Genomic DNA, 72,089 nt, shown 5'->3' with positions numbered 1-72,089 from the left:
AAAAAACTAGAAGCTACCCATTTATGTAGAATAAGAATTAACAAAATAGATTCACATCAGCAAGTTTTCTAATGCAATAGGAAGAAAATGATACAGCAGTTAAAAATCTTAAGTGCTCAAGCCCTGTGTTGGGTTTTGAGGCCTTCAGAACTCATATGGCTCTCGAAGGTATGTCAAACAGTATGTCAAACCAAGGAAGGATTCCCCTCAGTTCTTTTACATGGCAACAGTCCTTTTATTCCAACTCCATTCCCATATTTTCTGTTTTTTTCCTTTGGAAAGGCTCTCCAAGTCCACTCCTCCACCAATGCACTTTCTTCACAAGTAAGGAAACCAAGGAGTCCTTGCAACAAAGTTTCAAATTCTATCTATTTTGAAATTGCTCCATCATCCTTGAGATGGGGGGCACATGTTTACTGACTGAACTTAACTAGGCCTATTTAGAACATAAGTGCATTTGGTTATATATGTAAAGGCAAAAATTGGCTAGGATTAGATGACTATATGATAAGACTTATCTTATCATTATATTTGAAATTGTTGTTTAGATAAGTCATTGAGGTAAAAATCGAGTCCATGAGGATCTGCATTATCCAAAACAGAAGCTGAACAGATTTCAATCACTACAGAAGAGTGTTATCGCAAAATGTTAGCAATTCGTCAGGAGATGTTCTTACGATAGATTCTATCCATCAGCAGAATCCTACTTCAACTAGAACTCTTTCCAGATTGTTTATTTAGGAGATCCTATTGATTAGAATCTGTAGAGATTCAGATCTACATAATTTCTAGAGCACTTTTTAGTGCATATTTTGGTGAGAAAATTTCTTAGTGAATTTTCATATTTGTGATCTTGCATTGTGTGTGATCGTGCTTCAAGTGTGAAAAATCATCGAATGGATTTCAGTCACTGGAGTTCCAGGAGGGAAGTCAATAGTTTAAAGATCGCCAGAAGTGCTGGCTGCTATTGCGGTAAAAGACAAATGAGTCATTTGTCTTGACAAGTAAGAGAGTCAAGTTACAAAAGTTTTGTAATTGAGAATTACTTGTAATTGATTTTTAAACAATAAAATTGACTTTCCTAGATTTGGCTACCCCGTAGGGTTTTACCTTTAAAGAGTTCTTTAAAGGATTTCCCTTCGTAACCAATCGTTGTGTCTTGCAAGTTTGATTATTTATTTTGAGTATTTGATTCGTTATATAATCTTGATAATTGAGATCTAACCACTTTGTTCAAAGAAATTGGTAGACAATTTCGTAGTTTTACAGGGGTACTTGGGGAATTTCAATATATTTGAAAGCCCTAAACGGCCCATCTAAAATTCTTGACCTTTTTAGTCGTCAAGAAAAATAAAAATCAATTTGCAAAACATTTTGGTATCATGGTATCTGTTGGAAATGATCATGCCTCCAAAGAGATCTTTTGAATCATATTCCAACCCTTTGAGTCACCAACCCTGAGTGATGGAAATCCCTGGAAAGGCATGATGCAATCCCCTAAATTAGCAAGTTTCAGAACGTGAACTGTTATTGAGGGGTGGAATTCCATGGCCCTCAGCGAGAAGCTAATAGATGCTAGTTCACATGTCAAGCTTGCACATACAGTACTTACCAATTTCCTAAACGTATTATCTTTGCTGATGGAAATATATACTTTAACGCCACAGGAACATTGCCAGAAAAGGCTGGAAGAACTGAAAAACAAAGTTTGCATGCATTAAGATTATTATCCACACAAGGGGAAAATGAAAGTATCCATGCAAAAACTATCTTCCCAATTCAGTACTGATTTTTATCAAGATGAATGGAAACCGAAGGTTGATGCTTCATTATTTCAAATCTACCAAAAAGATGCCTAATCTAGCAACTTGAAGGTCAGGATAGAATACATGTCACTTGATTACCTAATAAACTAACCTAATCACACACACTTTGAATCCGCTTAATATTCTCATAGAATTGGCCATTTAAACCATAGCGAGAAATTGAAAATAAGGAAAGCAATTGAAACTAGATATTAAGGGATCATTGGTACCTGGGGTCATTCCAAGTTCATACATTCTGAATAGAATTTTCTTCTGCAGAATCAGCTGTTGGTCTAACCAACTTTGTGGGAGTGGTCCACCCCAGCTGTAATGAAGATGTTATGAGTTAAAATGCAGAGAAACAAAAAAAACAAAATAAATAGGTACAACAGAGACTAGTTTTCATGGATTATGCCACGGGTGCCTATGACTAAAAAAGCTTATCCTAAAAGTAACTTCGGACCAATTGGTCAAAGTAATATAACTACTGAGAAGCATGAATGCATTTATCATTTTTTTTTTATATCCGTGGGTGTCCGGGCCAGCTTGCGCACACCTCAACTAATCTCATGAGACTCTGAAGTTACTGGCCAGGTAAACCTCCAGTGGCCCTAAGGGAACTCGAACTGGTGACCATTGGAGAGAAAACTCAAGGCCTAACCAACTGAGCTACCCCTCAGGGTTAATGCATTTATCATTTCAATTCTTTAATATTATAACTTTCTTACCACAAAATTGAATAGCCTTAAACAACAATTTTACTACAGCTAGCATTATCACCAAAAAAAAAAAAAAAATTAAAAGTATGTAAAGTTGCTAAACAGAAACCAGAATGCTGGTTATAAGTAAAAACAAATAAATACATAAATTTTCACAGGAAATTAATGTATGCCTACAACAGATAACAAATAAAAACAACATGAAGATCTACAAACTTACACATGCAAATTTCCCATTCGTGACCATGCAAGAAATGCAGGGCCTCCAAAGAAATCATCCAAATCTGTTTTGCTTACATTTTTTTTTTATAAATAAACAATTTTATTGATCAAAGAAAGGCAAAGTCTGAATTACAACTCTACTGCCCTGCTTAGGTAGGCACACTAGAGGCAAGAAATTCTTGAAGGGCCATGCCATTAAAATCTACAGCTATGGCCCATCTACAAAGTTCTAAAAAATAAGAGTTTAAGCTCCTCCAGCGATCTTTCCTGGTCTTCGAAGGTCCGATCATTTCTCTCCCGCCACAAACACCACATAATGCAAATAGGGATCATCTTCCACAAAGCTTTAATCTGTTGTCTGCCTCTTATGCTTGGCCAACTAGCCAACGCTGCTTCCACGGTTTTAGGCATCACCCAAGCCATCACCACACGGGCAAAGACCTCATTCCATAGAACCCTTGCTACGTCACAATGCAATAGAAGATGATCTACCGACTCACCCCCACCTTTACACATGCAACACCAATCTGCAATGATGGTCCTTCTTTTCCTTAAATTATCAGTGGTGAGGATCTTTCCCAGGGAAGCGGTCCATACAAAGAACGAGGCTTTGGGCGGTGCCTTGTTTTTCCAAATCTTTCTCCAAGGATATTGATTATTGGCCTCTGGATTGAGGGCCTTATAGAAGGAACGGACTGAAAAAATGCATTTTCTTGCTGGAGTCCACCACATGACATCCTCTTGCTAGCTATCCATTCTTATGGAGTATATGGCGCTGTAAAAATCTGCAATGCTACTTATCTCCCAGTCCTGAGCCGCCCTACTGAAGTTAATGTTCCAAATAATCTGTCCCCCCGATATTTCCATAACATCCGCCACTGAGGCTTCCTTTGCACTGGCCAACTGAAATAGTGAAGGGTACACATCCTTTAGAGCCCTGTTTCCACACCACATGTTGCTCTAGAATTTTATCCTGGACCCTGCCCCCACCTGAAGCTTAGCAAAACGGTTAAAAACCCCATAGCCTCTTCTAATATGTTTCCATAACCCAACTCCATAGGCTCCTCTGACTTCTTTAGTGCACCAATCCCCCCATAATCCACCATATTTCTTCACAATAACCAACTTCCATAGAGAGTCTTGTTCCCTAGCAAATCTCCATAACCATTTGCCTAGTAATGCCCGATTGAATACCCTTAAATTCCGAACCCCCAAACCTCCCCCCGAAATAGTGAGGCACACCTGATCCCACTTGACCAAGTGGAATTTGAACTCGTCCCCCAGACCTCCCCACAAGAAATCTTGTTGGAGCTTCTCAATACGGGCTGCCACACTTGCTGGAAGTGGAAATAGAGATAAAAAATAGGTAGGTAGGTTAGATAATGTACTCTTGATCAAAGTGATCTGTCCACCTTTTGACAAGTACATTCTCTTCCACTCCGCCAAACGTCGCTCTATTTTCTCAATCACAGTATCCCACAGCGAGGAAGCCCTCGAGGCACTCCCCAACGGGAGTCCCAAGTAAGTCATAGGAAAAGAAGATGTTTTACAGCCCATAATTCTTGCCAACTGGCGAATATTAGAAACTGTCCCAATTGGCACCAATTCAGATTTTTCCAAGTTTACCTTCAAACCGGATACCGCCTCAAAACAAAAAAGTAAGGCCTTTAGGACTTGCACCTGGCTTTGTTCCGCTTTGCACATGATCAAGGTGTCATCTGCAAACAGTAAGTGAGAAATATTAAGAATACCCCTATTCGGGGTTCCGATCGGAAAACCTTCTATAAGGCCATTCACAACCAGTGCCGAGAGCATCCTGCTGAGAGCCTCCATGACTAGGACGAACAAGAAGGGTGACAACGGGTCCCCTTGTCTCAATCCACGTGAGCTCTAGAAGAAGCCCACTGAGGCACCATTTATCAGCACAGAAAATTTTGCCGAGGATATGCACCAACGAATCCAAGCTCTCCACCTCTCCCCAAAACCACACCTCCTAAGTAAATGAAGGAGGAAATCCCAATTGACATGGTCATATGCCTTTTCCATGTCAAGTTTACACATGATTCCTGTTTTCCCAGCTTTCAGTTGACTATCAAGGCATTCATTAGCAATTAAGACTGCATCTAGGATTTTTCTTCCCTTAACAAAAGCATTTTGCGGTTGTGTCACAATCTTCCCCAATACCTCGCTCATTCTATTCGCAAGTACCTTGGATATTATCTTGTACACCCCATTCACTAGACTAATAAGGCGAAAGTCCTTAATCTCTGTCGCCCCCACCTGCTTAGGAATCAAAGTAAGGAACGTAGTATTAAGACTTTTTTCAAACTTTCCAGCCCTGAAAAATTCCTGAAAGACCTTCATAAGATCATCCTTAATCACCTCCCAACAGTCTTGAAAAAAGCCCATTGAGAAGCCATTTGGTCCTGGTGCCTTGTCCTTAGCCATTTTCCTTCATGAACCTCTCTCTCATCGAAATCCCTTTCCAAGCGTGACACGTCGCTCACATCAATGGTATAAAAATCCAACCCATTCAGTGGAGGCCGCCAACCTACCTGTTCCTCTAATAAGTTTTCATAGAATTCCAAAACATGATTGTGGATAACCTGCTCGTCTCTACACTCCACACCATCCACTTTCAGCGCCTCAATATTATTATTTCTCCTGTGCGAGTTAGCAATTCTATGAAAGAAACTTGTGCTCCGATCCCCTTCCCTCAACCACAATGCCCTGGATTTTTGACGCCAAGACATCTCTTCTAGTAGGATCAACCTCTCAACTTCAGCTACCAATTCAACCTTCCTCTCTTTCTGTTCCTGAGTGAGTTGTTGTAGTTCTTGTAGTCTCTCGATCTCCTGGATTTTTAGCAACTTTATTTTTTTGTTTTCCCCTACATTGCCAAAAGACTCTAAGTTCCAAGCTTTGAGATCTCTCTTGAGAGCTTTCAATTTTGCCACAAAAATAAAGCTGGGGGTACCTTGGAACTGGTAAGAAGACCACCACTGTTTAATCCTATCCACAAACCCTTCCGACTTCAGCCACATATTCTCAAATTTAAACGGCCGGCGACCCTTGTGAATTCCTCCACAATCAAGCAAAATAGGCCAATGATCCGACCCAATGCGGGGCATGCGCTTCTGCCAGACCTCCGGAAAATGGCTTTCCCACTCTGGTGAAATTAGGAACCGGTCTAGTCGAGACCATGTCTGATCATTAGACCAAGTAGCGGAGCCCCCTGCTAACGGCAAATCCACCAAGTTCAAGTCAAAGATGCACTCCGAGAAAGCCTCCATTGCCGGCCGTATTCTTCTAATTCCCGAGGTTTCGCTAGGGAATCTCACTACGTTAAAATCTCTGCCTATACACCAAGGGAGTTCCCACCAACTATGAATCCCGGCAAGCTCGTCCCATAACAAACTTCTGTCCGTGTCTAAGTTGGGACCATAAACACCTGCAAAAGCCCACAAAAAGTTATCTGCTACGCTCTTAAAAGAGCATGCCACTGTGTAATTGCCTATGAAATCCTCAACCCTTTCAACCACACGTCTATCCCACATCACCACAATCCCTCCCGACGCCCCATTAGATGCCAAGAAAGCCCAATCTACATGTACCCCACTCCATAAACTACATACAATTCCCCTATCAATAAATTTCAACTTAGTTTCTAGCAAACACACGATGTCCGCCTTCCATTCCCGAATCATGTTTCTAATCCGCATACGCTTGTCAATCACGTTATGCCCACGGACGTTCCACAACACTATTTTTGGCTTCATTGAGAAGAGGCCTGCCCCTTCCCTTTCACTCTTCCCGGACTAGCACTACCCTCCGTGTTCAACGACCACATCAATCTCTTGAGTTCCCGATGCTTCTTCGCTTCTCCCTTATTTTTTTGTTTGTGCCCTGCTTCGATTGCTGTAAATAAGGCAAAGAATTGCTCCTCATATCTATCGCTATCGATCCCCACCAATTTCTGAATTTCTTTTACCTTATGGAAAACCCAATCAGAAACATTGGGTTGAGATGGAAAACAGAAGCTCAACGGAGTGGGCTCCTCCATTCTGGTCAGTTGATTTTCGTGGTCCTCCCCTTCCAAAGAGATATCTTCCATACCCACTCTACTACCCTCTTCAGATTCAGCCAGATCCAACTCAACCGAGAGCCTCAGATCACCCGAACCTTCCACCTCCCCTTCCTCCACCTCAGTGTTACTAAATGGTTGAACTGAGAAATCCAATCCACCTTCCTCCTCTTGTTCTGTCGAAATCAGCATCTTCTGACCTCCACACTGCGGGAAAAGGCCATCCAACGATACCGGGGTGAAGAAACTCAGATTCGACTCTGGGTACTGTACACCCATGGCCGCCGGCACGTCGCCGGAATAACCCACTCTCTCCGTCGGCGTCGTCTGTGGGTTTGCCGGTACCCAGTCTGTCGCCGGAGAGCAAGGCACGATCTCGGGAGTTACCGAGACATCGTTGCTGTGTATCGGGTCAAGAGGATGGGTCGCCGGGTGTGTGGACTGGCCGGGTATGATTTTTACGAGTGGGCTGGACTGGGACGGCCCAGGCCCAGGCCCAGTTCCCACGAGTCCCCATGAAGAGCCTAACGTGGCCTGCTTGGGCCGAGCCTGGCCCATGGCCTTATTCGAGTATTGAGGCTGGTATCCCTCTTGCAGCTCAACTTGCGGCCCAACAAACACCTGAGGCCCAACTCCCAATCTCCCTTCCCTTATATCTTCCTCCTCACCCCCCCTTTTATCCTTTCTGAGCCCGACGAAAATCTTCAGTTCCTCCATTTCCTGCTGCATTTTCCTTATTTGGCCCTGCAACTCCAACAGACGCCTGCTGCTCACCCACATTTCTTGCCCGACCATTGGCCTGCCATTTCCTGGACCCCAGACAGGTTGAGGGGCTCGAAGCACCACCCTGTCAGCATCGTTTACGCCTGGCCTGATCACACCATGGTTTGGTTTCACCGCCGTGAGAGCCTCCACGTACGAACGGTTGGAAGGATTTCCTTCCCTTGCCCGTCTGTTCATCTGAGTCCCTGAAACTCTTCTAGCCGGTTCCCTTATCTGGGTCATCTCCACAGCAAGCTCCTTGAGGTATCTCCATCCCCAGCCACCTACACCTTCAGGGAAACAGAGTACACACTTTCTTCCTACCTGCCCGTACTCTGCTATCGACAAGTATCTCCCTCGGTTATTAGCACAACGTTGGGCTACAAAGCTCCTATATCCCTCCCTTACTACCGAATAAACCTCCTTTCTCTACCCTCTCAAACATTCCTCCAGAGTTCTCACAAACCACAGCGCTGTGTTGCGACACACCACCATCTCATATTTGTCCTTCCAGCCCTGTTCAGTGATGCGTATATTAATTCCCTCTTTCGTAAGCATGATTCTTTTAGCCTCTACTATTACTTCTCTAGACAAAGCCATTCGTATCACCGTAGTAGCTACGATAATCTGTTAACGATCACCGGAGTTCTACATGTGTACGGAGAGAAAATAGCTTTGTGTACGGAGAGAAAATAATTTGTTTTGCTTACATTAAATTGAATAAATACTAGATGGTTAGAAAAGCAGACATCCAGGGGTGCTAAATTAGTTCTAACACAATTCTCGAACTCATGAGTTTGAATCTTTCAAACTCATTGGGAGGCATAAAGCCAACCAAAGGAAATCACCTGGAAAACCTTCTGCCAAATAGCTTCTTGTCCTGTAAATGCCAGCGGCAAATTGATACCTTGGAGCGCCATCCAATCAATTTCCTTTTCCCATCTTTTCCAGTCCCACCAAGCAAAAGAATCTTCCAATAACGGATGAAAGAAAGCAAAAATAAAATAAAATAATAATCAGAACACTTGAAATTAGAGGCCGTAAATGGTTTCAGTCACAAGTATTCTAGAAAAGTAAACACTGTTTGATTAGAGAATCTTACAGCTAGATGTAGCGGCATTCTGATAGTAGTTCCAAGGAATAGGTCTCTGGACCAAGATACCAGTACCGTTAACTCTGGGAAGCAAGCCAGCCCTAGGTACTGAAAATAGTTGTGCGCCACCAGTTTTATCCCAAGATATATGTGAACCACACTGATGCTTCAAATACCAGTGCAGACCAGCCAAAATCTCCACTCCGGAGAACCCAGAAATTCTATTTTTAAGTGTTGAAAGTCACATATTAACATGTATCAACCACATAGTCTTCATAACGCATGTGATGATACTTTACAGGATGATATACCATCGATTTACATGCATTTTATACTTGTGTATTCGATAAATATTTCAAAACAAGTCAAGATGATAGCGTGCCATCCAAGTAAAACAGCACAAAAGTTAAGATCACAGGAAGAAGTCAACATAAAAGAACAGATAAACTATTCAGCAGAGACAATCCATTTGTAGTCAATGAAGAAATCTCACAGAATTTCTGGATCCCCGAGTCTAATGAACGAAGGATTGTTCTTGATTATGAAGCAAGACTCCCCACCGTATTTCTCCTGTTCAAATTCAAATAAATGAATGAGTGAGAGACACCTCTTAATCGTAATTTTTTTTTTTTTTTTAAATTGTTATTATGCGGAGTATACTAGAAACTAGAAGCAGAACAGACTATATACTGACCAAGACGATTAAATATAAACACAAGTCTGCATTTTATCTTCAACGCCAACAATAAAATTTACAATCTAATTATATATGCATGTACATCTCTGCAGACTCTGCGTATTAATCTATGAGTATGTATACTTGCACATGCACATATACTTTTAGTTTTGAAGCCTTCGAATAAATTTCTGAGCAATCCAACGGAGCAATAAAGTTGAATTTGACTAACTGAAGGTCAATAAGTAGTTTCAGCTTTTTCAGTTACAAGATGATCAAAGCTCAAAAAGTAGCTTTCTCAAATTTTCTTCTCTCTAGGTTTCTAGGCAGCCAAGCGGAGCACAAAGGAAAAAAAAAGGTTTGACGAAAACGAAAGAGCTTGGAGACGATTTGGAAGTCGAAGCTAGAAAAGTGTGAAGGAAGCAGCCGGCGGAGAACGGCGCGAGCTGCGGCGACTTGGAGCGAGGGAGGAGCTCGCTCCCGGTCCTGGAGTTCGAGAAGCCGCGAAATGTAGCCGAGTCCGATGGTCGATGAGTGAACCAAGGAAAAGTTGGTGCAGAGGAGGAAGACAAGGGAGAGAGAAACGGCGGAAATCCAGGAATCCATGGCTGGTGATGGAGGCGAAGAGACAGAGAGGGGGAGAGAAAGTGTCTTATAGAGAAAATGTGCATGGTGACGAACGCAGAGAGAACGTGAGAGAATCTTGGGCGAGACAGAGAGAGTTGGTTCAGGCCGGTCTTGGCAGAGAGCCGAATGGAAAATTATCAGTTATTCATGATTGATTGACTTTGGCTATTTTGATTCTACCAAAATATCGAATCATTACAAATTTACAAATTATGGGAAATGTCGTTTATCCTAAATTGTATATATTAATTATTTAAATATAAATTTATTTAAAATATTTAGCTCTTACAACACTTTCTCGATCCTCTCGTTTTCAAGTTGTTTTTAAGAATTTTTTTGTTTTAAACTGGACTCGGACCCAGATGGGAATGGGCCTGCAATGCGATTGGGTCCGCTGGAACCATGGACTTGGATTGGCCTTTATGGACTTATCCCGTATTAGATAGTTCGGGCCGAGTTGGGTTTGGCTAAAGCTTCTAGGCTATTCGACCAAGAGAAAATAAAAAACAGTGTTTAGGCTATTTTTGGCAGGATTTATTGCATAAGTTGAAAGTGCAGAGTTGTCAATAAAGGGCTTTCTAATCTAAAAGTTGTTGTACACCAAAGCATCAATGTTGAAGTGTGTTTTGTAGCCACCACTTGCGAAGGCGCCCTTGTATCTTTGCTAGGGTGGAATGAAAGGTGGGAGCTACTAGTTGTATCGTCTTCGATGTCTAAGTTAGAATTTTTAAGTGGAGCAACGGAAGCAAGAAGTAGTAGAGAGTTGGAAAGATAATATGTGTCGAATATGTTACCTTCTTCTTGTCGTCAACCTTTCTTTATTTATACTAGGCTCCTTGTAAGAGTCTCTTGCTATTGTAATAATCACCCTCGTCTCGGGCGGCATGGCATTGCATTTAATGTGGTTGCTTCTGTCAACTACAAGGGCTCAACTTCAGGGTTGCCACTCCAAGTTGTATTTAATACGAACAATTTTGCAAAAATGATTCCAGCTTGTCTATCCCTTATTAATGTGTTATGATTGAGGAGACCGTCGATTGTGTTCCCTCTTCTTAGGCCTACTTGGGCTTTCCTCTCTACCATTTTCCAGTCTGCCCGATCTTGGGCTTAGGCATGGGGAGCCTAAGCTCGGCTCAGCTTGGGTACAAAATCTCCTTTCTAATTAGATTAAAGCTTTAATTATACGTTAGTTAGAGCAATGTACATCAATTCACGTGTGGCTTTGAGAGGTACAGAAACAATAAAAAAAAAATGCCATAAAAAAGGTGAAATGCAAGAATGATGCATGCCGGCTGAAGAAGATAAAAGCAGAAGACAACAAAAGAAAGGTTAGAAACAGAGCCCATGTGAAGGAGTAATAATGGAAGACCCAAATTGATCAAACTAGCTAGAATCCAAGTCTCGATCTGCAACATTATTGTCATGTGAAGAAGGTCGGTCTCATATGGCTATATACCCCAAAATTAGGAAACCGGACCCATCAGTAGGAAACGTGCAGCATGGGAGAAAATGATATTGATCGAAGCGAGTAGCTGAAATGTTTAAGGAATGAATTGTTGGTGATGTACGAGAGTGGCGAGGTGGAGGGATAGTCACATTCAGAGGAATGACCCGATTATCTTGAAGAGACATAAAGGGTGGGTGGGGGGTCGGTACAATTTTCTTTTTCTTTTAAGATGTATTAATGCAAATTACAGATTATAAGTACGTAGTCTGAGTTATGAGCGAGTAGGGTACTATATATGATACGTCGTCTAGAGACGGCAATGTAACACCAAGACCTTGGAACAGTGAAAGGTTGAAAGCCATAAAAGATTGGTGAATGACATGACATTACCAGTTATGGGGCCAACCTCAGACAAAAGTACGATAGGCCGGTCTAGCAAGATGCACGTAAGAGACATATTTCTGGTTGTGAGTTTTTAGTGCTTTCGAGACCCCATTTATTTCTTCACGACCCAATGCTCTAACAGATACCCATGTCGCTTTATGGGGGATAAATATCATGATGGCCCACTTGCACATCTCTTTCATCAATGCTATAGATTTCGATTATTCCTAATTCAGAAGAGTTAAAATGGTTCCAGTACTGCACTAACTGCTATTCATACAGAAAAAATTTAGTTACAAACGTAATTATTATTAAAAATAATATTATTTTAAATTTTAAATATAAATAAATTAATATTAATATATAAATTAATATGTGATTTTATTTATACATAAGAGAACTCATTTATTTACTAAGTTTAAAGAAAATTCCAAGAGAAAGAGAGTTGGAAGCAACCAAAAATCTCTTTAGAAAAGTACCACTTATGCACACAGTTTATATACTTATAATTAAGGATTTTGTGACTGAAAACTCTGCTTGCAGTATGCTTGCTTTCATTCTGGATATATACCAGCAGAATTGGACGAAGCCAAAAGCCTGCAATAAAAAGAAGCAACCATCAAATTAAAGATGGAACTGGATATTTTAAATAGTTCCTCTTCGGAACGGTGATGCCGTTCTCAACGCTTAAATGGCAACCAATAATAGCCTGACACGTCAGAGGTCTTCATCCTAATTCCATGAAGCACACCACAGGAGATAGCACAATAAAATTTGTAAAAACAGAGGAAAAATCATTCTTGGTTCTCTCAACATCGCAACCTTCACTCACGTCGTCCGTCGCACTTCAGGTCGTTGCAGCCTCCAGTTCAGGTTGTCGCAACCTGCACCTCAGCCCGTCGTAGCATTCACTTCTGCCCCAAAAATCACGTCGCACACTTCAGCCTCAGCCTGTCGCACATGGTCGGTTTAGCATCCAATAAATTCTTGTTTCCAGATTGTGAACATCTTGTTTTCAGATCTATTAAGTTTTGGGTTTTATTTCGTCTCACATTCACTCGATCTGTAAAGCCATTTTAAGTTTTTATTGTAATCTTGAATCTGATGTCATATGCTTGACAGATTTATTGGATGTAAACTCCATTTCCAGATTCAGTGTGGATGATTCTAAATAAAATCCCAGATAATATTTGGGCCGGTGTGTTTGCTCATCCTTATGTTGTGAATATTGTTCATGCCATTGGAGTCATACACTCTGTTATAGGTGACAGATTTGATAGGTAGAAAACATCTCATTTTAGTTGTTCAGCACTGCTAAATCCACTTAAGGTATATATCACTGTTAAAAAAAAAAATGAGTCGGCCATCTAAAACATTAAAAAAGAATTTTTGAAATTTTCATCTTCTTGAAAATTTATTTTGGCATGTGGTTGGGGGAGGTTGGAATCTAACATGGCATTAATTATAATAGAAAGAGGAACTGATGCATATATGTACGTCAAATTCAGTAATTGTTATGCTTCTATGTTTTTTTTTACAACAGAAATTTTTATTACAAAAATTGCCATGCTTCTATATTTATAACAAAAATTTTTATTACAAGAATTGCTATGCTTCTATATTTATAACAGAAAATTTTTTACAAGAATTATTATCCTTTTTTATATTTTTTTGTAGGATTTTCTGTCAAGTTCAGATAGTGATGAAGTTGAGATAATGATGAGTAGAAATTGTCCAGATGTTGAAGATGTTAGTAGTGGTGCTGAAATTGGAGTAGAACAAAATGATATGAATGTGGGTGTGGGAGACTGTGTGAATGAGGGAGATGAAGTGAATGTGGAAGAGCGAGATCGAGCGGTGGAAGATGGAGTTAATGTGGAAGTGGAAGATGGAGATGAAGTCAATAAGATTTTCAGTTCGAGTAGTAGTCTTATTGAACCATTCGTTGGGAAGGAATTTGATGAGGTTGAAGATGCTCAAGCATTTTACAAGGCGTACGCAAGACGAACGGGTTTTGCAATGAGGACCAACCATACTCGATTAAGGATGACAGAAAACTAATTCTAGTAGAGTATGTTTGCTCAAGGGAAGGATTTTGGCATGAAAGTCGGAAGCAAATAGAACGGAAAATCCCTGAACATGCAGAAACAAAGATTGGGTGTAAAGTAACGATGTATATAAAAAAAGATTGTCAAAAGTGGACAGTATGCAAGTTCATCCACGAATACAACCATAAGCTACTTACACCGAGAAGCACTAGTTTGCTTCGTGGACATAGAGGTGTAACACGTGTCCAAAAAAAACTCATTCTCACTTTGAATGAGTCTGGTGTAACAACAAGGAAGATAATGCCAATGTTGAGCAAAGAATCAGGTGGTGATTTTAATGTTGGATGCATTGGTAAGGACGTCAAGAATTATTTGGAAAATAAAAGAAGGAAATTGTTTGAAGAGAGAGATGTACAAAGGTTGCATGCGTACTTTCTTGATAGGTAATGTAAAGAACCTGGGTTTGTGCATTCCATGCAAGTTGATGAGAATGAGTGTATGAGAAGTTGTTTTTGGGCAGATGCAAGATCAAGGGCTACATATCAATATTTTGGAAATGTTGTCACGTTTGATGCGACTTACTTGACAAATATCTATAAGATGGTGTTTGTGCCATTTTCAGGGGTGAATCATCATCACCAAACTATAATATTCGGTTGTGCGTTGTTAGTTAATGAAATAGCTTAATCCTATATTTGGCAATTAAGAACTTGGCAAGAGGCAATGCTTGGGCGTGCCCCTTCAACCATAATTACTGATAATGATAAGGCGATGGCGAAAGCCATTAGTGAGGTCCTCCCAAATACAACCCATAGGTTGTGCCTGTGGCATATTTTACAAAAATTTCCAGAACATTTGGCACATGTGTATAACAAGTTTCCGAACTTTCAAAAAGAGTTCCGTCATTGTATCCATGAGACAATAACAGTTGATAAGTTTGAGCAGGAGTGGAGTTCAATACTAGCGAAGTATGGTGTAACAGCCCGCTAGAAATTCAATTGTGAAATTTCTATTAATTTTAGGAACCTCGTGAAAACTCCATAAGTTTTCACGAATCCATTAATCGTATAGGTTTTTGTCTAACTACATAGTTAGTGTTATTATTTACTATGGTATCAGAAGTGTGTTTTTGATTATTGGAGATAGTTAGAAGTATCAAAATGTATTATGATTTGTGCCATTAGACTCGGAGGGTTATTTAAAGTCTTATGGCGCAATAACATTTTTTCATATTTTCGGACAAAACGTCTGTTCAAAACTGTAGATATTATTGGATAAAAAAAAATATCTTGAGGTAATTTTCGTGAATATTATTGGGTAAAAATATTTTGAGTTGATTTTTATAGATATTATTAGATAAAAATATCTTAAGTTGATTTTTTGTAGATATTATTGGATAGAATATTATGAGATAATCTTTTATAGATATTTTAGGTAGGAGAAAACTACACTCAACTCTCAAATCCAGCCTTATCATCTTCCTTATCTCGTCCATAAGTAGCTCCAGCCATCACCTATAAACTTATCTTCATTTACACGTTCCTTTAAAAGAACATCAAATACTTTCTCTCGAACGGCTTTTAGGAGTTCTTTTGTACGCCCATTTCGAAGCTTTTGTAAGTGTTTTATCATAAAGTCTCCTTCATATAAGTTGTTCCTTTTTTAGTCTAGTTTACATGGATATATTATTTTCTCCATTTGAAGATCATTTGGTCAGTAAAATATTATATAAACTATAGAAAGGTCATTCTGGGAGATAAACTGGAGAATATGTTATAGTTTGGAGTTTTTGACCAAGCTAATGGATAGATATTGGTCCGAAATTTTTATGGAGTATTGTTAACATGTATATGTGACTATTGGTTGAGGATTTTTGCATGATTAAAGGTTTTGATGAAATATTTTCTCAGATTTAGAAACTTAGAAACTGGAAGAAGAAAAACAGTTTCTGTTTTGAGAAAGTTTAACTCTTTGGTGGTCTAAACCAATTCTAATGACTTTAATAATTTTATTGGAGGATCCTAAGCATCTTATATACATGTTATATTATTATTTTGAAGATATTTGATATTAATTTCAAAGATATGAAATTTTATGCAAAGAGATATTCAGATAAGCTAAAGTGTGGATATTCTTGGCTAAATTTATGTTTTGGTTAATTTCTAACTATGTGATCTTGAATTAGAAGCTTATATATGTTTTAGGACATCTTTTTAAACCATGTGATGGTTTGGTTTGAAGATCATATATTTATACGTCATAGATCAAGAGATTTATCAAAACTAGTTGAGGAAAAAGTTTCTGTTTTTGGACTAAGTGTAAAACCAAAAACTCCAAATGTTATTTTGTGATTTTGGTGACTTTAGTTTGATGATTTAAAGCATGGTTGATGTTAGGATGATATTATGAATATGTTAGAAGTAAGATTTGATTTTTGAAATTCTTGGAGATGTTTTGATTTAAGGTCAAAACTTGTGATTCAAGTACTTGGATCTTTTTACAAAAAAGTTTGGTGTTAATTATTAGCTTTTTCAAAATGGATGTTTTAAGTATAGTTTTAAACTTAGAATTGGAAGATGTTTGTTGTAAAATTTTGGTTTAAGCATGAGTTTTGAAGTTGGAAGGAATTGCAACAAAAATCAAGGGAAATGTCCTATGGATGTTTCGGCCATAGTGTGTTCTTCATAGTTGTGTTTTGTTTTAAATTTTTCTGAGTTGATATTTAAGTTTAGGACAAAATTTACATGAGAAATGTAAATTTTGGAAATTTTTAGAATTAGTATGCAAAATCCTTAAGTTATGGGTAAAACGGTCATTCTACCACATGTAGAGAGTAAAATGAAAATTTTACTCTTTAAATTAGTATTTTCCATATTTCAAATTATTAGTGATTTAGTTCTAACTTTTAGAATCACTAATTACAGTTCCTCGTGATCGCACTTGAAGTTTTATAAGAAAAGCGGAGATCGAGGTAAGTTAGCTTTTAACTTACTAGCAGTCTACTGTGTATGTGTGTTAAGTAAAGGAACTACAGTGTATGTATGTGTGTTATCATATATGTCATGCCATTTCAAGTTATTACGTAATTGTCTATTATACAGAATTTATTCTGTCATTAATTTTTTATCTGTTATATAATATATTTTGTCATGTATTACTGTACCTTACAAGTACGTCATGCTAAGTATGTCATCTATTACATGTATGTCAAGTCATGTAATATTCACTGTTGCAAGTATGTCATGTTAAATATGTTGTCTATTATATGTTATGTCATATTACGAAATGTTTCTATCTCAAGTTGGTCATATATTTCAAGTTATGTTCAAGTCATGTTATGTTACGTCAGGGCTTCAGTCATTTCGTATTCCAGTCACGTTTCATCTTGATTACTTATGTATGGGGTCACAGCAATTGTGGCGCATACACTACGTGAGACACAGCAATTATGATACGTAGAATATATGGAGCCACAACAACTGTGGAGTATGTATTTAAGCAGTTAAAGAATAAGTTTCCGTAGAATACATGGGGCCACAACAACTGTGGAGTATGTATTTACACGTAGAATACATGGGGCCACAACAACTGTGGAGTATGTATTTTCACGTAGAATACATAGGGCCACAATAACTGTGGAGTATGTATTTTTCATGTTAATTCAAGTTTCAAAGCAAGTTCATGCTAAGTCAAGTTTCAGATCAAGTTCATGTCAAGTCAAGTTCAGTTCATGTTTCAATTTAAGTTATGTCAATTATACTATGTTGTACGCCAAGTTATGCTTTAATTACTTATGAATTTGATTATGCATTTATGCTTTTACTGTCATCCATGCATTATTAGCTTGTGTGGAAGTTTTTTGTTAACTTACTGAGATTTGTAATCAAATCTCATTTTGGTAGTCCCAACTACCATTCCTCCCGAATGGTAGATCTTGTTACAGGACCTGAAGGAGAATCAGGAGCTGATCAACTAGACACAGTTGACTAAGCGACGGTGCGACATAAATGTTAATATAGTAATTAACGTAAATTACTACTTGTACGATTGAGTTGCATCTCTAGTACTTTTTGGATCATAACCATTTTGGACTAGTGTTGTGATCTTAGTTGTTCAATGGATTTTTATGTATGAAGTATGTTTTAAGCATTTGGGATATTTTCAATTTGGTGCATAGTATTGCTAAAAAAAAAATTTATCCGCTGCGAATATTGCATATTGTTAGATGCATGTTAGGAATATTGCATCTTATATATCATGAACGGGGGCAGGTAACCTTGTGTTGCATGTCTTGACGCTTCAAATGTCCGTCCGATCCCAAACGGAATTTGGGGGCGTCACATATGGTCTAGTGGATAATAATTGGCTGCAAAATCTTTACAACCAAAGGGATAAGTGGGTTCCAGCTTACTTGCGAATCACGTTTTGTGCCGGTATGTCAACAACTCAAAAGAGCAAGAGCATGAATAAATTTTTTTAAAGATTATGTTCGTTCGAGCACAATGGTGAGGGATTTTGTGCATCAATACGAGAAAACCTTAGATGCACATTATTTCAAGGAGAAAGAGAAGGACGTGCGAACAAAATCGACACGGGCGATTATGAAAACGTTATGGAAAATTGAAAAAGATACGGTCTCAATCTATACAAGGAAGTCTTTCATGATCTTCCAGGATGAGCTATTCAATAGCTAACGGTACATTCCAACCAAAGTTGGAAAAGATGGTGAAAGTAAGATATACGGAGTCACACGGAATGACAAAGATCAACCTATTTATTAGGTGACCTTAGATAGTGGAGAAGTGAATGCAATATGTATATGTCATATGTTTGAGTTTGTGGGGATTCTTTGTCGGCATATCCTATGTGTCCTTGGGAAGAAATCGAAATTAGATTTGTTGCCACATCATTATATTTTAGAGAGATGGACCATCAATGCTAAGAGCCGGACTATTCTTGACATACCAAATTCTGATGGGCATGTAATGAAACAAGATGATCCAATGTTGAGAAAAAGTAAATTGATGATGCAATTCTATGATATTGCCAAACTTGGCTCACAATCAATCCAAAAATGTCAACATCTCTCTCTTACCTTAGACAAGGTCCACAAGGAGTTACTGTTGATGTAACAACTTGAAAGAGAAAAAAATTTTGAAGATGAAAACATATCAATGAATGATTCATAAATGTTCAAATCACAAGTTATATCAATTTTTTCACAAGTTTTACAAAATCCTCTACGGGTGGCAACTAAAGGCCGACCAAAATCATTGAGAGCAAAAAACTCAAAAGAGACTCAAATCACGAAGAAAATGCGTTGTAGCATTTGCAAGATTGAGGGTCATGCTAAAAACAACTGTCCTTCAGTGAGGTTGTAAGAGAGTTTAAAAATTTGTGTTGTAAATTTTTCATTATTATTTCAATAATTTTTTTATGATTTATTATCTTTTATGTAGGGATATTGAAAATACAACTGGTAACATATCACAAAACTTGGACCCGTCAGTTCAAATATGAGGTTGGTGTGAAGTTGGTGTTTTAAATTATTTCAAGGATTAAGGAACTTGGGATGGTTTTTTTATTATGCTGAGTGATTCTAAATATTTGTTGATATTTATTTATTAAATTAATTTTTTTTAACTTTTACAGTTAATAGTGTTGAGGAAGCACTTGGTTGCCTTAGAGGAAGAAGTTGGAGGATTGCGGTTCAAAGGCACTTGGAATTGATTTTCATAATGTTATGTTCATGTTCAAGGGTCGTATGTTCAGTTTCAGCTTTTTGTGCCTGTGGCATATTTAAAGTTGTTATGTATGTGTTTTTTGAATCTGGGAAGGTTAAGACAATATTAAGTTCAAAGGTTGTAATAATTGTTAGTTAACAGTCTTTCATGTTTTCATGTTTGGTGCGAACCAAATTCTAAAATGGAAATGATTGTTGGATTGTAATGGAAATGATTAGTGGATTGTAATGGAAATGATTGTTGGATTGACTTGGAAATGATTTCACAAGTTGTAGCATGTATTTTCAGCATGTATGTTCATCATCAATTTTTAGCATGTAAATTAACAGATTCTGCAAGTTGGTGTATTTTCAGCATGGTGCGGTTCTAAGGTTTCATGTTCAGATTCAGCATCTTGGAATACATATGGAAATGTAAGTGGATTTCCAGATTCAGACATGATTTCCAGATTCAGACATGATTTCCTGATTCACATTCAGTTTCAGATTTTCAAATTCAAACACTTAGCATGGTGTGGTTCAATGGATATATTTCCAGATTCAGATCCTGGAATACATGCTAAAATATAAGTGGATTTCTAGATTCAGACATGATTCAAACATTCAGACATGTAATGGAAATGATTTCTAGATTCAGACATTCAAATATAAGAAACGTTTTCAGATTCACAAATTCAGATTACACATTCATGTATTTTCAGAAGTACATCATTACATTTCCAAAATACAAGCCAACATTACAAGCTAAGTATCATTACAGGGTTTTCAACTGTTATATATAGAGCTTCGATTCGTCTTCCTCTTTATTTTGATAATTAAGTTTCTGTTTTCATTACTAACTTTCATTTCCATTCTGGCAAGAAAATGACTTTCCGGTTCACAACATGTAGGAGGGAGGGGTAAGTGGGGAAGAAGAAGAAGGGTAAAAAAGAACTGTCATTAAACTAGTCCCATACCACATCAATGTTGGTGCGCATGGGTGCACCATTTTGCCTGCAACAAGAATTTTCCAAAAACCATTCATCACTTTTTAAAATAAAGGCTCAGTCAAAAAATAAATAAATGATTCCCTGAAAAGCTATACGAAATTATTTGTTTCACATATCTAAACTTTATGGGCTATCTACTAAGGATAAACTAGGATTCAGAGAAAAATATATGAATATTTTGCGTTTGTAGCAAACTAGTACTCTTAAGCCCATTGTGTTGCCAACACCACTAATTAAGATTTAGAGCAAACTAGGATACATCAACTAACTAATATATGGAATCGCCAATTTGTTAGTGAATAGATATCATTATTACTCATGGTTTAAGAGCCAGCAAGAAATTAGTGCTCTGGCAATGAGAACATTCAAGTGGAAACACTTTATAAGATAAACTACCACTTGGGGATAACAATAAACCTTCGATCAAGAGCTTTAGTTATCAATCTAAGGAAAAACATGTAAAGAAAAGCAACAAATACAACAAAGTAACGTAAAAAAATACAAGAAAGTAACGTAAAGCTGGAAGTTGAAAAACATTAGGAAAAAATGTTCAATCCTTTAACATGAGAAAGACCAATATTCATAAATAAAATCTGCTTTGCATATATGAGAATGAGAAACAAAAATCCATAAAGTATTAATAGATTCACTATGCTTTCGAAGGAAAACAAATTCCATGCATTCTCCTACAGAAAGTACCCAGAAAAAAAGTATTTGGGACAAATTCCATATGCTTTCGAAGGAAAACAAATTCTATACACTTCTCTCCTACGGTTATCAAACCAGAACACATATAGTGATTGGCACAACCATGGACACACACAATGGCCATTTCGCTCAATAATTCCATCAAACAGTTGGTGGGCAGAACCAAAAAACTTAGTTACATTCAAGAAACGATTAAGAGAAAACAACTTCCATACATAAAATTATAAACAACAGAAACCCCATCTCAATGTCTCTCTTCTACCCAGAAAACCCAATTTAAACATAGATTTTATGTAATGGGTAACCAAAGAGATTGAGGTTGTGCGAAAACTTACCATGATGTAGGGTTTTGGAGATGAGCTAAACATGCACGCACGTACGTATGTCTTCGAATCACAGATTTGCTAGTAGTCGTTTCCTCCAATATGGAATTGAATTTCAAAACGGGTTTAGAGAGAGAGACAGCTACGAAACTGAGAGAGTGAGAGAGGAAGAGAGGGCTCGAGGCTCATACGAGAGAGGGGCGGCTCCTGCGTGCAGGAGAAGAGAGGGAAAGGGGGCAATAGAAGTGAGATCGGGATCGAGGTAGAGGGAGGGCTCAAGCGGGAATGACCAAAATTTTTGATTTTGTGTGTGTAGATGAAATAGAGTGGGGAGCGGATTTGAAACTGTGATGTGGCAACTAGACCAGATTTGCCACATCACAGAGTGTGGTGTGAAAATCATGGACCGGCCGACGATTAGAATTTCTCTAGAAGAAAAAATAAAGAAATCAAAATAATTAAGAGATGTTTGACTAGGTCCAATCAAGTCAAACCTTTCTGACCAGTCCAAACTCTTAACACTTTAACCGTGCATGCAATGAATATAATATATATACACACACATATATGAAATTCATGATGGGTCATCATATATATAAATTAAGAATTATGAATTATCAGCTAGCATTAATGCTACTAACCATCCATAATTTTTTATGAACTTTTACTACACATAAACTCATACATAAAATATTTTTTATTTTAATTTTTTAGTTTATTTATATTAAACTGATTGAATTTTTTTATTCATTATCTATATATTAAATATTTGATAAAAGAAAAAAAATATGATATGATGTATGAACTTATGTTTAAAATTTTTTAATTTTTATTAATAATTACTTGAGAGACAAATTAAGGAGAGTGAGGCAGAAGATAAAATATCACGGGGTCGATGGATCGGTCATATATACCAACATGAGAGATGTATATGGGTCCTACTGCTAGGAGTACCTATCCCCACCGACGACGTTAGCTTTTCTAATTTGGAAGGACAGAAACTTTCCATGCACCCAATATGGTTATCATATATTGCACAAAGAAAAAACAACTTAATTATAAATACACCATATTTTCTTATATATGAAAAATGTTTTAAATTTATATATACATAAGTAAATTAGTAACGTAGTTTATTTTGCCAATAAAAAGTTTTTTTTATAAAATTAAGTAAATTAATATAATTATATTAAATTTTAAAATATTATATAAAATCACGTTAATTTATAAATTTATTTTCATAAATATAAGAACTCTTGTGCATTAATATTATATATATATATATATTTCAAAATTTATCAATGAATATTCCAAAACTTACGAAGGAAAAATGACAAATTAAAAAAAAAAATTAAAATATGATATTTTTGCTATATAATCAATTTTGGATTTGGATATTTTAAGAATGTTATGATAATAGATTTATCCTCAAAGTAGTAACTATGAATCAAATTAAATATTCTATAATAATAAAAACCCTTATAATTACATACAATAAAATTTTATTACCTACCAACAAAATTGCATACTAGTCTCTTTAAATTGGTTACATAGCTCTCACCTTCTTTTTCTTGAAAATGGGCCTAGAAAGGAAGGTAGATCCCCCATTGAGGTCAGGGTACGTACAGGTCAACCTCAAATAATTATATATCTATAAAATCTAAAACGACAAGGGTTTGGTAGGCAGAAGAGGCCGGATAAAGCGGTGGTGGTGGACATTATTCAGATTAGTACTGACCAAACATACATTCATCACGTAGTACTGTTTAAAGTTTCCAATCTTATGGGTCCTACTTGTCACTTGATTGTTGTGCCTTCCAGAAAGAAGATATGGACCCGAAAAAGACTCTCCCTCTCAAATTGAAAGAGATAAAAGACACCAATCTACAAGTCTGTACCTACAAAGTTAAAACCTACCACATAGTACGTACCTAGGAGGGTATAACCTTTTTGAGAGCTGTTTGGTCAAAAGAAATCTATTAAATTTATTAATTATTCATCTGTTTTCAAACATCCTTAACAAAACTTAGAAAAACTATATATATTACCAAAACAAAATCCTTGAAATTCTTATATTCAAGCATGCAATTAGAGGGTATATAAACTTATTGGAGAGGCCAAATTCTCCCACAGTCTGCAAGACCCATCTGCATAACTTGAGAGCTCTATACTCAAAATAAGAGCCTGTGCTATGTGTCTTGAAATAACATTCGGGCTTTCCTTCCTAAGTCTGCCCCGCACTCACAGGGAGGGAATCTGTAGGTATCGAACCGATAAAAAAGATTAGAAAACTTTCCCACCCTTCAAGCAAGATTAGATAAAAAGGAAGTATGAATTGTTAGCCTGAAACATAATTTAAACAAGAGATAAGTTTGTTACGAGACACGGAAAGGGTCATCCACGCTCTATATATACCCGCCAGTATGTGCTAATGAGGTACGTTAACACCACTCTCGTTTTTTATTAGAAAGATTGAGTAACACATCTGACTCATACACCAGAGACGTTTCTATACCCTTCAACCCTCTTGTTGCTCTTATTGCAGGTGCGTCTAAATTATTTACGGGTGCGAAATTTGTCATGTCAATGATATATATCTATATATCCGAGTCTGCAAAAATATTATATCAATTCGTATAATTAATTAATATAAAAGCAAGTGCATTTTATTTATTTATTTATTTTTTTTGAAACAGATGCATCTGCAAAAAACATATATAGATCATTATTCAAGTATGATAATCCATTTCTTTATATATGTTTTTATTGGCCGGGTTGGTTAGTAAGGTGACTCAAAAAGGATATCATAAATATATATCATGTTGATGAAGTAAAAAACATTAGCGCATACATGCATATATATATATATATGTATGTATGTATGTATGGGACATATTCAAAGTTAAGCAGCATGAAATTGTCGTCCACTTCAGGGAATGCGTACAGTACTAGCTAGCTAGCTATATATAGCTCATGGTCAGATGGGATATAATGATCTCTTCACGTTTCAATAACCCTTTCATGGCATATATTGAATAACGCACTAGTTTTGAAAGTCACTTATTATTTTATATATTAATATTGATTTTTTTATATTTAATATTTAAATTAATATTATTTTTAATAAAATTTAATTTTTAATTAATCATATTAAATTAGTACGCATATTAATACATAATTATACTTACAATTAAATTTTTTCATAATACACACTCTATATATATATATATATCATGCTGCTTTTCATCATATGTATATTATATATATATATACACGATCCAGGCCTAGCTAGGCCAGCGTCCTTTTCTTTCTTGTACTTATTTTTCTTATCCATTATTCATTGCAGTCGAACTCAAAAGCATCTATATTGTATATAAGACCCTGAAATCTTCTTTTTTTTTCTTTTGTTTTTTGAATTAATTTCCTTGCATATAGTTTCCTCCTTTTTCTTTTGTTGTCCGGAAGCATCAGATGCCACTGTCTCCACGTTTGAGAGAGTGTGGGACAATATATACATGCAATATTATAATTAAGATGAATGCCCTCTGCTTACTAACGAAGAAATTAATATATTATATATTATATATTATATATTATATATTATGAACAAAGGATGATGATGCCCTTCTCATCAGTCACCACTTCGCTGGGCCAATTCTTACTCTCCACGCACTGATTAGATAGTTGAGATAAGAATTTAACCATCCATAAACAGTAATTTGCATTAGCTGAAATGAAATTAAGTTAATTAACGATCGATCTGAGAGAGTAAGTGTACGTAAAAAGTACAAACAGAAAGTGTTCCAAACCTTATCTCCCAAAATTCCATTGTCTTCTATATATTTGGCTCACCTCCCTTCCTTCTTTCCTGTCTCTGACATGGGAGTTATGGCATGCCCACAATCTAATTGCAACTCGAGGAATGAGTATCCATCCGAGTCTAACCACCATGAATCCGGGTTAAAGCTGTCCCTTCTTTCCCAACGAAGCCTTCATGAACAATTAACGATTGATCAATCAGTTCCTTCCCTCTCCTACTCACAATCCCAACAGCAACAACAATATCTTATTTCCAACACCCACCACCACTGTCTAGCCACTCTCAAAGGCCATAACTCATACATATCCTCTCTCACCCTTGCCGGAGAATTCCTCTATACCGGCTCTTCCGACAGAAAAATCCGTTCCTGGAAACAAAACCCTTTACTCTCGGATGAATCTGATCATGAAAGTCCGATATTTAACAATCTGGTAGCTGCTGGGAAGGGTGCAGTGAAGTCCCTGGTGGTTCATGCCGACAAACTATTTAGTGCTCATCAAGATCATAAAATTCGGGTTTGGAGAATCGACAGCCATGAACCTGATCATCACCAGAAGTACACGCATTTAGCCACACTTCCAACACTTGGTGACCGTGCGTTTAAGATCCTGATGCCCAAGAACCAGGTTCAGATACGAAGGCACAAAAAATGCACCTGGGTTCATCACGTTGATGCTGTGTCTGCACTTGCTTTATCAGAGGATGAATCCCTTCTCTACTCCGTTTCATGGGATCGGACGCTAAAAATTTGGCGAACAAAGGACTTCAAATGCTTAGAATCCCTGACAAACGCACACGATGATGCCATAAACGCTCTGGCATTATCTAACGATGGACATGTTTATACTGGCTCGGCGGACAAGAAAATCAAGGTGTGGCAGAAAAACCCAGGAGATCAGAAGATCAAGCACTGTCTAGTTGCAACACTGGAGAAACACAACTCGGGGATAAATGCATTGGCTCTGAGCAGTGATGGGTCTGTGTTGTACTCTGGTGCATGCGACAGATCCATAGTGGTATGGGAAAAGAGCAGTAATGGCGGCAGCATGGAGGTGTTGGGCGCGCTTAGAGGCCACACAAACTCCATATTATGCTTGGCTGTTGTGTCTGATTTGGTTTGCAGTGGCTCAGCAGACAGAACTGTTAGGATTTGGAGAGGTTTCGACAGAAACTACAGTTGTCTGGCAGTTTTGGAAGGGCACAGAGGTCCAGTCAAGTGCTTGACTGCAGCAACGGATCATCATCGTTGCGACACAGCTAAAAAAGCTTACATCGTTTACAGCGGTGGTTTGGACTGCGACATTAAGGTTTGGCAGGTTTTAGTTCCTATTGATCATGATGATTCCTTAGAAGAAGAATCCTCCTTCTAACGGTATTCCGTAGACAATCCAAAGTTCCAAAGTGAGGGTGTCTACTTCCTTCCCTTTTTTCTTTTTCCCCATCATTTTTTTTTCTCTCTCCCGTCTCAGTCTGCTTTCTTCATTGGAATATTGTATTATTAAACTACTGTACAGGAAAGGTTTGAAGGTAATTAATGACGGTCACGGCCAATGAGGCATTCCGTCTTCGCAGAGAATTAGTCTTTCTTTGGGTGCTTATAATCAACTAATACTGATTGAAAGACCCAATAAACTATGATGATCATCAGATATTTGATACTGTTGTCTTTTTCTAATCGGTTGCTACAAGTTTTTTACCCAATTGTTTACCATCTCCGACATTTATAATTTCCGTGACATGATTACCTTTGCTTATTACGTTCATATTCCTCCATACAATATTTGGTGTTTAATCAATTTACATTTGGATTCTATTGATCATTGGCCTGTCTATCTTCCCAAACCTCAAGAATTCTTGAACTTCTCCATTCTGAAAAAGAAGAAACATCCGCACAGTATTCCATATATATATATATATATATACCTTTTATCATTTTTCTAGCCTTGCATATTGGTGCATGATACGAATTCTAGCAGAACTGTTGATGGTGCCTAATGCCGGCAGTCATATAATGTCAACATAAGTTGGACAAATAGCTAGCTTTCCTTGTGGAGGAGTGAAGTTTGAGCTTTCCAAACATGGAAGCAAGATTAGTTCAGGAATTTCTCTTCTTTTTGTTCTTTCTTTCAAACTTTGTTGGTTCTTGACGATAACCCTTAGAGCTTCCTTGTCGACCATATCTTGCAGACCTGAGATATACCGACCGGCCTGAGTTTCATTTTCCTCCGAGTGCGGAAAATATCTTGACTGTACGTAATGGCATCCTTTCAGTACTACTGTTTCACCAAAGGAAATATCATCTTTTTGGTCCTCGTAAAGGCTGTTGTGACTGAAATCGAAGCTAGCTTAGGTAAAAAGTCTGAAATATAATATATCACTGTTACTGTTTCGAATTCTTTTTCCTTTTAGGCCCCGTTTGTTCCCAAACCCAACTCAGTATCCTCACTTTAAACTCCATCAACCGTCCAGACACCCCAACTTGACTCAGCTCACTTCATGAATTATATCTGGATGATTTTTTGTTCAAGTTATGGGAGGCAAAGGTTGGAACTTGGGTTAGATTTTTACGCACTCCACGTTGGCAACTCCACAGATATGAAAAATGATGTACAATTTATAAGTGAATGTTAGGTGAGGAAGTGTCAAGTCACTGCATCCTTCAATTGATTCCATTGATGTTCCCGGCCTTTACGCTGCTCCTAATTTTTTAATTTCATGGTTTACACGTTCCTACGTACAGAACTTTCATTTTAATTAAATCGATTATCCTTGGACATACCTTTTACACCCTCAAATTATTTTTTGTTAAAGATATAATTAAAGGCAGCATCATGAAAGCTCCTTTCTTTGAGAGAGAGAGAGAGAGAGAGAGAGAGAGAGAGCACATACCTTTCATACCTTATACCTGATCTGTGTATGGTATTGATAAGCCATTGAAACTTTTTCTTTTCTAGAAGAAGTAATTGATTGGTGGGACTCAAATAAGACAAAGGTCAATAAAGTCTGGATTAGTGAACGGTGAAGGTCACACTCAATAAATATCACCTTTCTAATATTGTCCATATTATCAACTAAAGTCGGATTTTTTAAAATATATATCTACAATCAATATAATAAAGGATGACTTAAAATAAGCCATAAAAACAAAATAATTGATCAACTATACACCTTTCCGTTCATAGATAGTGAGTAATGTTAGATATAGTTATGAATTATGTAAATATTATATATTTTATTTAAAAAAAAGTAGAATAAGTTTATAATTAAAAAATTAATTTTTTCATGTGACCGGTCCTATATTTACTTTAATTTTTTTAAAAAAAGTGCAACATTTACAACCTTATCTAGCATTACCCTTATATTAAAAAAATAAAAAACCAAAGTTTACCTCTAACACACGAAAGCTACTTAAAGTTCAACGTGATTCTCGTGGTGATCAGGTACTTAATTCCAGAGTACTTGAGATATAGATATGTTTGGTTAAGAGAAAATTTTGAGAATTTTTGAAACCTTTTTAAAGTTTTTTTTAAGATATATTGTTTTCTAGATCTTCCGAAATTAGTTTGGAAAATTTGAATAAGACCTCATTTATTTTTAAAAATGAGATGAAATGAATTGAAATTAAAGTTAAAAGTTAAATAAAATATTATTAAAATATATTATTTTTATATTAAAATTTAAAAAAATTAAATTGTTTATTTTATTACATAGAGATTTAAAAAAGTTAAAATGATAAGATGAGATGAAAAATTTTGTAAAAGTGAACAGCCAAATTTTTTTGAAATATATTTTGTATCAGAATTTGTGAAAATAGACAAGGAGACATGCAGTGTTGATTAAAAGTTGTTTACATATAATCTTCTTCTAATAGATTTTGTTTAGTCTTTATAAAAGTTGTTTTTGGTTTTTATATTTTATATTTTTCACTAAATTCTAGACATGATTAAATAAAAAGTTCTTTTTGAGATTGAAATAAAAAGTTGAAAACCAAAAGCATTAAAAAAAAAAAAAAAAAAGAGTTCACCATAGAAATGAAGTAGTGTATTAATTTTAATCGGTATTTATGATGAAGTATAGTTTATAAAATGGCCTAAACACCGCTCAAAATCTGGATAGTTATATTTTGATCCGTACATAAGAAATTTATATGGTTGTTTGGTAATTGCCTTGCTATAACCTTGCAAGAAAGTTTGGATAATAAGTTAAGATGTGATAAAAATTAAATATAAATAAAATATTATTTTTTAATATTAATTTTATTTTAAAATTTAAAAAAATTAAATTATTTATTATATTTTATATGAAAGTTTAAAAAAATTATAACGATTAGATGATATAATATGATACGAGAGTTTAAAAGCTCTCTCAATTTAAACAACCCTTAAATATGTTTCGATTTTAGCGGGTGAATCCTCATGTCTACAGAGAAAAAGTAGATAATGATTTATAATTGTATGAACTACGTTTAAAAAAAATTAAAAATCAGATTTTGAACTTATGTTAAATGAATTTTTTTTTTTTTTTTTTAACAATGATGTAATTCTTTAATTTAACTCTTTAACCGCACTTATTGACATCATACACGTTTACAAGCAACTGTCGCTATTTAATATGAAACCACTTAAAATATATCACATCACGTATGATCGAAGATGGTAAATAAATTGTGAAAGATCAACATTTCTTTTTTTAACTCCATATCCAGTTATTCGTAACAAAAAGAAATGGGCATGCCATTCAACTGAAGTGACTTGTCCAAGGATTTGTAGGCAAGGAAGATAGAGAACCCAAAAGGAAAAAGGAAGAAAAAGAAAAGAAAGAGTAAATAAATCAGACGAGATTAAAAAAAGAAAAGAAAAAAAAAAGAAACGAAAGACTCTGATAATAATTGAAGTTTATGGGCCCATGAGAGAGGATTAAAATGATGCATTATAGAGGACAAACCCAGATCAGTAAGATTTACTTGCATTAAATATTCTCTACAATCATACTTTCGGCAGGAGTTCAATATGTGGCAGCCTAATTTAGATCTGCCTGATAATCTTCACCTTTGGTTATACTCTAGAATTATGATAATATAGAATTAATGGTTGGCCCATTTAACTAATTGCATATATGTAGGGGAAGTTAGGTAACAGTCATTGTTCCCAAGCTGTTTTAACCTAAGTTCTTTTTCTTTACATATATTTTTTTGTTATTTTCAAAGATCTACTTCTCTCAAGAGTTGACCATCGAAAAATAACATAATTATTTTGACCTAGATCCACAAACTAGGATAATATTGTGTCCATGTGTCTGATCTTGAGTGATTGCAGAATTATTTTAATCACTACTTTTAACCTAATTATTTTGAACAAGTGATTGTGTTTTTCTCGTTGAATTCAATATTGGTAAATGGTCCAAATAAAAGAATTAAGGTGTTCCAGTTATAAGCAAGGACTTTCAAATGTAAGATCATTGTAATGGAAGATGTCGCAGGGGACCATGTTGGGTAAAGGCGGACACAAAACTAATATGTGCCTTTAAGCATGATGTGTGTGTGTGTGTGTGTGTGTGTGTGTGTGTGTGTGAGAGAGAGAGAGAGAGAGAGAGAGAGAGAGAGTGTAACATGCAAACCTAGAATTTAGGTTAATTCAGTTAGAAATTATTTAGTTATGTTCTGATTATATTTATTCTTTTTATTAATTACTTATTTATTAAATTATCTCTATAGTAAGATTTTAAGTAATTAGATTGCTACGACAAGTTTTCTAGAAAGATTAGTAACGTCTAGTGCCTCGTATAGGTCACGAGCTACGACGTGAGATTTCGGAAGCACCGCTAAGAGGTAAATAGTATGATCATATAAATGTACGCGTAATGTAAATATTATAATTGGGTATGATAATATGATATGATTTTGATGGTTATCTACGTTGCGCTAAGAGCCAAGTCAAGGTTAGATCGCTTTCACGAATTTCTATGAATTACGATGATTTACATGAAAGTAAGCCTATATATATGTTATGCTTTTATGGATTGTTGATTAATGGATTGAATGTTACTAAAATTACATGGAAGTCATGATATGATCATATAATAATTTAAGTGAATTAAAATAGCCAGATCATGCATGCTTCATTCATGTAGTACTTAGACCATATATGCCATGTATTGTTCATGCAATAACTTAAGTCAAGCATGCCATGTAATAAATAGCCAGATCATATATGACATGTTCATTAGTTCTCAGATCATGCATGCCATGAAATGTCATAAAATGATTAAATCATGTTAGGTCATGTCATGCTATACTATACCATGTACAAGAATATATCATGTTATGCCATGCCATGTACAAGAATATGCCATGCTAGAAAAGTCTAAAAAGTCCAAGAAAATTATCATGCATCAAGAAAGATAAACATTTTAAGGTAACACGGACCCAAGCGTGTTTACCATAGTTATGCTAAGACGGTACCACGGACTCAAGCGTGGTTACCACAAGTTAAGTGAAACACGGACTCAAGCGTGTTTCACTCCATGTCATGCAAGTTAAGTGAACATGGACCCAAGCATGTTTCACTTCATGTCAAGCAAGATGAGTGAAACACGTTTCACTCCATGTCAAGCAAGATAAGTGAAACACGAACTCAAGCGTGTTTCACTCCATGTCAAGCAGGATAAGTGAAATACGGACTCAAGCGTATTTCACTTCATGTTGTGCAAGTTAAGTGAAATACAGACTCAAGCGTGTTTCACTACATGACAAGTTATGTGGTGCCATGGACTCAAGCGTGGTTCACCATGAAATAAGTACAATTCAAGATAAACAAGTTACTCATGCATTCACGCTTCATGTTTGCCATGATTATGAATGTTTCCGCTCATGTTAATCCATGAATGTTATATGAAAGTTATGATAAAGCTTTAAAAATCAAATTTATGCTAAGCTAGATAGTATTTTACGGTATGATGTATTATTTACTGAGTATTCGACTCATTTTTGTTGTTTGTCTTTTGTTTTCTTCTATGTTGATTGCCACAGATGGTGATTATGATGATGCAGAGCTGGATGGCCAGGAGTAGATTTAGTATAAGGACTTAGAGACGAATAAGTGTCATTTACACAAGAATTAAGTTTCTTTTATGTCATTTCAATAACTAGTCTTGTTTAAGATTAGCTCATGTTTTGCGTTAATCAGTTTCAAGTTTCAAGACTATTTATATCCTTTCAGTTAAGTTTCTTTCAATAAATGAGGTATTTCAGAGTAATGAGTCTCGTTACCGGGCCTTTTATCATGTTTGTTAGTAACGTCTCTATCCTACGAGAACGGGGTGTTACAGAGAGATTGATGTAAAAGTAAGAGGTTTATACATCTAATGATCTGAAATAAAGCTATATGTTAAAAGTCCTAAGTTAAGAGTAAAACAGTACAGACGAAATGGGCAAAAATTACATTATACAATGAACTTTGTAATATGAAGTGAGAAATATATATAACATGACTGCTAGCAGAGATTTATCAACACAGGTAAGAGTAAATAAAGAATTAAGAAGTTAGCTTACCACTTCTCTGCTAGCTTGTACTTATGAAGCTCTGAACACTGCACGAGTATACCATCAGGCAAATGTAATCTAACTGTATCCCCTGCCAATTTAATTATTCAGAGTACCATCATGTTGACCAAAAATACAGTAAATTCCCCAATTAGTCAAAAGATTAATCATCACTAAATATGTTGTGATGATATCTATATATTTCCTGAACTGCATTGCTGCTGACAGCAAATACTTCTCAAACAATTCCAGAAAAGCAAGCATATTTATTCTCATCTTTATTCTGTATTATTCATGATGAAACTTTCTTCTATGGCTTTGGCCATCCTTTTTTTTTTTTTTTTCTCCTTACAATGCCGGATCACTCGAAATATAATTTAAAAAATTGACCTATCATTAAATATACAGAGTCCCCACTGCTTACTCCACAACCAGCAAAAAGGAACTCAATAATTGACCATCTCATTGCACAAGCAAGCCTATTGCTTTATTTAAATAAGAATGAACATCAGGCACACAACAGGTCACACTGGTGGATCAAAATGTATATTTGCTTGCTTTTGTTCTTTGCTTAATATAATTTTTTATAGATATGCTAAATATAATTTTTGGTAGGTATGCTAAATATAATTATCTGTGCTTGCAAGAAGTACAATTTCAACAGCAGAATGGGATCTGAATTATTTACAGTTGTGCTTTCGCTGGCATCCCTGGATCACAAAGTCCAGAGTTGATATGGGTTGCATGGCTCCACTGGCACTCATTGAATAAAGAATACTAATATCAGTTCAATATAGCCGCATATCAACTGCTTAATACAAAGTTATTTCAATATTCAAAGATTACAAGCTAAATTTTCTTTTTGATGACGGGGGAAACACCCCACTGCAGAGTCCTTAGGACTCACCCATGGAACCTATACCCCCAGGAAGACTAGCACAGCAACCCACTGCCATGGCCTCCCACCACTTGAATCACAGTTTGATTCCAGGGAAAATCAAACTTGTGACATGGGGCTCATGCTTACAAGTTTGCCCTTACCACTTGTGCTACCCACAGGTGGGTTTACAATTTCTCTAGGGCAGGTTTATGCCAAGGAACCATCTAACCAAGTCAACAAGTGACCATTGAAGTTAACAGCCAAAAACAAAGACCAAAATGCTTCCATTTAAAAGCAATTGATATAGGTGATAGCCTAGAACTTGCAAAGGTCAGAATTTAAATCAGGGACGATGAGGCAGGTTCACAAGAAGAATGTTTTCTAAACATTCCCCATACGGGTAGTAAAACCCTTGAACATATAATAAGAAGCTTACACTCGATGCTACAACGTTCTCAAAGCATGGGAAAACTTGGCCTTAATGTCAGGGCTATGTCATCAAATTCATGTAGGGCAGTATTGTGGTTTATTTTGTAAAACAAAAAGGTACAGCCTGTCATGCTCATCATGAATATTTTTCCTTTTTGCCTGTGCAATCCCCCTAAATCAATATGTTCTTTGAAGAAAAACAATTGCAACTAGGGCTGAGAATTGGCCGGTCTGGACTAGAGAAACTGACCGGACGGCCGTTTTTGGATCGAACTAGACTAGACCCAATTTTCAAGGGACCAAACTCATTTGGTCCGGTCCCAGTCCAAGGGTTTTTCACCCCGGACCGGACCGAATGGAAATTAAAATATATATATTATTATTTATATAGTAGTTGTATATAATTAATTATATAATTATATATGGTATAAAAAAAAAAATACTAATAGTCTAATATAGACTGTAGTTATACTTATACTAATATAGTTATACTAAATTACTATAACTAATACTAACATATAGTTATACTAATAGTCTGCTATTAATACTAATATACTATTATATAATTTATACGATTATACTAATAACTATAATTAATACTATGTATATCTATACAGTATACTTATCACTATAATTAATATAATTTAATTATCACTATGCTTATATTTAATTAATAATTAATATAATCATCACTATACTATAATTTATATAGTTATACTAATCACTATGATTAATACTAATCACTATAATTAATACTTATATAGTTATACTAAATCACCGATTCACCATAACTAATATTACTAATATATAACTATATTAATAGTCTAATACTGTTATAATTTATATAGTTATACTAATCATAACAATTTCAATAACTAAATCACTATAAGTATAACTATATATATTTAGTATGAATGTATTATTATATTCTTTAATGTATAACTATAATATATAGTATTAGTATATATTAATATATTAACATATTATGAGAGTTATAGTACAAATTATAGTATATTAAATCACTATAACAATATAACTAATACTAATATATAGCTATACTAATAGTCTACTATTAATACTATTATATAGTTATACTAATCACTATAATTAATACTAATATATAACTATATATACAGTATACTTATACAGTTGTACTAATACTATCAGTTTATTATATAGTCTAAGACTCTCAATTCTAATATAGGCTATATAGCTATCACTAATACTAATATTTATATCAATACTAATAATGTAGAATATAGTTATACTAACTGACTAATTCAACATAACTAATATTACTAATATAATATAGCAATATTAAATTACTAATAGTCTAATACTAATACTATTATATAGTGTTATTAATCATAAATTCATAATAACTAAATCATTATAAGTCTATAACTATATATATTTAGTATCAATTTATTATTATATTCTTTAATGTATAATTATTAATTATAATATATAGGACTAGAATATAATAATATATTAACATATTATAAGAGTTATAGTATAAATTATAATATATCATATGTGTATAAATTTATAACAGTATTAGTATAATTAACTTAATATGTAATATATTAGTATTAAATCACTACAACTACATTGAGTATTAGTAATAAGAGTATTACTATTATTTAATATAGTATTATAAAGAGTATTAATAAATGTGTGGGGTTTGAAGAGATATAGTAATACTAGTATATTACATAGAGTATTACTATTATTACATATAGTTATTAGTTATAGTATTAGTACTAGTGTATTGTTAGTTATAGTAAATAAGTTAGTAATTATTACTAATTTACTATATACTAATAGACTAATAGTATTAGTGTATTACTAATATAATATATATATACATAATAGTATACTATATGTATATATATTAAATATATTACAATATAATTACATAAGTATTAAACAAAATACCCATGGATAAAATAAAATAAAATAAAAAAGTTCATGGTGGACCGACCGGACCAGACCATCCCGAATGGAACCAGACCTGCCCGGTCCTTAGGGAGTTCGGTCTAGTCCAGGGTGGGAACACCCTAGACCAAATAGGTCCGGTCCGGTCCACAAAAGCTCCTGGGACCGGACCGGACCAAACTCCCCCTAATTGCAACTTCAACATTCTTAATCCTAGTCATTAAAATTAATCATGCTCACCACTCTTCTCCCTCCAAAATCTTCATGTCCATGCATTTATTTTTTATGATGTTGAACCTCGTCAAGGCGACCCTTTAAACCAAACACAACTAACTGACAATAAACCTTCCCAAACAGCTCAACATATTCATCTGGCCCCCCTAACAATTAGGCCTTTAGGATCAAGGTCCTTTGGCCATCTCTTGTATACTCTTTTGCTGCTGCCAACAATCTCCATCAATATTAAAGTTCAGTGAAAGGCAATGATAAGGTAGCTGAACTTACAGAAGAGGATAGCAGAGACATACTTGATGATCATGACCCTCTGCAGCCACAAACAGACCACCAGCACAAACTAGAGGAAGATCGTATTCAGCTGAAAATGAAAAAACCAGAATGGGCAACTTTAGCTGAAATTAACCATTTAGAGTCTCACAAAAACATAGAAGAAACCAAGATAGGGTGTTTTTCAAGATTATGTAAGATTCCCGTTTCTGCGACCACCCTTGCCACTGCTACATCAAGTTTCCCACTGAAGCAAATATCCCGCCTGAAATTTGATCCTATAAAAAGGTTTGCAATTTTCAAAGGAGCGTGGAAAAGGGAATTAGTGAGCAACATAAACAATCTTAACGCTCAGAAATAGAAAAGTTGAAAATTAAACAAAATCAAAGTTTATGTGGATAATAACATCCTTAGAGACAGACAAGTGACAATTTAATATGAATTACAAACCACACTTCCTACAGAATAGCTCGTTAAGGCAATTGTAGAGATCCATAAACAATAACATGGATGGTACCCACTCCAATTGGGAACACAACCCCACTATGCCATAACCAATGGTTCATATCCTATACGGAAATTCTATTTCAAATCATTAAACTTGCTTCAGAGGGGAGAGAGTTTACATACAGAGGAATTAAGGAAAGTAACATTCAAATAAAAACACACTCGTATACCTGCAAATGTGAAAATATCGTACAAGAAGGAAAAGGAAGACAATATTAGTTCCTTATACAATTTGGTCATTAGACTGGCCAGCAAGAGCTATCACATACTCCAAAAAACTCAGTGCTTGTCCATAGACTAATAGCGTTATTTTCCAATCTACTGTTCAAGATTTGATACCAGACCCACCAACAAAAACAAACAAGAAAATGAATTTAAAAAAAAAAAAATTAACAATAAGCAGGATCAATGCAGCACAAAATTAAATTTAAATAAAATAAAATAAAAAGCAACAAATTGATTCGCCTGGGAAGCAGTACAACAATGCAAAAGAGTTACAATTTAGGATGCAAAGTGTAATTCCTCAACAAAACACCCCCCCAACAAAAAAAAAAAAAAAAGATTCCAAGTGAAATAGAAACTACTACGAGCCAAAAGTACTTAGATTTCAGTATCCCACCATGAAGGCGCATAGATAAGACAGAGCCTACACCTACACAGTGAGGTGGGAAAGTCAACATTGAAGACATCCTGTTCATTTCTAAGTGGCTCAATCAGTATAATTACAATTCTTCTTAGGGTCTTGTAGAGAAGCTTTGGCTTCTTCATCCTCATCACAGCCGGTCAGAATCTCCATGATAAACTTTATCAAAGAACAGAGCCCACCCAAGAAGTTATGATCAATAACACCCTTGCCTTCCAAAACATGAGCAAAATCAACAAGTTTTACTTCAGCACCATAATTCCTTTCTTTAACTACTGATTCCTTATCATACACCATGAGAACCGAGCAAGAAAAGAAATGGTAAATGGTTTGATCCTCAAACCATTTTTTGAGCTCCAGCAACTGTGCCAAAATTCCAGTAGATCCACCATAAACAGCTGATGCAAAAGAACAATCAGGGTCCATACCTGTATCTACAGACGTGTTAGAAGAGACAAACTTCCTCAAAACTAAGCTAACATCCTTGGCAGTAAATTTCTTGACAAGCTTTTTATCTGGCTTCCAGGTTTCAGATTCTTTGCTCCCACGTACCTGCAATCCAGATATCCTAAACCCTAGTGCAATGCTGGTTGTGTCTCTGTCTTTCTTTAAATGCGTTTGGATATAGTCCTCAGATGCTTGGGGGGGCCACGTTCTGGATCCAATCTTAATGTCCATGATAGATGGATAGAGGTGACTTGAGATAATATCTTGCATCACAAGATGAGGATGCAGGCCAGATCCATCAGATGCCTCTATAAGCCGAGTTCCATAAAAAATAGGAAAGAACCTCCGGACGTGATCTGGAATCTCAGTGTTGGATGAGAATGATTTATAGAAGGCTACCTCATTGGACCCACGATCATCATCTTGAAGAGGCTTGTAGAAGTGCCCTGAATCATCAATCAGAGGACCGAGCATTCCATCACGACCCTTGTGGCCAGCAACCTGATGATCTGGGACCTTAAGCATGGTATAGGGTATAAGAACAACACAACAAATTCACTAATCTTCAACTATATTTGTCCTCTGAAGGTACAGCTCTATTGCATTAACAGAATAAAAGAAAGAAGTGCCTCCTGCAGATTCGAGTTCATTGACTATTAGACATCTTATGAACAAGAAAGTCATGCAAAGTGCATCATGAACAAAGGAAAATATACTTCATATAAACCAAGAAACAAATTTTGAACACCATGAAAAGAAAGGAACAACTAAGAGCATTGGCATTGGATTAGCCAATCCAATCTTCAAAAAGTGACTCATATGTAACATTTTTGCTTTTAGTTAATCACTCAAAACTTGAAGTCTACAATGGATTAGCCATCGGACTCTCTATAATAACAAAATATTATTATTATTTATTATTTATATTTCTTTATGTATTTTTTAAGTACTTTTTTATTTTTATTTTCATAATCTCCAAGAATCATATTCATTTTCATTTTCATAATCCAACAATCTATAAAATTAGCATCTCTTGTTGACAGTTTTTGTAGATATTAACAAAAAAATTATTATGCACATTCACAATCCCATATGCAGTCAACTAGAGAGACAACAGCATAGAGATGCTAATGTTCATGGGATTGACAGTTTTTTTTTTTTAAGTAAAAATTTTATTCAACGAATGAAATAGGCGAATCCCATGTAAACAGGAAGTATACAAAAAAAACACCTAAGAACATTACCATTAAGAACAATGGCTGAAAACCAAGAAAACAGGGAAAACCAAGAATGGAATTGACAGTTTTTGGATGCAAATTCATTTTTTATCCATCCAAAAACCGTCTGCCCCACTTTGGGTACCCCACCCCACCCCTCCATCCATTCTCTCTGTCCTTGTCCCCACTACCAAACTGCATCCTTTCCTTCTCCCTTTTAAAAGACAGTTCTATCTTCATCAAGCACTCGAGTGCACAAAGGTGAAGCAACTAGGTAAAAGCAGGAGTCTCTTAGATTTGGGTACATTAAAAACACTATCCACATTCAACATACCCTCCAAGAATCGTGCAACAAGCCCTTGCTATATCTCTGAAGTTATGCTCTTTTTGCTAAATTTAGCTCCACATATAAGTTGCCTAGATAGTTGATATAGAGACTAATTAACTTAACAAATTTAATAAAAGTTCAAGAGATGCTTGCTCATGATATAAACCTTTTCAAATAATTCTTCATATAAGAACAAAAATTGAACATAGCGCTATGCGTATCTCAAATAATTCAACTAGTTCAATTCTTGACTAGGTTTGATATAAAATACTGAAAGGACCAAGTTTAACACACCATGTGCTCACAAATACACGCATATAAAAGAATATGTCTGGCGGAAAATGCTAAAAGAATTCAAAAAAAAATTAATAATTGTAAAAGCAAAAAATAAAATAAAGAAAGAAACTGTTTAACACCGACTAATCAATATTAAACTAAATTACTAATTATCACAAACAACATGAATGCACTTCACAAGAGGGGAAATAAAGAGGGAAAGAAATAAAAAAGAATAAAAATACAATTATTTTGGCAAAACTCATCTAACTGCTCTTTTGATCTCCAATAAATACTTGAGTTCCAAATGACATCTCTTGTCATCATCTCCAAACTGTGTAAAGAATGTAACAAGAAAAATTACCATTTGTCACATTAAATTATACAAGTGTGCAAAAATTAACATTTCCAACAACAATATAGTCCACATTTTGAGCCATAGGTTTCCTGAAATCCTCTCCATCTGAAAATTCACATATTGAGCCATAGAATCACTTAAACACAAATATGAAAATTCTATTAAAATCCATACACCTACTCATACTCAATCCATATATTACTATCACTTAATTCAATTAATACAATCACATCACATTATACTTTAGTGATATTAGAGTGCTAACATTATACTTCACCTCCAACTATATATTTTTTTTATAAGTACTTCACCTACAACTATATTTAGTATATATAATTCCATCCATACCATTTCCTACAACTTCATTCACACAACACATTCCAACTCATACATATACAAGTCATCACTTAATCCTTGAAATATAACCCTCTTCATAATATCAAGCCTTACAATTTAATCCCTCCTCACTATTAGATCACCACTATGATACATTACCCATCCTCCACATTCAGATCTGAGTTCAGTCATATTAATAAGAACTAATAATATATTAATAAGAATGTATTGTATTACCAAAATATATGATCATCCTGATTAAGATGAAAAATACCCCTACTAGTTTTTGACCCATAACTTCAAGACTTATATATATATATATATATGCAAGCATATTAGTGAAAAATATTGCAAATCATTTACCGTGTTCAAGCAAAAGATTATATATGTATGTAGAAGCTAGCTAGCTTAGTATTATGATCAGTTGCGGTCACATAATGGCCCTTATATAAAGAAAACTTCACAACTACAACGCCAGACCCAACACTTCACAATCCAACAACAACATCACAACCAAATCTGTTTCTCCTCCGACTTCCACAACAACACAATCAAAATACTACATATCCATGAATATAAATCTGTCTAAGCAATCAACACCACGCTATATATACACGTCCATTTACTCTAAATATATAAAGGTAGGATTTTACCAGGCTTAAGGGCTTCGACAGTGAATGAAAGCGTGCGGGAGGTGCTGCTGTGTCGGTGGGTTGCTCGTGGTGGTGCGGCGTCGTGGCTAGAGGCGGCGATTGTGGCTCACGGCGACAGATCTGGTGGCTGTGCACAGGGGATCCGTGAGAGAGAGAACGCGAGGTAGGAAGAAGGAGTTGAGACGGTCGAGGTGGCTCACGGTGGGCCTAGCGGCGGATCTGGACCGTGATGAAGAGAATGCCGAGAGGGAGATGAAGCGTGCGAGGGAGAGGGAAATTTGGGGGCTTAGGCTGTGGGAAAGGGAGGAAGCGGGTCGTCGGTGAGGTGGGGAGCTGCTGGTGGTGGTGCGGCTCAACCGCTGGCGTCAGATTGCCTCGCGACAGCTGGGAACAGAGTGAGGGAGTGGACTCGGTTTGGGCTTGCCTCGGGGAGAGAGAAAGGGAAGAGAGGGAGAGGGAGGCGTGGGCTGGCTGGGTCCGGTGAGGTGGTCGTGCTCGGTGGCGGCGACGGTGGCCTGGGATGGAGCCGAGGAGAGAGAGAGAGAGAGAGCGAAATGGGAGGGGGTGCTGCGGCGCTGGAGAGCTGATGGGAGGAGAGAGAGAGAAAGGGTAAAATGTACGGGGTGGGGGGAAATATTAGGGTTTCAAATTCAATGTCTACCGCTTGATATTTAAATTTAATCCAACGATGATGATTCATTAAATACCAAACTAAACTAGAATACCTATTGCCGCGACAACAAGTCGCCGCAAAAGATTTTTTTTTTAGTTATATAAATTTAATATTAGTTATTTTTTATTTAATTTATTAATTATTAAATCTTATTAAAAAAAATAATTCAAGTTCGAGCGAATTGAGATTTTAACTTATCAAGCCGAGCTCGAATAAAAAATAAAAAAGAATCTCGAACTCGGGCTCAAACTCAAGTTTGAGTATTTTGAACCGTGGCTCGATTACAGCCCTAAATACTAGCTAATGTAAGAAGTCTGAAATATAATATATCACTGTTACTGTTTCAAATTCTTTATTCTTTTAGGCCCCATTTGTTCCCAAACCCAACTCACTATCCTCCACTTTAAACTCCATCAACCATCCAGACACCCCAACTTGACTCAGCTCACTTCATGAATTATATTTGGATATTTTTTACGCACTTCACAACTGTATATAACATTACTCTATATTATATTATCCACCATTTGATCACTAGTTTGGGCTAAACTTTAATTTGTAAATTAGACATATTGGTAGATTGGAATACCCTAAATTAGGAATCGACCTGATCTGGTTGGCTACTCCACATATATGAAAAATGATGTACAATTTATAAGTGAATGTTTGGTGAGGAAGTGTCAAGATACCGCATCCTTCAATTGATTCCATTGATGTTCCCTTTACGCTGCTCCTAATTTTTTTCATGGTTTATGCGTTCCTACGCACAGAACTTTCATTTTAGTTAAATTGATTATCCTTGGACATACTTTTTACACACAAATTATTTTTTGTTAAAGACATAATTAAAGGCAGCATCATGAAAGCTTCTTTCTTTGTGAGAGAGAGAGAGAGAGAGAGAGAGAGAGAGCACATTCCTTTCATACCTTATACCTGATCTGTGTATGGTATTGATAAGCCCAAAAAAAAAAAAAAAGCTTACAAATGAAATAGAAACTACTACAAGCCAAAAGTACTTAGATTTCAGTATCCCACCATGAAGGCACATAGATAAGACAGAGCCCACACCTACACAGTGAGGTGGGAAAGTCAACATTGAAGACATCCTGTTCATTTCTAGGTGGCTCAATCAGTACAATTACAATTCTTCTTAGGGTCTTGTAGAGAAGCTTTGGCTTCTTCATACTCATCAGAGCTGGTCAGAATCTCCGTGATAAACTTTATCAAAGAACAGAGCCCACCCAAGAAGTTATGATCAATAACACCCTTGCCTTCCGAAACATGAGCAAAATCAACAAGTTTTACTTCAGCACCAGAATTCCTTTCTTTAACTACTGATTCCTTATCATACACCATGATAACGGAACAAGAATAGAAATGGTAAATGGTTTGACCCTCAAACCATTTTTTGAGTTCCAACAATTGTGCCAAAATTCCAGCAGATCCACCATAAACAGTTGATGCAAGAGAACAATCAGGGTCCATACCTGTATCTACAGACGTGTTAGTAGAGACAAACTTCCTCAAAACTAACCTAACATCCTTGGCAGTAAATTTCTTGACAAGCTTTTTATCTGGCTTCCAGGTTTCAGATTCTTGGCTCCCACGTACCTGCAATCCAGATATCATAAACCCCAGTGCAATGCTTGTTGTGTGTCTGTCTCTCTTTAAACACGTTTGGATATAGTCCTCGGATGCTTGGGGGGGCCACGTTCTGGATCCAATCTTAATGTCCATGATAGATGGATTGAGGTGACTTGAGACAAAATCTTGCAGCACAAGATGAGGATGCAGGCCAGATCCATCAGCTGCCTCTATAAGCTGAGTTCCATAAAAAATAGGAAAGAATCTCCGGACGAGATCTGGAATCTCAGTGTTGGATGAGAATGATTTATAGAAGGCTACCTCGTTGGACCCACGATCATCATCTTGAAGAGGCTTGTAGAAGTGCCCTGAATCATCAACCAGGGGACCGGGCATTCCATCACGACCCTTGTGGCCAGCAACCTGATGATCTGGGACCTTAAGCATGGTATATGTTCTAAGAACAACACAACAAATTCACTAATCTTCAACTATATTTGTCATCTGAAGGTGCTGCTCTATCGCATTAAAAGAATATAAGAAAGAAGTGCCTCCTGCAGATTCGAGTTCATTGCCTATTAGACATCTTATGAACAAGAAAGTCATGCAAAGCGCATCATGAACAAAGGCAAATATACTCCATATAAACCAAGCAACAAATTTTGAACACCATGAAAAGAAAGGAACAACTAAGAGAATTGGCATTGGATTAGCCATTCCAATATTCAAAAAGTGACTAATATGTAACTTTTTTGCTTTTAGTTGATCACTCAAAACTTGAAATCTACAATGGATTAGCCATCAGACTCTCTATAATAACAAAATATTATTATTATTTATTATTTATATTTCTTTATTTATTTTTAAATGCTTTTTTATTTTTATTTTCATAATCTCCAAGAATCATATTCATTTTCATTTTCATAATGCAACAATCTATAAAATTAGCATCTGTTGTTGACAGTTTTTGTAGATATTAACAAAATTATTATGCACATTCACAATCCCATATGCAGTCAACTAGAGAGACAACGGAATAGAGATGCTAATGTTCAGGGGATTGACAGTTTTTTTTTTAAGTAAAAATTTTATTCAACGAATGAAATAGGCGAATCCCATGTAGACAGGAAGTATACAAAAGAAACACCTAAGAACATTTAAGTACTACACAAAAACTCATGGACTGCCCCACCATTAAGAACAATGGCTGAAAACCAAGAAAACAGGGAAAACCAAAAATGGAATTGACAGTTTTTGGATGTAAATTCATTTTTTATCCATCCAAAAACCGTCTGCCCCACTTTGGGTACCCTACCCCACCCCACCCCTCCATCCATTCTCTCTGTCCTTGTCCCCACTACCAAACTGCATCCTTTCCTTCTCCCTTTTAAAAGACAGTTCTATCTTCATCAAGCACTCGAGTGCACAAAGGTGAAGCAACTAGGTAAAAGCAGGAGTCTCTTAGATTTGGGTACATTAAAAACACTATCCACATTCAACATACCCTCCAAGAATCGTGCTACAAGCCCTTGCTATATCTCTGAAGTTATGCTCTTTTTGCTGAATTTAGCTCCACATATAAGTTGCCTAGATAGTTGATACAGAGACTAATTAACTTAACAAATTTAATAAAAGTTCAAGAGATGCTTGCTCGTGATATAAACCTTTTCAAATAATTCTTCATATAAGAAAAAAAATTGAACATAGCGATATGCGTTATCCGCTACTCAAGAAAGAAAGAAAGAAAGAAAAAAAAAAAAAAAAGATCAGAAGACAAAAACAATGCTAGCAATTTACGCACTTGAATGTTTTTAGTATGAATGTTTTTATATTGAAATGATATATTATTCTTGATATATCAAATACTTTTTTAATACATAAATTATGTTAAATTTATTTTATTTTCAAATCTTCCTATCAAATTATTATATATTGTAAAAAAATTGTATAAAAGTAGAATAAAAAATATTTTATGCATATCTAGTTTTGTTTGCCCCCCTAAAATCAATTCCTCGCCCCGCCACTGATTATACGCCATTTTATGGATTGCCCCTAGCATATGGCTAACTCAATGCGAATACTATGAGAATTACAGAACATCCATACCAATAGGATGCCCTCAAAGAGACCTTCTCCTTCTCCAGACGGGAGTGACCGCGAAAACATAGAGAGAGAGAGAGAGAGAGAGAGAGAGAGAGAGAAGCACAGCGCCAGCGGATGCCGAGTGAAGGAGGAACTACGGATTTAATAAAGATCGAGAATCTGACAGAAATGAGAGAGAAGACGGGGGATATCAAAGGCGCGTAACTAGTCCTGTTGGGTTGGGTTTTGTAATATTTATTTTATAAAAATTAATAATATTATTGAATTTAATTATAATTTATATAAATTCTAGATTTTTTTATATGAATATATATGTAAAAATGCATTTATAAAAAGAATATATATTCATAATTTATTATATATATATATGTGTGTGTTTTAAAAAATATATATATGTGTGTATATATATATCAAAATAAGTTTATATTAATAATTTTCTCAAACTCCCAAATATAACACAAAAGACAATCTTTTTTTTTTCAAATTTTAAAACAAAAAAATAATAAAATATATTCAAATAATTTTTTAACTATATAATATTTTTATTCAATTTTTCTCTCATTTTTTAAAACACAACAAAACATTTTAAATTAAACTATTTTACTACTATTTACATATATGCTAAACTATTGTAAGTATCTAAACGGAAACTAATCTCTAAATTTCAAAAAACTGCTTGGTATCATCAATTTTGTTTATAAAGTTAATAGAAAGACTTGAATAATTTTTTTGTTTTAATTTTTTTCCTTTTTATGTTTTTGTATTTTTTTTACCGTACAAAAATGACTTCTTAAATAACTTTTATTTTTTAAAATTTTTTATATTTGTCAAGTGGCATAGCCGCATATGTGACAGTGAAACAATCAAATATCAATGGTATCGATACGGCATATCTAACATTCCATCGAATATAAAAGAGTCTTTCAGTGCTCAGTGCTCACTCCAAAACATTCAACAGGAACCTAATAATTTGGAAAAGGGTACCTTTTCTCCAGCTACTATTTTAATTATAATTTTTTAAAAATATTTTAAAAAATTACTAATAGAGACATTTTTTTTTTTTGCAAAAAATATGTAAAGATGTTTAAAAAATATTTTTTAATTAAAAAGTGAAATTGCACTGGCTGGTAGAAGGATCCTAATAATTTGAACTTCCACATCTCCTAAAACAACTAAAAACACAAACGAATAAAGAATGAACATATAAATCACAGTAGGTCACTCTAATAGATCAAATCGAATGTTTGCTTTTGTTTTTGTGCTGCATCCACTTGGAACAAGTAGAATTTCAAAGCACAAGTTGTCGATAAAGATAAAAAAGCAGGATGGGCATCCGAATCATTTACAGTGGTGCTTTTGCTGGTATGCCCGGATCACGAGGATACTTTCTTGGGGTGGGGCGATCTTTCAAACATATAATGGCAGTTCGCTGTCCATATGGGCTGTGTGACTCCACTGGGCATAGAAGGAACACTAATATCAGTTAGAAAAGAATCATATTCAAATGGAATGATCCTTAATACAAAGTTATTCGTACACTTTAAACCAAGGAGCCATCCAATCAAGTTGATAAGTGGCAGTTGAAGCAAGTAGACAGAAAAAATAAAGAGGAAATATGCTTCAAGTTAAAAGCAAATGGCATTGAAGATGTCTGATTTTAAACCATGGACAATGAGCCAGGCTATGTCACAAGTATGCTTTCTAAACCTACTTTACAAATGGAAAGACTCGACCCTACGCCAAGGCTGTATTGGTTTATTTGGTAAAATGAAACAAAACGGTACAAAATGCCATGCTCCTTGTGCATTATTTTCCTTTTGGCAGCACAATCCCTGAATAAATAGCCTCATTCTTTTAGAAAAACAGCTGCAACTTCAACCATTCTTAATTCATATTCTTAAAAATTAATTATGCCCACCACTCTTATCCCTACTTACTCTTCATTCACTTCCCTGAATAAAATAGCCTTGTTCTTTGCCTGCACAAGCTGGATAGGAATGTCAACCTCCACACGACCCAATAGGCATGTGCATGAAATGCATTGGGCCGATCCGTCCACATGAACCGGCTTGAGCCCACCCGACAAAAGTCGGGTTCTTTGGATCCACGTCACTAGCAAGTCGAGCTTAAGTATTATCGGTCGAAACTGATACCGGCAATGCGTTTTGAACCAAGGCAGAGACCTCTTCCCCTCGTTCCACAAACCCTAGCCACCGGTGTGACCACTCCGTCGTCCGTCGCCATTCGTCATCGTCGTCATCCATCGTTGTTCGTCTTCACCATCGTCTTCACCGTTGCTGCTGCCCTATGTTGCTGCTCCACCTTGCGTCCAGATCTTCCCCTGCGACGGGTTCGTCCTCTACGACCCACATGGCTTCTTGCACAATTCCTACACCTTCTTTTGGATTGCTTTTTAGTATTTGTTCCTTGGGTCTCAGATCTCTTCACCTTGGCCGGGTTGCTAGAATTTTTCTTTACGGGTTGCTTTCATTTTTTTTTTATTATCTTTGTCTTTCTTCTCGTTTAATCTCCCAAAGTCTGATCCAGTAGTACTTTACCTACCTAGAGATATGAGCAATGAAAGAATCCAACTCCACGCGGGAAACTCCACCTTTATCCATGGACCGCCTGACAGCACTGCCCAAATCTGCCGCCCTCTTCCTTATCGCATGCCCTTCCTTCGATGCCATCAACAGTTTCACAGCTTTTTCTACAGTGGTTGACGTCACTAGCTACGCCCGGCGCGACCAGTCCTTCACGACAATTCCAACTTCGAGCAATTCTATAATCAAAACCGTGTTCCTCGGCTGGTGCGAGGCTATTGGCCAAGCTGCAATTGGCACCCCTCATGGTGATGCTCTCGATGCAAGAATTACTGTGGCAGAACAAACGAGGAGAACGCGAACGGGTTTAGAACGGGTTTGACCCGACTTGAATTCCACGGACCGGATCAGATCAATCGTATTTTGTTTTCGGGCCGGGTCGGGTCTAAGTGAGTACCCAAGCCCCCAAAACCATAAAAGCCAATAGGAGAAAAACAAGTGAATGCATTTATAAAGAGCCACTTACCAAAAAACAACATGATTAAGTGCCAAAAATATGTGCAGGCAAAGAACTCATATCATAGCCACAGAGGCAAAGAACTCATATCCTAGCGCCACAGAGGTGAAGACTGAAAATGTATGGAATGGACCATACACGGAAAATATCCACCCGGTGAGAGTATAGGAGGTTTGTAATAGTTATCAGCCAGAGGCAAACATCTTTCCCAAACAGAATCAAGTCAAAACCTTGACCTTGAGATCAGTTTAGATGATAATATTAACAATTTCAAGCAGTAAACAAAATATATACTTCGCTTAGTAGTCAGTATAAGTTAGAAAGGAACTACATTTCACTATTCCTATTTCCTGTTTACTACTAAAACAAAGAAGCAGTTTCAAGAAAAAAAACCAAAAACTTGATGGTAATGTCCAATTGTATTGAAGCAATCATCTAAGAGATGAGTGAGTTTCTCTCACTCATTAAAACATGATGTGTCAAATTGAAAAAATAATGAACAAACCTGAGCAAAGTTGCAACAGGGAAGAACCCATCATTTGAATTGCTCTTTCTGCATTTTTAACTTCCTCCTATGAAAAGTACCATATAAAAATATTAGTTGATATTTCCCACCAACAAAACAACAAAGATCAATGAAAAGAAAAATCAAAAAGTTTTCTCTTGGTTGTCTTAAGGCAGATCTTCGTTGAAAAAATTTGCAGATCCTAAACTCTCAAAATCTTTACATTGCATGGTACACAGAAATTGCAGTAAATCAAATTTTATGGTAGTACATACACAAACATTTTCAGGATTTTATCAAGAAAAATAAAATCAGTTTTTTGCTTGTATTCACGGAGATATGTTCAATATGTAGTAGAGCCTCTCATTTGGAGATGACTGTATTACGCCCTCAAATGCCACATGAAAGAATTTCAAGCCTCCATATTGGCTAACAACAGAACGTAGCTTTTATTTTAGAGTAGAAAATTTTTAGCCATGATTTGGATTTACACGAAATAAAGGAACCCCAGGAGAATCTTAAGACTTAGTTCTTTCTATGATTGTTAGTTTCACATTTGTTAAGTTTGAGATGGTTATTTCTGATATTTAGCCCATGGACCTTGCCCTCTTTTTGTTGAACAAGTAGGTAGCCCGTAGGTCTTCTTCCTTTGCTTGGATTTGATGCACATTGTACCCCATATATATGTCAAGTACTTTAAATCATTTAGGTGCAACAGCAACAACCATAGTGATGAGAACGGCAACATAACTAAAGCAACGGATAGAAACCTCAGAAAGTGGTTGTATACTCCATCAGGCCATTCACTTGCTCAGTCTCACAGACATTTTATGCTTCATAACAGTAGAACTCACTGTGTACCACACTCTGTTTGTGATTCCCACATGTCTAAACACATATATAATAAAACTAACAGATACGCACTGAAAAACTGTTTCCTCTAGTGCAAAAAAACAAGAGTGAAAGAGTAGGGAGTAATTCACCTCTCTCCGTATAAAACCTTTTTCTATAGGTACTTCACAAAAACAGAATTGCACAAAATGGGGGGCCAACGATAGTACATGGGAAGTATACAAGATAAACACTCAAAAAGGAAATGCACAAAACATCTGGCAAGTACATGCAAACACAACATATAGCCGAACATAAATATTCCATTCATGAAATATTTAATGTATGGTGAGTTGACTTCCAACCACAAAGTAATAACTTGATGTAGACAGGCTTATGGAAATCGGCATATTATGGTGGAGCCATAAGGATGAACTCATGGACTTCTACAGATGTTTTTATTAGAGAAATTCTGATCTGAAGCCTGTTTAAGACCACACACCACACACCTTTATTACATGGCAAACCGGGTCTGAAGACAATGAGGATAAACCGGTGGTTCAAGACAAAATCAAGAAAGGGGTTACTCTGTTCTCTCTCCTCCCTTGTCATTCGACTCTCTCTCTCCCCCCATTGTTCTTCAAACTGCAAGTTCTCAACGGCAGTCATGGTTGATCGTTGGTGGTTTTCCAGGTCTGGTCACTTTGTTCTCTCTCTCTCTCTCTCTCTCTCTCTCTCTCTCTCTCTCTCTCTCTCTCTCTCTCTCTCTCTCTCTCTCTCTCTCTCTCTCTCTCTCTCTCTCTCTCCATTGTTCTTCAAATTGCAAGTTCTCAATGGCAGGCACGGTTGATCATTGGCGGTTTTCCAGGTCTGGCCACTCTTCCCCCCCCCCCGGCGGGGGTCATCTCTTCTTTTGTATGTTTTGGATATGGAAATTATCAGCCAAAAAAATAAAAAAACCCTAGAGAAATAGAGACCCACTTAGTTAGATCAGCGACTGTTTCTAACTCCACTAATTCTTGCTTGGGATTATGACCTACTAGGAATGCTTTCACAGTGTAAGAACCCTTTTTTCCCTTTTCAGTTTATTGTTTTCATTGGAACTGGAGATTCTGATTTTGACGTTTCAGGAATTGTTTCTTTCCATATGACCATCATTGTTGGAGAATCCAGTTTTAGTTTCTTCCAAATAGGTTCTTCCTTGCATGCTCTTCAAATGTGGTTTCTTCCTTGCAGACACAAGCTTTTCCCATTCTTTCGATTTTTCAGCCTAAAGAATGCAATGATTTTGAAAGCCATAGATTGGGGATGCGTGTACGGGAGAAGGCGTTCTGCGGGGGAGAACTGCTGTGTTTTGTGGAGTTAAAAAAAAAAAAAAAAAAAAAAAAACATAACGATGCTGGCACCCCCTGTAAGTGGTGTGTGGCGTAAGCACCTGGGAGTAGCAGGACTCTTTTTATTATTTCCAGGTCCACTTCATTGCAGGCTCCAAACAAGTACAGAAGAAAAGATGAACCTAGGAAATCTCCTCATCCATTCCTTAGCATTAAAGGTTGAGGTCATGGGTTTCTTCAGGTGTTTGGCTTCTCACGAGAAAATTCTTACCATTGATAAGTTAAGAAAGCGTGGTATCATTGTATTGGATTGGTGCTTTATGTGCAAAAAATGGGGCGAATCGGCAGATCATCTTCTTCTTCATTGTGAAGTGTCAAAGGCTTTGTGGGATGAGGTATTTGCTAGGGTGGGAATTGCTTGGGTGATGCCCAATAGGGTGGTGGACCTCCTTGCATGTTGGAGAGGGCTTCTAGGAAATCGTCAGATAGCAACCATTTGGAAGATGGTCCCTCTTTGTCTTATGTGGTGCATTTGGAATGAGCAGAACGGGTGCTGTTTTGAAAATAGAGAACGTTTGGTGGAAGGAATTAGAGCTTTCTTTTATCATACTTTGCTTATTTGGGCTTTGACTATTGTTTTGGACGGGAATAGTCTTAATGACTTTTGTAATGTTTTTCAGGGTTGGCTTGTAATTAGGTGTCTCTCTATGTACACTTCCTGTGTATTTGGGCTATGCCTAATTACGTTTATTAATAAATTTCTTACTTATAAAAAAAAAAAGAGAAGGTTGAGGTCATGGGTTCAATTCCACGTGGTTCTATAAGTTGTGCATTAAACTACAGAAGAATAAAACAACATTAAAAAATAACAGCAAGCAGATGAAACTTGGGCGATCACACCTAGAGATTCCAAGGTCAGAAAAAATTTGACCACTGAGCCAAGCTTTTAAAACCTTTAAAAACCACAAATATAGACCGATAATGTAACTAGAACCAAGTATAGGCCATGGAACACATTCAAAACCTCATGTCAAAAGTCTAGAATTTAATAAATAATAGACTCAAAGACTCACAAAAATCTAAAAGAAATAGGCAGCAGCAAGAACCTATAAGCAAAGAAAAACATTAATTAATTAACAGACTAGGACACAACTAACTGCGTAGAAACCTTCCTAAACTGTCCAACAATTTCATATTGCACTAACAATTAGGCCTTAGGATAAAGTACCCTTTGGCCATCTCATGTTTACCTTTTGCTTCTGCCAACAATCTTCATCATTATTAACGTTCATTAAAAGGAAATGATCACGTGGTTGAACTTCCATAAGTGATGGTAGATACATACCTGAGGATCATGACCTTTTGCAGCTACAAATAGACCACCAACGCGTACCAGTGGAAGACAATATTCAGCTGAAAATGAAGAACCAAAAGGAATGACTTCAAAAGAAACAGAACACTTGGAAGTCGCAAAGACACGGAAAAAAGCTGAGATAGGGGGTTTTCAAGATTACCTAAGATTCTCATCTCTGCAACCGCCCTTGCCACTGCTACGTCAAATTTTTCTCTGAAGCAAAGATCCTGCCCCAAATTCTGTCCTATAACAAGGTTTGCAATGTGTAATGGAGACAGGAAAGAGTAAATGGTGAGCAACATAATCAATATGAATGTTCAGGAAGAACAAAATATAGAATAAAGAAAATCATAGGTATGTGGATAGTCCCCCATCCCGCGCGCACGGGGAGAATGATATAACCAGCACTGCATAGCATACCTTACATAATCTCCCAGGGAAAAAGACGTTACATACACGAATTATGATAATAATATTAAAAAATGAAAACAAAATCATATACATGCAAAGGTGAAAAAACATAGGACAAAATGGAGAAGAGAAGCGATACCTCCGCTCTTCCTCTCACAACTCGGACGTTAGACAAGCCAGCAAGACCTATGGCATTCTCCAAGAAAACGCAGCGCTTGTTCATAGACTCTAATAGCGTTACCTTCCAATCTTCCATCCAAAATTTGTAAATTGTTAGCACAGCCATCAAAATAAGAAGATGGCAAAGGAATTTACAACATAAAATGCACAAGTCAATGACAAGCCGCATTAATGTAGCATATAATTCAGCTAAACAGACAATCAATGATTCACCTGGGCAAGCAATTGCTAAAATCAATCCGGGAAGCCCCGCGCCGCTTCCGACATCAACGAGGTTGATGCTGTCGACTGAGTCGTTACAGTGGGAAGCATAAGAACTTCTCATAGGGGGTATAATTGCAAGTGAATCCTCAATGTGCCTTTCCATAACCTCATTTACCTCAGTAACGGCGGTAAGATTCATTCTCTGCATGTTGGAAACATAAATTTATAGCAATTGGAGACAGCGTAATTTCAGTTTCTTGAAAAACTCGAAATGAATTATTTTACTAAAACTTTGCTCGGAGCAGAGAGAGAGAGAGAGAGAGACCTGGTTCCATTGGAGAAGAGTGTCAACGTAGAGATGGACCTGATCCTTTTGATGGGAAGTAAGGGATTCGAAATAGGAAGATCTAAGTGCTCGAGTAGTGAATAGGGTTCCAGTGCTGATGATGTTGCACGGGCAACAAATAGACGTTGGTGTCGAAGCTGGAAGGTGCTTGAAGAAATTACCCCTCGAAAATTGAATGTTGGGAACTATACTACGCCAAACCAACATCCTCTTTTCGCGATGTCTCAGAGCGTTGGGTTCTCTCGTTCACTAAATAATCGAGTTTTCTTTTCTTTTTTTTTTCTTTTTTTATAGGGTTTCAGATTTTTCGAGAATCGAATCATATATAGTCATTAAGCTCTTGACAAAATCGAGTAATTTTAGATACTGTATTGGATCGTAAAAGTCTCGCGTATTTTCAAAAAATAGCGAGGTGCATTATTAAGTAAATTTTAGATTTATTAAATTAAAAAAAATGCGTGAAAATTACATATATAAATTATTTTTTAAAAGTATCACGTCTTAAATTTCATTTGTTCTAAAATTTAATATAAAAAACAATATTCATTTTCAACCGATTATAGCTCAAAAGACAAGGTTTTTATATAAAGCAACACGATTTATAACGTCACTAATTTAACATATTTGAGGTAATAGTTTATAGAACTTTTTAAATGTTTCATGACAATACATGCATGCGACGTTAATGATGTTAAGGTAGGTGTTAGGTTGCTACGTAAACATCAATATTATTTTACGTGGATGATTGTTTCAAATAGAGTAATGCTCTACTAAAAGGAGAATTCCAAAAAGATACAAATATTTGTAACTCCATCCTGCCGCACCCTTGACATGGTTATGACATGACAAGGTTCTAATTTTATTTTTTAAGATATTTTTATTGCGATTGGTGGCATAAGCTAACATGAATGTCACTCAATATTGTGTTAATGAGTGACACGAGTTTGTGTTTAACAAAACTCTAAAATGATAGATGAATATGAAAATAAATTTCAAGGAATTGGGCTCAAATGTTCAAACTTGGGCTTACTTTGGTCACTAATTGCAACCCAAATGGGTTTTAAAGGTGCCCTAAATTAAATCAATAAGGTTTTGTTTATTTTTAAAAATGAGACGAGAAGAGTTAAGATTAAAATTAAAAATTGAATAAAATATTATTAAAATATATTATTTTAATATTATTTTTTTTATTAAGATTTAAAAATTTTTATTATTTATTTTATTTTATATAAAAATTTAAAAAATTATAATAAATAGATAAAATAAAATAAGATAAAAAGTTTTGTAAAAGTTAATAAGGCCATGTATTAACGTTTGCGATTCATGGTACTTTTGCGATGTGTTTGTTTATAATATTTTTTAACCATATATAGATCTGTGGTGCCGACCCACTTTCTAAACGTAACGATGATACGCAGATTTACGGAACCAAACAGGTCACAGCACTTGGGGACTGAAAAAGGTTTTTTTTTTAATTTTTCTTTTTCTTTTGCCTTTTTAACCTGTTGGGGGCATTGAAGCCCACTACCGAATGGGTCCCACATAAAAGAAAGTCCCGGTGTGTCTCACAATTCCGGCTCTCTTGTTTTGCAAGCGGTTAAAATAATAAAAAATAAAATTTATATGTACAGTTATTTTTACATATTTTTTTATATATTATATAAAATAATTAATTATATATTTTAAAAAAATACTGTTGTACCATCCTATGTGTACTACTACAATATACATGATCTTTTTTTAGTTAATAATTAAAAAATTAATTTTAAATGTATTGATATATATATTATTGATTAAGAAATTGATTAAAAAAAGATGAAAAAAATTGAAAAAAAAAAACTACTAAGCAGTACATCCAACAGTATGATGGAGGCGGTATAGTAGCTGTTTTCTATAAAAAATTGATTCAGCGAATCATATCAATGTGATGTGCAGTGAATACGTAAAAGTAAATATATGTAGCAAGAAGTATAATAAAAAAATATTATTTATCATCTCTATTCTATACATCATATTTAATTTTTTACCTTTCTTTTCTCTTAACAAATGTGTATTGTATGCCTTTCAAAAAAAAAAAAAATGTGTATTGTATGAATAATAAGTAGATGAATTATTTTAATTTAGTGAGAATAAAATAAAAAATAAATTAAAAAAATTAAGTATAATGTGTGGTGTAGAGATAATGTATATCACTCTAAAATAAAATATCACAATAATGTACGCATAATTTTATGCACGATAATATGTGTGTATATATATTGATTGGTAGTTTTATTTCATTAATATTTTTATTTAAATTTTAAATTTTTATTATTTTTAATCATTTATACCTCAACATGTATAGTTATATAAATATAAATCAAGATTGGTCACCTATATAATGATGTGTGAATGTATACGTACCGATTTTAGTTAGAGAGAGAGAGAGAGAGAGGAGAGCATGCACTGACTTCAAAAATTTTAGGCTTTGTTTGAGAAAAATCATTCTATCTCATTTAATTATTATAATTTTTTTAAATTATTATAAAAAATAATTAAATATTTTCAAATTCAAAAACAAAAATTATATTAAAAAATTATATTCTAATAATATTTTATTCAACTTTTAACTTTCATCTAATCTCATTTTATAATCAAACAATAATACAAGAGAGAAAAGAAACTTTCATGAGTTCCATACTTTAAAAGGACGGGTGTGATCATTCTTTAATCATTGATCAATTAAAATAAATAAGAGGTATCCAAGATGGGATAAAATGGGCAGTGAATGCAACAAATTACTCCAAACCTAGTATTCGAGTACTCGATTTAAGAAATTAAGCTGGAGCGACCAAAGAAATATTTTGTTGTAGCCCATGCACCCTCGTCAGGGCTACTTGCAGTTGAAGACCTACATATAAAATTTATTGAATCCAAAATTTTAAGATTTGTGTAATTATATATCTATATATGAATTTTAATGATAACAAATGAATTCAAATCTCAAGTTCAAATTATCTACATAATGGAGTCAAGCACATTAAAAAATCAAACATGAGCAAGAAGGAAATAAATTTACATTAAAGTCAAAGAGTAACATTGTAAATCTCGTAAAAATTTGAAATTTGGATTAAGACTCAAAATTAATATTTTATCATAAAGCATTAAAATACATTTTTCACATGTGTATGAATATTTTAAAAATTAAATTTGAAAAATTTGAAAGATGATTGATTGTTATCTTTCACATGTGCATTACATGATTAAAGGTTTGAATTTTGAAAATATTAAACATGATTGATTGTCATCTTTTACATATGCATGTTTTATTTGAATATTTTCAAAAGTGATTGATATTTTTTTTTACTTATGCAAAATGTAGATGTTTTTGTTTGAAAATTTTGAAAAGTAAAGTGTGCTCCTTTTGGCATATACAAAAAGTAAAAAGATTAGATTTAAAATTTTTAAAAAGTAAAGTGTGCTCTTTTTGTCATATGCAAAAAGTAAAAAGATTAGGTTTGAATTTTTTGAAAAGTGAATGATGTTGTATTTAATTGACATGTGAATCTTTTTAAATTTGAATATGAAGTCTCATATGCCTATTAATAGATCATTTGAGAGTTTCACATTTACAACACCAAGAGCATACAACATTCATTCAAATCTTTCATTATCTATTCTCTAAATATTGAGTCTTAACCATTTTTCATTTTGGGAGATATAGTTTGCGCTGTATTGCTCTTATTTCACTTATTGATGAGTGTTTTCTGATAACCTACTCACTATCAGCTCTTATATCAGTAAAAATGTTTGTATAACCCTTGTGCGTGTAGAAAGTGTTCTATACAGGAAATAGTTGAATCACCACGTGTAAGGTAATTGCAAGTATAGAGGGTGTTCTATATGGATCCTTTGTAGTGATATTATTCAAATGTGTAATAGGTTTCTATCTCCACCTGAAGGAGGTTGAATAGTGAATTTGTGGATTCTCAATGGGTAGCTTGAGGCGAGGACGTAGGCAGTGGGGCCAAACCTCGTTAACATACTGAGTTTGCTTCTCTCTTACCCTTACTCTTTATATTTATTGTTATTTCGTATTTTGTTTATATTTTATATTGTATATTTGATTTATAATTATTATTTTTTTAAACTTAATTCACCACATTCTTATGTTAGTCATCTGGGCAACAAAATTCAATCGACTTTTGATGAAAGATATACATTACAATTATGACTAGTTATTTTTTGTAAAAATAATTATTTTTTTTTAAAATAAATTTAGTAAATAGTTATTTTCGTCACAAATAATCCATTATAAATACTCATTTTTCTTATAATGATAGATGACTGGGCTCCTAATCCACACACAAAGAAAGCATGAACATATAAAGCAAATAGTTAAAACTTGAGCACATTAGAAGCGATATGCTTAGGATGGTTTATTCGCTATAAGAAAAATCAACATTTGTAATAAATTATTTACGACAACAATGATTATTTGTGATGAAAATAGACTTATTTTAATAAAAAAATATTAATTTTGGCAAGAAATAACTTATAACTACAAATAAATAATTTTCTTATAGTAATTTGGACAAGCAATCCTATCGATATTTAATATTGGTGGTCCTTGGATGTCACACGTACGTCTATTTTGAAATATAATTGTTATTAATTTTCCTAATTACCATAAAATTGAGTCTTAAAATAATGAAAAAACATTTCGTTCCCATTTTCCTTTCTTTTTCTTTAATTTTCAATTCATGGTAGATTATTATTATTATTATTATTATTATTATTAATTATAAGTATAATTGTTATTAGTTTCCTAATTACCATCTAAATTTGACAACTCATATATATATATATATATATATTATATAAGAAAAAGAAAGACAAATTCTGATCGATCGAGCAAGAGTAGTGTGATCGATCGATGAAAAAGGCTGGGGGGACATGAAATCCTATGAACTTTTGAGACTTGCATGGCCTCGGAACTTTGTTGATGCATGCTAAAAAGATCATTTGAATCTCCGACAATTTTTTTTTTTTTAATAATTTTTGCTCTCTCAAGTCTCAACAACTTTGGTTCCTACAAATATAATTCACACTCATAAAAGGAAAAAGTCGAACAAAAGGCTGGCTCAATGGGGCGACTTTATCAGGGTCAAACGTAAAAAGTCATTGAACAAAGCTCTAATGCTTCATTTTCTAGCCCCAAGTTTAACATCTTTTGATACCAACTAGGGATAATTTTCTGCATATCTCTAGGCCTTGTATGGACGGATCATAAGAAATTTTGCATGCAGGCTGATATAAATATATATATATATATATAACTTTTCTTGCTAGCTAGATATAAAATAATGTCTTATTATTTTAGGGGTAATGATACATTTATCTCTCTTTTACCACTATTTTATCACTTGTAATGTATTTATTTTTTTATTATTTTCTTTTAAATATTTTTTTAACATCCTTAACCATTAAGAAAAAATTTAAAAAATATATAATTTTAGTGATATTCACTTACTTAATCATTAAGTAAAAGAAATTTTTTAAAAAAATTAAAAAAATAATAAAATAATAATAAAAGATTAATAAGTATATCATTATTCTTATTTCAGATGATCTCGGTCTAGCTAGCTCAGAGCTTGACCAAAGATAATGGTACGAGCAATTATAACGGGAGTACTTGTGGGCCGGGGGTGCCAATTATAGAGAAAGGCCAACTAAAATACTGCTGAAACATGCATGTTTTCGAAATGGACGAAAAACTACGACAGATGTTTGGATTATAGGAAAGATCATCCACAGTACTGATAACATGATTCATGTTTTCTGGCCTTATTGATCATGAGATGAATGATTTGCCGCCGATTAAGTTGTTTGGTGGTACTTGGTGGTGATGATCATCACAGAATCAGTGGCTTAATCACTAAGTATGAATGGTGAGCTAGATTTCCATGGGATAGAGACGACAGATTTATTATGCAAATAGCACCAAATTGAGCTCTGGATAGGGTGGGGGGTGTTGTGTGTGGGGAGAAAGGGTAGCCGAGCCTGTATGGAAAAGAAACAAAGGAAAACGATAACAGATATAAGAAAGAAGGGGGGGAAAAAGAAATGATGTGTACACATTAACAGATGATTGAGTACTTTTTTGAGTATATAAAAATTATCAAATCAAGTATATATCGTGCAGCAGCTAGAGTAGTACTACTACTACTGAGGTGACCCATTCAAAATATGCTTATGGGAATCTTATCTTTTGTCTGTAGACAATGAATTATTACTTTGAGACTTTCAAATATTGCAGAAAAAGAACAAAGAATTGCCTGCTTTCTAATAAAAAGATTGATACATTTGAGCAACAGCAGCTAACATTTTTGTCTCCATTTACACACACGAAAGTGCTTTTGCAGGCCAGCCAGCGTGCTCACAAGGCCACACATTCAGCCTCCAAGTACCATCGTTCAATCCTCACACATACACACACAACTCTCTCTCTCTCTCTCTCTCTCTCTCTCTCTCTCTCTCTCTCTCTCTCTCTCTCTCTCTCTCTCTCTCTCTCTCTATATATATATATATTATTGCTAAGATCCGAGTGCCTGCCAAATTCCATCGATCTTTAGCTAAGCCCAATAAAGCTTAAGCATTTCATCAACTCCATATACAGTCACAAACAGCCTTTTACTGCGTTCCATAAAAAAATAATAGTGGAAATACTGATCAGGAAGAATAGAAAATATGAGTATTTCAGTAACATGAACACCTGTACTGCTTCCCTTTGCTCCAATGTTAATATAATTGGGTGCTGTTGCCAAGGCCACACAAAAATTGTTGCACCTGATTCTTTTTTATTTTTCCACATAGAATGATAGAAAATAAAATGTAGCCCTTTACTTTTGGGAAGAATTAAGAAGGGCATGAAAAAGCTAGCACCATGGATTTGGTGATAATTCCTCCACGAGAGAGAGAGAGAGAGTATCTATCATGAATTAGTCTCTATCCTAGAGATGGCACGCAATAGCAGCTTGGATTTTTCTTCAAGCTTTCAACGGCATCACCCAACAGCAATCATCATGCCCTCCTCCTCGCCCTTCCCTCTGACTCTCCACCGCCATCATTACCCCCACACCACTCCCACCCCTTGCTTTATCATCATCCATCAACCCCCTCATGACCTTCACCATCGACAACAACACTCACAAAAGCCAAAAGAAACAGCACAAGAAGAAGAAGAACAAGAAGAAGAAGAAGAAGCAGAAGAGAAAGAAGAAGAGGAAGAAGAGGAGGGTTTCGTTATGAACGAGAAAACCCTACTTTTAAGTTTCAATCTTTTATGATTGAAGGGTCTTTTCATCAAAGGATCCAACAAAATCTTGCTCTTGGGGAATCAAGCGCCTCGGTCCGATCGTCAGCTACATCAAGCTAATAAATTATTTTAAGTTTTAAAAAGCTTTGGCTGCATCATTTTTTTTTTTTTTTTCATTTTTACATCTTAAGTACACACATTAGCTGCTTTAATATGTCTTACGAGTGCTTAGTTTTTTCTGTTTAGATGTTTGCAAAAAGAAGAAAACAACATAATTGCATTTAGTCACGCGTGTTTCTCATTAAAGATGTCGTGCAGATCTCTCTCTTTCTCCCTCTCATTGGGGTTTTTTTTTTTTTCCTGGATTTTTGTTTCGATGCTGTTTGAGCAATCATATGTGTGGAGAAATCCTTTGTTTCTTCGATCTTGTCTGTGTTAATTCTCTCGAGTACAAGAATAATGGATACTATCTTGCTCGAAGCGTAACATATAATATTCAAGCATAAAACTGAGAAAATCTTTCGTCTACAAGCTGCTAGCAAGGCATATATATAAATTATGTAATTGTTGAGCTAGGGTTTGCCATCTCATATATATACCTGAAACATTTTAATGATCTGCTGTGTTCAATATTATCACTTATATATGTATTGATCATGGCGGCTGGGACAACTGCAGTGAGCTGTGGCCAGACCTTACAAAATGACTCGAATTCATATATACATGCACATGATCATGATATTGTAAACTGATCCAAAAATGCAGCATGCCGTGAATGCCCTAGCTAGCTAGAGATAATTAAATAGATCAGGGACATCATGTGTCGACCGAGACTGTGCATGTAATGATGAGTATACACGGTTAGTTTCTGTTTGAAAATATAGATCCGTGTGCATGCAGTACTCAAATGATCTATCTGGAAATTAAGGAATTATATTGTACATGATATACATGTGGGTTGAAACAATCTTCTTAATTTCTGGAGTCTTGCTGCTCATGGCTGCTGGCCTGAACATAGAAAAAGCCAGGCTATTCATTAGGTCTAGTGCTGGGTTACCATATCTGCTTAATTATATTGGCCGATCGAAGAGTTAACAATCTATATCTACCAACACCCTCAATTACAGTTGTATTTTTGTTAATTATATATTTATATATACGTATATCTATTTTATTATAATAAGTGGCTATCTAACTGTAAATAGTAACTTTTGTTATTTTTTAGTTAAGTTTTTTTATTTTTCCGTTAAGTCTGTTAAGTCCTATTTTACCTAAAAGCTTTTAAGACCCTTAATTATTTGACGTGTAGCTCCTTATAGAATTTAATGAATCTCTTTATAGAATTTAATGAATGATCATATTTTACCAAAAGGTCTTTAAAACTCTTGATTATTTAACATGTAGCTCCCTCGTAAAATTTAATGAAAGATCATGTTTTACCAAAAGACCCTTAATAGCCCCGCGGTGCACATGAATTGACGTCTATTTTTCATGTCCTTTTTGTTCTGATAGTGTTCTCATTTTCCTTTCTTTTTGTTTCAATTTTTTAAATAAAAAAATTAAAATGAGTCAAATGACTTTACTCTTTAGACTAGAAATACTTTAGAGCATTCTCATTGTAAAATTTAACTTTAAGTAAATTTAACTAATAAAATACTTAAAAACCTCAATATATAATATTAATTATTAATATAATTATAATATAATTATTATTAATAGTTTAATTAGTAGAACTATAAAATGTGATAAAAGTAAAAATTAAAAAAAATTATTAAATTAATAATATTTTATTATTATATAGAGAGTAAATAGATAATCTAATATGGATGTAGACCAATGCTCATAATTTACTGAAGATTAGATTTTTTTTTTTTTAATTTGAATTTTTTGCCTTTCTTTAATTTTGTATCTTCCTTTTCCAGACAAATAAGCTACTGATTTTTTCACTTTTTTTTATTTAAATTATTATATCAGATGCACCCAGGGGTTAAGGCACCCAGAGCCGTTCCCTAGTATATATATATAAGAAATAGTACTACAAGGAACAACTTACACCATACACCTACACCTAACCAATATGAGATTTGTCATTTTTGTCATTCTATTTAAACACATCCATTTTTAAGTATCAAGATAGAATTAATGACTAAATATTACATGCATGTTGATTAGGTGATGGTGTATGATGTAAAGCTTTCACGTAAAATTTCCCTATATAATATATAGCTTTTTGAAATATTTTCATTTTTCTCTAAAAATTTCGTATTTTTTTTTTTTATACCATGGGGGAAATTAGAAAGCTGATCAGTGAATTAATAATGAATTAATGTTTTCATGAGTACTAGAAGATCAACACATAATGATACAAGTACATCTATTTTATACTAGTAGAAGATGTTATGTGCCTAAGGCACATATGCCCAGTTGAATTTTTTTATATTTTTATCTTGTTAACAACACACCTCTTTGATTTACATAATTTTTATAAGTAGATATATTATTTTTAATTAAAATTCTTTGATTTGATTCAGCCATCTTTTTCAAAAAATAATTTCTTTAAACATAATCAACAATTGAATGACTATATATATAAATTTTATTTTTTATATTTTCTATCTTTTTATCTTATTCACAACCCACATTTCTAATTTATCGAATTTTCACAAGTAGATATATTATGATTTGATTCAACCATCTTTTTCAAAAATTAATTTCTTTAAATAGAATCAACCATTGAAGGACTATATATAAATTTAGTTTTCCATATTTTCTATGTTTTTCCACCTCGTTAATTTACAAGATTTTCACGAGTAAATATATTATTTTTTATCAAAATTATTTGATCTGATTCATCTATATATTTTAAACAGTTGCCCACCCCTAAAATAAATGAAATAGAATGAGTGAGGGATTAAAATGGAAAATGGTATAAGAGAGGGGCAGAATTGAAAAATGAAAATTTACCCAAAAATACTGTTCATAAGCGGATAGACACTTTTAATATATAATAATACACTTCCTGCGCACTCCACTGATATAATTGGTTGAGTTAATTTTTTTTTTAATACACAACCAATCATATCACTGGAGTGCATAAAAGAGTCTGTAAAAATGACTGCACATATAATTTCCCTATAATAATAGACATATATTTATATATAGTTAATGTTGGTTCTTTATTTAAATTAATATAAATATATATATATATATATATATATATATATATATATATATATAATTTTTTGTGGTGTGCCTATTGCCTTGGTGGTCCCACTGTAAGGATCTTTAATATTGTTGGCCGGAGCTTGAGCTAGCTTTGGGATCTCATATATATGCATGGAGCATGAGTAATTATCATGTGTATATATATATATATGTTCTGATTGACGTGCAGTAAATTATCCTCAAGGATCGGCCCTTTTGTTAAATAAAGAGTCTTTTTTTATATATAATGTGGACAGACGCGCCCCTTTCGTCTGATCATGTATCTTTTCATTTTTGAAAAATATTAAAAAAAAGAAAATAGAGAAATTATAAACAAACTCCCTTGTGTCTTCACACAGAGAAAACGAGTAATGCTAGATGAGTTTTACTATATACAAATAAAATTATATACTTATCTGCATATTAATACTGATTCATTCATATTCAAAATTTAAATTAGCACTGTTTTTAATAAAATTTACTTTTTTTGACCAATCACACTAAATTGATACACATATTAGTATGTAGTTGTGTTTGTAACTAGATTTTTTTATGCTGCTAGATATAGTTACAGAGTGCACAAATATCGCATGATCATTTTAAAAAGAGTATGGTCTACTATTAAAAAATATTTTTTTTTATTTAATCTTGTATTTATTCACTTTTTTTAAAAAAAATTATAAAATACTTACTTATTTTACGATTGTAAATATAATTTATCTTCTCCTTTTGTCACATTTGAAAATTAGGCAGTGTTTTTGTTATCTTTTTAATCGTATGGACGTAATTATCCACTCCCATTAATTTGATTGAAAATGGCCACATACATCAAATCTATTAATTAAATACTAAATTAATCCAAAACCTAATTTAAAAGCTTGTGGATAAATTGTGCGTCATGTTGCCAAACATTGCATAAGCTTTGCTTGGTCATACTAGTAGCAGGTGGACAATTAATGCCAAGACGTATGTATAGTGGGCCTATTATCCTGATTCTTGATGTAGCCCAGGCCCAACTCCAAAATTGACTGTCAAAATCTTGACTCAGTAGCCGTGATTTGGATTTCTATATTCCTATCATAATCAAAACTGTTGCTTGACGTCTATTTTTATATTTTTAACAAGTTAGGTAAGAATGTGATCGGAGTTCTTCACAGTTTTCTTCCTATTTTGTTCTTTTCCTTTAATACTTAATAGGAGTATTACAACACCATTTCACTATAAATAAATAAGGATTTACGACGAGTTATTTATAATTAGAATGATTATTTTTTATGATAATAAATTTATTTTAATAAAAAATAGTCATTTAATAACAATAAATAATAAAAAAATTATAGTGTTTATGTAACAGCCCGCTAGAAATTCAATTGTGAAATTTCTATTAACTTTAAGAACCTCGTGAAAACCCCATAAGTTTTCACGAATCCATTAATCATATAGGTTTTTGTCTAATTACATAGTTAGTGTTATTATTTACTATGGTATCAGAAGTGTGTTTTTGATTATTGGAGATAGTTAGAAGTGTCAAAATGTATTATGGTTTGTGCCATTAGACTCGGATGGTTATTTAAAGTCTTATGGCGCAATAACATTTTTTCATATTTTCGGTCAAAACGTCTGTTTAAAACTGTAGATATTATTGGATAAAAAGAAATATCTTGAGGTAATTTTCATGAATATTATTGGGTAAAAATATTTTGAGTTGATTTTTATAGATATTATTAGATAAAATATTATGAGATAATCTTTTATAGATATTTTGGGTAGGAGAAACCTACACTCAACTCTCAACTCCAGCCTCATCTCTTCCATATCTCATCCATAATTATCTCCAGCCACCTCTCCCCACGAAATTATCTAATTACACATTCCAATAAAAGATTATCAAACACTCTCTCTCGGACAGCTTTTAGGAGGTCTTTTGCACGCCCATTTCGAAGCTGTTGTAAGTGTTTTATCATAAAGTCTCCTTCATATAAGTTGTTCCTTTTTGAGTCTAGTTTACATGGATATCTTATTTGCCCCATTTGAAGATCATTTGGTCAGTCAAATATTGTATAAACTATAGAAAGGTCATTCTGGGAGATAAACTGGAGAATATGTTATAGTTTGGAGTTTTTGACCAAGCTAATGGATAGATATTGGTCCGAAATTTTTATGGAGTATTGTTAACATGTATATGTGACTATTGGTTGAGGATTTTTGCATGATTAAAGGTTTTGATGAAAGATTTACTTAGATTTAGAAACTTAGAAACTGGAAGAAGAAAAACAGTTTCTGTTTTGAGAAAGTTTAACTCTTTGGTGGTCTAAACCTATTCTAATGACTTTAATAATTTTATTGGAGGATTCTAAGTATCTTATATACATGTTATATTATTATTTTGAAGATATTTGATGTTAGTTTCAAAGATATGAAATTTTATGCAAAGAGATATTCAAACAAGCCAAAGTGTGGATATTCTTGACTAAATTTATGTTTTGGTTAATTTCTAACCATGTGATCTTGAATTAGAAGCTTATATATGTTTTAGGACATCTTTTTAAACCATGTGATGGTTTGGTTTGAAGATCATATATTTATAAGTCATAGATCAAGATATTTATCAAAACTAGTTGAGGAAAAAGTTTCTGTTTTTGGATTAAGTGTAAAACCAAAAACTCCAAATGTTATTTTGTGATTTTGGTGACTTTGGTTTGATGATTTAAAGCATGGTTGATGTTAGGATGATATTATGAATATGTTAGAAGTAAGATTTGATTTTTTGAAACTCTTGGAGATGTTTTGATTTAATGTCAAAACTTGTGATTCAAGTGCTTGGATCTTTTTACAAAAAAGTTTGGTGTTGATTATTAGCTTTTTCTAAATGGATGTTTTAAGTATGGTTTTGAACTTAGGATTGGAAGATGTTTGTTGCAAAATTTTGGTTTAAGCATGAGTTTTGAAGTTGGAAGGAATTGCAACAAAAATAAAGGGAAATGGCCTATGGATGTTTCAACCATAGTGTGTTCTTCATAGTTGTGTTTTGTTTTAAATTTTTCTGAGTTGATATTTAAGTTTAGGATAAAATTTACATGAGGAATGTAAATTTTAGAAACTTTTAGAGTTAGTATGCAAAATCCTTAAGTTATGGGTAAAACAGTCATTTTTCCACATGTAGAGAGTAAAATGAAAATTTTACTCTTTAAGTTAGTATTTTCCATATTTCAAATTATTAGTGATTTAGTTCTAACGTTTAGAATTACTAATTACAGTTCCTCGTGATCGCACTTGAAGTTTTATAAGAAACGCGGAGATCGAGGTAAGTTAGCTTTTAACTTATTAGCAGTCTACTGTGTATGTGTGCTAAATAAAGGAACTACAGTGTATGTATGTGTGTTATCATATATGTCATGCCATGCCAAGTTATCACGTAATTGTCTATTATACAGAATTTATTCTGTTATCAATTTTTTTATCTGTTACATAATATATTCTGTCATGTATTACTGTACCTTACAAGTACGTCATGCTAAGTATGCCATCTATTACATGTATGTCAAGTCATGTAATATTCACTGTTGTAAGTATGTCATGTTAAATATGTTGTCTATTATATGTTATGCCATGTTACGAAATGTTTCTATCTCAAGTTGGTCATGTATTCTAAGTTATGTTCAAGTCACGTTATGTTACGTCAGGACTTCAGTCCTTTCGTATTCCAGTCACATTTCATCTTGAGTACATTATGATGTGTAGAATACATGGGGCCACAACAACTGTGGAGTATGTATTTAACTACAATTGTGATGCGTAAAATACATGGGGCCACAACAACTGTGGAGTATGTATTTTTCATGTTAAGTCAAGTTTGTGTAGAATACATGGGGCCACAACAACTGTGGAGTATGTATTTACACGTAGAATACATGGGGCCACAACAACTGTGGAGTATGTATTTTTAATGTTAAGTCAAGTTTGTGTAGAATACATGGGGCCACAACAACTGTGGAGTATGTATTTACACGTAGAATACATGGGGCCACAACAACTGTGGAGTATGTATTTACACGTAGAATACATGAGGCCACAACAACTGTGGAGTATGTATTTTTCATGTTAATTCAAGTTTCAGAGCAAGTTCATGCTAAGTCAAGTTTCAGATCAAATTCATGTCAAGTCAAGTTTAGTTCATGATTCAATTTAAGGTATGTCAATTATGCTATGTTGTACGTTAAGTTATACTTTAATTACTTATGAATTTGATTATGCATTTATGCTTTTACTGTCATACATGCATCATTAGTCTGTATGGAAGTTTTTTGTTAACTTGCTGAGATTTGTAATCAAATCTCACTGTGGTAGTCCCAACTACCATTCCCCCCCCGAATGGTAGATCTTGTTACAGGACCTGAAGGAAGATCAGGAGCTGACCAACTAGATACAGTCGACTGAACGACGGTGCGTCGTTAAGGTTAATATAGTAGTTAAATTACTACTTGTACGATGGAGTTGCATCTCCAGTACTTTTAGATCATAACTATTTTGGAATAGTTCTGTGATCTTAGTTATTCAATGTATCTTTATATATGAAGTATGTTTTAAGTATTTGGGATATTTTAATTTGGTGCATAGTATTGCTAAAGAAAAAAATTATCCGCTGCGAATATTGCATAATGTTAGATGCATGTTAGGATTATTGCATCTTATATGTCATGAACGGGGGCAGGTAACCTTGTGTTGCATGTCTCGACGCTTCAAATGTCCGTCCAATCCCAAACGGAATTTGGGGGCGTCACAGTTTATATAAGGAAAAATATAGTTGCAAGCACAATTATGCACTAATCTGTACACCAATGTGATGTGATTGGTCAAAAAGTAGATTTTATTGAAAACAGTGTTAATTTAAATTTTAAATATGAATAAATCAGTATTGATATACAGATTAATGCGCAACTGTGTTTGTATGTAGCAAAACTCTTTATATAATGTACAATATCACTTACATTTTCTCACCGTGAAGCCACACTATCCACTATGTTTGCTTGCAAATGGGCATAACACAATAAGAAAGTAACAATTCATGGGGATCATGATCTCAAAATGTTGGAATAAATATGCAGAATGGGTCTCGTAGATTTGAGCTTTGTTACTCATCATCTCACACATTAGATACTATAATAATTTTTATTTTTCTATATTTTATTCTTATAAAATTAATTGAATTATTTTACTCATTATCTATATACCATATATTTAATAAAATAAATAAATAAATAAATAAAATTATATATAATGTGTAATGTAAAAATAATGAATATAATTTTTTAATAAATTTAAGATTGAAGATTCAATAAGAATGGGGCGTGACACTCACACGTATGTCGAGAACCTACAAAGCGGTGGTTGGGTGGGGCGAATGCGGCGACTCTACTTCGTGAACTGCAGGACTATTGGTCTGTCCAAGAGGAGAAAAAAGACAGTATATCATGGGAGATGGAGGAGGAGAGGAAGGGGCCTCCTTTGGTTTTTTTAGCCGAGGAATAAGATCAAAGGTTTTAGTCAGAGCTCTGAATAGCTGTTTCTCCAAACAAGATCAAAAGGTTTCAGTCAGCACGAATAAGATCAAAAGGCTTTAGTCAGAGCTCTCAATAGTTGTTTCTCCAAGTAAAACAAAATTTTAGAGTTGAATTGTCTTTGAATGGTAGTTAAAGATTCTAACTCCAAATCAAGCCCCCCATCATATTCTGTGCAAGCTTTCTTTTGCACGATAATGAGTTTAAAATATGGATTTTATTACGTATAAATAAAGTCGCATATTAATCTATGTATTAAAATTAATTTTTTTATATTTAAAATTTAAATTAGTATTATTTTTAATAAAATTTAATTTTTGACCAATCATATTAAATTAATGTACATATTAATATGCAGTTATGTTTATAACTAGATTTTTTTTTTTAAATATAAGAAATACTATTCACACAGACAATTTCTGTATAAATTGTTTATTGAATTTTTTTTTTTAAAGTTCTTTTTTAAGTATTTTTAAATAAATATGTATTTTTTTATTTTTAAAAAATATTTAAATACTTTAAAAAAATGGTGAAAGGAAAAGTGAAAAAAATATAAAAAAATAAATTTGCACTTATCGGTAGAGACTAATGTATGTACTATGTAGCATGGTCCTTAAAATATTATGAAAGGTATTGCGATATTGTATTTGACAGGGACACAGTAAGTCTGCAACTCTACGTAGATTCTAAATATTCTTTAAACCATTTTCTTTGCAAGCTTGCAATCTTTTTTAAAAGGACCCTTAATATATACAATCAGAAAGGTATTTGAACGAGGGAAGTTCTATATCTACAAAAGAGATTGTAAGGGGGGTTGGGCCAGGCCTGGACCAACGGGCTTGGCCCACGGTGCCCAGGAAGAATTATGGCCCGAGAACAAGGAATGGACTGAGCCAAGTCGACCTAGGAAGCCCAATAGCAGGATAGCACATGGCGATCGGGAATCAACTGACACTTTTATTGGCCGACAAGTCTCTACAAGCATAGACAAGAGTAGTCCCTGCCCCAGAGTCCCGACGACTGAGCATGTTCAGGAATAAGTACACCTAATTGAGGGCACACTATATTAAATGGGATACAGAGACAAATACATCATGAATGAGGGAGCCACACCACATTTAATGTCTATTGGGGGTAGGCACGTTACAACATGTTTCATGGAGCGTCAGTGGTCACCATGATTATTCCCTACCACATTGTTGCCTGGCAGGAGGGCTGCCAGTAGGGCCTGACTTGAGTACAGACTGACACCCCACGATCTTCCTCGTTGGCGAGGTTCGGGCCAAGTATAAATATCCCCTCCCTCACTGAGGAGGGGTCTCTTTTTCTTCTCCTTCATAGTTACACTTTATTCTCCATAGCCCATACAAAAAACCATACATTGACTTTAGTATCAGAGTTGTCTCTCACCATCCTGGAACTCTCATTTATTCTTAGTTGCAGGTTATTGGGTTGAGCTTCTATGAAGTTACTCAAGTTGCTAAACACGACATTAACAAAAATCTCACAAAAGTAAATTCATAAATTAATACGATAATTTGATATAGTATCTCCAATCTATTTTACAGTAAAAAAAAAAAACTTTACAATTTAATATAATATATCAAATTAAATCAATTTATGAGTTTAATTTTGTTAGATTTTATTTGTATTTTATTTTATTTTTAATTTTATGAATGAATGAATATTTTTTAGTTATAATATTGTAAGGAGAGAATATACCTTCACTGCATTGGAAAGGAAGGATTCTTTCTTTTTTATTTTCAACTTTGAAATGAATAAAAGCTTTAACTTTTCTTTTCCCCCACTTTCCTGAGAAGAGAACTGATCTTTGGATTCCACAAGCAAGGAGATATCCTATGAACCTTTGAGCTGAAAGATAAGTTGAACCTTTAAACACACTTTAAGTTGATATTCGCGAGCACGCATACATAACTAA

General features: G+C 34.6%; 4 protein-coding genes, 1 long non-coding RNA gene and 1 pseudogene across 12 annotated transcripts; 2 read left to right on the top strand and 4 right to left on the bottom strand.

The window, feature by feature from the left end:
- LOC122281840 overlaps positions 1–10,146 on the bottom strand; it is a 15,929-nt pseudogene extending 5,783 nt beyond the window's left edge.
- A 15,221-nt stretch (positions 10,147–25,367) lies between these two features.
- Positions 25,368–27,026, top strand: LOC122280753 (protein JINGUBANG-like). The gene has a single exon (XM_043091763.1). The coding sequence runs from the start codon at positions 25,510–25,512 to the stop codon at positions 26,818–26,820; it is 1,311 nt and encodes a 436-aa protein (XP_042947697.1). The 5' UTR covers positions 25,368–25,509; the 3' UTR covers positions 26,821–27,026.
- A 10,631-nt stretch (positions 27,027–37,657) lies between these two features.
- Positions 37,658–42,145, bottom strand: LOC122281447 (inositol polyphosphate multikinase alpha-like). 5 transcript variants are annotated; one of them, XM_043092927.1, is made up of 4 exons: positions 41,507–42,145; positions 40,405–40,493; positions 39,890–39,972; positions 37,658–38,970 (listed from the first exon to the last, which is right to left on the bottom strand). In XM_043092927.1, the coding sequence occupies exon 4, from the start codon at positions 38,861–38,863 to the stop codon at positions 37,958–37,960; it is 906 nt and encodes a 301-aa protein (XP_042948861.1). In that variant the 5' UTR covers positions 38,864–38,970; positions 39,890–39,972; positions 40,405–40,493; positions 41,507–42,145; the 3' UTR covers positions 37,658–37,957. The 5 variants fall into 5 exon arrangements, with proteins under 5 accessions (XP_042948861.1, XP_042948862.1, XP_042948860.1 ...); XM_043092928.1 differs by lacking the exon at positions 39,890–39,972; XM_043092926.1 differs by lacking the exon at positions 40,405–40,493.
- A 952-nt stretch (positions 42,146–43,097) lies between these two features.
- On the bottom strand, positions 43,098–46,026 carry LOC122281349 (inositol polyphosphate multikinase alpha-like). 3 transcript variants are annotated; one of them, XM_043092757.1, is made up of 3 exons: positions 45,870–46,023; positions 45,268–45,350; positions 43,098–44,317 (listed from the first exon to the last, which is right to left on the bottom strand). In XM_043092757.1, exon 3 carries the CDS (start codon positions 44,208–44,210, stop codon positions 43,305–43,307), a length of 906 nt encoding a protein of 301 aa, XP_042948691.1. In that variant the 5' UTR covers positions 44,211–44,317; positions 45,268–45,350; positions 45,870–46,023; the 3' UTR covers positions 43,098–43,304. The 3 variants fall into 3 exon arrangements, with proteins under 3 accessions (XP_042948691.1, XP_042948690.1, XP_042948692.1); XM_043092756.1 differs by lacking the exon at positions 45,268–45,350 and having other exon boundaries at positions 45,870–46,026; XM_043092758.1 differs by lacking the exon at positions 45,870–46,023 and having other exon boundaries at positions 45,268–45,479.
- A 1,036-nt stretch (positions 46,027–47,062) lies between these two features.
- LOC122281350 (ribosomal RNA small subunit methyltransferase G) lies at positions 47,063–54,377 on the bottom strand. Of its 2 annotated transcripts, none has more exons than XM_043092759.1 (7): positions 54,071–54,373; positions 53,755–53,947; positions 53,501–53,610; positions 53,111–53,189; positions 52,942–53,009; positions 49,432–49,498; positions 47,063–47,321 (listed from the first exon to the last, which is right to left on the bottom strand). In XM_043092759.1, exons 1-7 carry the CDS (start codon positions 54,296–54,298, stop codon positions 47,209–47,211), a joined length of 858 nt encoding a protein of 285 aa, XP_042948693.1. In that variant the 5' UTR covers positions 54,299–54,373; the 3' UTR covers positions 47,063–47,208. The 2 variants fall into 2 exon arrangements, with proteins under 2 accessions (XP_042948693.1, XP_042948694.1); XM_043092760.1 differs by lacking the exon at positions 47,063–47,321 and adding an exon at positions 47,328–48,741 and having other exon boundaries at positions 54,071–54,377.
- LOC122281352 lies at positions 49,715–51,537 on the top strand. The gene is made up of 2 exons (XR_006230200.1): positions 49,715–50,955; positions 51,103–51,537. It is a non-coding gene; the product is annotated as an uncharacterized LOC122281352 (long non-coding RNA).
- Positions 54,378–72,089: the final 17,712 nt, after the last annotated feature.

This window comes from Carya illinoinensis, chromosome 11 (genome assembly GCF_018687715.1).
Source record: "Carya illinoinensis cultivar Pawnee chromosome 11, C.illinoinensisPawnee_v1, whole genome shotgun sequence".
Taxonomy (NCBI): domain Eukaryota; kingdom Viridiplantae; phylum Streptophyta; class Magnoliopsida; order Fagales; family Juglandaceae; genus Carya; species Carya illinoinensis.
The sequence above is the reverse complement of the archived record's forward strand: the minus strand, read 5'-3'. Positions and strand labels throughout refer to the sequence as shown.

Coding starts and splice junctions, on each gene's coding strand:
- LOC122280753 (XM_043091763.1), top strand. CDS start 25,510: ATGGGAGTTATGGCATGCCCACAATCTAATTGCAACTCGAGGAATGAG.
- LOC122281447 (XM_043092927.1), bottom strand. CDS start 38,863: ATGCTTAAGGTCCCAGATCATCAGGTTGCTGGCCACAAGGGTCGTGAT.
- LOC122281349 (XM_043092756.1), bottom strand. CDS start 44,210: ATGCTTAAGGTCCCAGATCATCAGGTTGCTGGCCACAAGGGTCGTGAT.
- LOC122281350 (XM_043092759.1), bottom strand. CDS start 54,298: ATGTTGGTTTGGCGTAGTATAGTTCCCAACATTCAATTTTCGAGGGGT. Junction 53,190..53,500: donor TTGTGAGAGGAAGAGCGGAG/GTATCGCTTCTC, acceptor GTTATAGGACAG/AATTTGGGGCAGGATCTTTG. Junction 53,010..53,110: donor TGCAGAGATGAGAATCTTAG/GTAATCTTGAAA, acceptor CTTCATTTTCAG/CTGAATATTGTCTTCCACTG.